General features: G+C 47.5%; 2 protein-coding genes, 2 long non-coding RNA genes and 1 other non-coding gene across 16 annotated transcripts in view; 4 read left to right on the top strand and 1 right to left on the bottom strand.

Annotated features, from left to right (window-relative positions):
• The first annotated feature begins 1,988 nt into the window (after positions 1-1,988).
• Positions 1,989-25,793, top strand: PLAT (plasminogen activator, tissue type). The gene is made up of 14 exons (XM_081519231.1): positions 1,989-2,065; positions 14,108-14,205; positions 15,352-15,394; positions 16,929-17,066; positions 17,417-17,527; positions 17,848-18,022; positions 18,894-18,985; positions 20,312-20,492; positions 20,909-20,994; positions 21,442-21,637; positions 21,731-21,867; positions 22,001-22,141; positions 23,213-23,379; positions 24,946-25,793. Exons 2-14 carry the CDS (start codon positions 14,131-14,133, stop codon positions 25,102-25,104), a joined length of 1,701 nt encoding a protein of 566 aa, XP_081375357.1. The 5' UTR covers positions 1,989-2,065; positions 14,108-14,130; the 3' UTR covers positions 25,105-25,793.
• A 519-nt stretch (positions 25,794-26,312) lies between these two features.
• TRNAW-CCA (transfer RNA tryptophan (anticodon CCA)) lies at positions 26,313-26,386 on the top strand. The gene has a single exon. It is a non-coding gene; the product is annotated as a tRNA-Trp (tRNA).
• Positions 26,387-29,134: 2,748 nt separating this feature from the next.
• On the bottom strand, positions 29,135-49,361 carry AP3M2 (adaptor related protein complex 3 subunit mu 2). 12 transcript variants are annotated; one of them, XR_014061901.1, is made up of 11 exons: positions 49,328-49,361; positions 47,287-47,624; positions 40,777-40,948; positions 39,582-39,719; positions 35,164-35,249; positions 34,784-34,917; positions 33,018-33,225; positions 32,625-32,769; positions 31,090-31,278; positions 30,438-30,608; positions 29,135-30,337 (listed from the first exon to the last, which is right to left on the bottom strand). XR_014061901.1 is itself a non-coding variant. In XM_081519235.1 (9 exons), the coding sequence occupies exons 2-9, from the start codon at positions 47,557-47,559 to the stop codon at positions 31,178-31,180; spliced, it is 1,257 nt and encodes a 418-aa protein (XP_081375361.1). In that variant the 5' UTR covers positions 47,560-47,624; positions 49,328-49,361; the 3' UTR covers positions 29,135-31,177. The 12 variants fall into 12 exon arrangements, 4 of the variants coding, with proteins under 4 accessions (XP_081375361.1, XP_081375358.1, XP_081375362.1 ...); XR_014061896.1 differs by having other exon boundaries at positions 29,135-29,618; positions 29,916-30,337; positions 30,438-31,278; XR_014061898.1 differs by lacking the exon at positions 30,438-30,608 and having other exon boundaries at positions 29,135-29,618; positions 31,094-31,278.
• Positions 31,099-42,263, top strand: LOC145516993 (uncharacterized). Its single transcript, XR_014061907.1, has 3 exons — positions 31,099-33,412; positions 35,118-35,275; positions 40,636-42,263. It is a non-coding gene; the product is annotated as an uncharacterized LOC145516993 (long non-coding RNA).
• Positions 49,362-63,199: 13,838 nt separating the features above from the next.
• Positions 63,200-70,521, top strand: part of LOC145516992 (uncharacterized) — a 24,152-nt gene continuing 16,830 nt past the window's right edge. The window contains exon 1 of the long non-coding RNA XR_014061906.1: positions 63,200-63,913. This is a non-coding gene — a long non-coding RNA (uncharacterized LOC145516992). The remainder of the gene's footprint in view (positions 63,914-70,521) is intronic.

A 70,521-nucleotide genomic window follows, 5' to 3' on the forward strand; every position in this document is an offset into this window, starting at 1 on the left:
ATCCCCCCACCACGTTTCCCCTTTGGGAACCATAGGTTTGTTTTCAAAATCTGTGAGTCTATTTCTGTTTTATAAATAAGTTCATTTGTATGCATTTTTTTTTTTTTAGATTCCACATATAAGTGCTATCATATGGGTATTTTTCTTTCTCAATCTGACTTATTTCACTTAATAAGACCATCTCTACGTCTACCCAAGTTGCTGCAAATGGCATTATTTCAGTCTTTTTTATGGCCAAGTAATATTCCATTGTATATATGTACCAAGGGATCACGTTTCTACGGATGGAATTGCAGGCACCCTGACAGGGAAGAGGGCTGGGCTGGGGAGGGGAGGATCTCTCTACCTGCCTGTTTAGTCACATCCTGCCCCTCACCACCTCCCCGGTAGGGTCTCTGCCTAGGCTTTCAGAGCCCGTACCCAGCCTGTGGTCTCTATGTGATTGCTCATCCTCTACAGGAGCCCAAATTAAAGTCCTATTTCTACCACCCCGATCCCTGCTGAACCAAAATGCCAAAAACCCCCCAAAAGCCTCCAAGCCTCATTCTGGCAAAGTAGACTATCTGGGGGCACTCCCCACCCCCTACCCCTGCCCGTTGTAGCTTGTCTGATGCTGGTCTGCAGCTTGCCTGGTTCCAACGCACCAGGATATGCCTGACTTGGTCCCCCACTGCCCCTCTCCTGTAACGGCCGTTGGCAGGGCTCTGGTTTGATTAAAATGTAGAAAACTGGTTCAACCTTGGCCATGCTAGCCTTATTTTCCAAACCCTGAGTCAGCTCTCATCGCTTGATCAACACAAGCATGTTTAGGATTAGATACAGGACACCTGGCCGGTCATCCCACACACTCTCCTCGGCCAGCCCCCAGCATCCTTTCCAGCATCCTTCCTCGTCCTCCTCTCTCACCCTCATGGTGCCTGGTCTCCGCTAGACATCGACATAACAGGTGCCACCGACTGCGCCCTGTGATGTGCCAGGGATCTCGCGTGATTTGTCTCTCTCTAATCCATGCATGACCTCAGACATGAAAGCTCAGCATCATTGAAAAACTTGACTGAGGTCACATCCCTCATGCCCGGTACAGCTGATTCAAGCGTCTGCCTTTCCCTACATGGCTCGGCCTGACTTATGAGTCCTCTGCAGGGGGTTACCAAATCCAACGGGGCATTTACGATTAAGAGCAAACTCCAGAACACTAAAACACTTCCCAGTGTTGGGGTGGGCGGGGAGGGATGGAGTTTCCAGCATAGGCAGCCTCGTAGAGTCAGAGCATCGACTCAGCACCCCCACCTGTATCCCCCAGCCCAACAAGAGGTCTCGGGAGCTGAAAAGACCTCAGTAATCAAGGGTTCACTTTATAAAGAAGTGAAATGATTTCCCCCTGGGCGGCGGGGCTAGGAGCGGCTCACTCCAGGCTGGGGCACTTTGCACTGCAGATGTCCAGGTGGGACCTGGCTACCTCTGCTAACCTGTCCCCACCCCAGCCCCAGGTGCTCCAGCCCGCAGGGCGGCTGGCCTGCCTGACCCGCTGTTTCAATCTCCTGTGTCCAGAGGGGCAGAGTGACTGCTGGAGATTCCAGAAGAACCCCATCCACTCCCTGTGTCTTTGTTTAGAATTGTAAACGCCTCTCTCTCCCCCCTGGGGCTTAGAGCTAACGGATCCTAAGGGTCCCTTTAATGAGGTTGAGACTAGGGTTTGAAAGCAAGACGGTTCTTCAGGTTCCCCTCCAACGTCCGGCTCCCAAATTCCTGTGATTTGCCGATGACATCAGGACCATGAATAATCAGCCTGGGCCCGAGCCAGGATGGGATGGGCTGCTTCCATGGGGGAAATTCCTCCCCCTCTTTTATGAAAAGAGGCCCGCCCCAGCTTGGCTCCTGCGGGGCCCAGTGTCCACTGGGCATCCTCCTGCCGCAGAGAAGCCCGCCCACCCGAGGGCAGCGACCCCACCCCCTGCCTTGAAATTTAAAGGAGGCTGGAGCCCTGCAGGGAGAGCGAGCCAAGGTCCTGCAGAGCCGGGCGCTGAAGACACCGCCTCTGGAGGAGGGAGAAGGCTCCGGCGGGGTAGGTTGGGTTCCATGCCTCTCTGTCCCTGGCTCCTCTTCTCTCTCTTAAAAGTCTTTCTGAGCCGCTGAAGGAATGTCTGCACCGAGAGGGGTGACTCGGTAACTCAGGCCAAACCTGGGGTTCACTAGAATCCCCGTCCGCAGGGAGGTTTCTTTTTGAACGTGCATCCCACTGGGATGGGCTGAAGCGTTCGCGGGGGCGGCGGTCAGGGAAAGAGAGAGGGCACTAGGGCTGTGTCTCCTGAAGCAGAAATCTCTGCTCGCACAGGGGAAAGTGAAAAGGGTGATCCAGCACCCTCTGAGTAGACGGTGGGCACCGCTCGTGAATCACCGGCAAGAAACCCCAGACGGGATGATGGGGTCAGAGCCCAGAGGGTCCCGGGACGGTCTGAGCCCATGGGGAAACTGAGGCGGGGCAGGGCAGGGAGCGACTTGCCCACAGAGGATTCACCAGGTGGGAAGTGCTGGGTGAGAGGAAGAGGGGAAACCGTCAGAGCGAAGCCTCTGGTCTCCCTCCGTGGCCGGGTTTTGTCCTGTGGCTTTTTGCCCAGGATGCGAGGGGCGGGCTCTTTGAGGACTTTTCCAATTACAGAGGGAAATAGCACAGAGTCCTCTCCTCCCCAAGCTCTGTACAGGGACTGTACTGGGCTTTCTAGGCTTTCACTGTTATTATCTTTATTTTCTTAACTTCCCAGGGAGGGAGGGAGGGAAGGAAGACACTCTCAGGTCACTGATGACAAGCCGAAACCCAAACCCGTGTGGTGGCGGTGACTGATGTGGGCGGCAGTGGTGGCCTCCCGCAGCTGGTGGATGACAGAAAAACATTACGTGTGTGTGTTGTGTGTGTGTGTGTGTGTGCGTGCAAGCCCGTGAAGAAATTCTGAAATACAGCCGCTAAGTGGAGTTTCCTCAGAAGGGCTTCCTAGCAGGTCTTGCCCGGGGGCAGGAGACGTCCCAGGATCTGGACGCTGACTGGTCCAGAATCAATAGATGACGGTCAGAGGAGCTACCGGCTAAGTACTTCCCGTGAGAGCAAAGCCAGACCCGGCGCCAGCAGAGACGCCGCACATACTGAAATAGGAAGAGCCCCAACCTACCCATCAACTGATTGCACCTAAAATGGTCTCAGAGACGCCAGCCTGCAATCACCGGCTCTTGTCATGAGCAAGCGAGAGGCTGCTCTCTGCACGAATGGTCAAGGCTCTGTGCGGACGCTCGGTTTATTTTATGAACCGTCAGATCAGATTCTACCAGCAATGCTAGTCTCTGTGGCTTCCGCACTGGCCCGGGACAGTTCCTGCTTCCGGAGGAACAGAAATGATCCCGTGATTAGTTTTTGCTTGTGGAGGCAGGACTCGGGGACCTGGGGACCTAGCATGTTGGTGATCAGAGCTGGTGATCAGTACGTTTCAAACGATTGTAAAGGGCAACCCAGCCAGACCCCTGGCGGTGTGACTTGAAGCCGTCATCACCACGAAAGGCTTGTTGTAAGTGGGTGGCCAGGACACAGGCCATCTGGGAAGTCACTGCCCAGGTGGGGCCTGGCTCTACTTCACCTCCAGGTGTTCTGGTCCTGCCTGGGGTTTTACAGCAGCATGGGGGGCCCTTGGGCTAGACTGTCATTTGAGAGAAGAAGAGTTGGCTTTAACCTTCCAAAGCTTCCAGAGGGTGGGCAGGCTATCTTGGATCAGAGGCTGAGGGGACAACATGGTTCATGGCATGAATAGTAGGCTTGCTGTGTGTGCTAAGTCACTACAGTCGTGTCCAACTCTGTGTGGCCCTATGGACTGTAGCCTGCCAGGCTCCTCTGTCCATGGGATTCTCCAGGCAAGAGTACTGGAGTGGGTTGCCTTCCTCCAGGGGATTTTCCCACCCAGGGATCGAACCAGCATCTCTTAACGTCTCCTGCACTGGCAGGTAGGTTCTTTACCGCTAGCGCCACCTGGGAAGCCCAATAGTAGACTTAGTTCCCATCAAAACTCAAAATCCATGTGCTTCTCTGAATACTGAATATCTGGGGCAGGGAGGAGGGAACATCTGTGTCTTGAGTTGAAGTGCTCAGTTTCAATGACTCCTGGGCATGTGCAGTCTCAGAACGAAATCCCTGCTTCCTAGGAGTGATTTTCCGCCTTGTTCTGATACGATGGCCAGGGTGGACAGTGAGTGATCAGAATATTCTGATCATTCCTCCTTTGGGCTGTTCTCTTTGCACAGAGAAAACCTGTGTCCCTAGCTTCAGGTGGTAAACCTCACCCTAGCTAACCAGCTCACAAAACCAAGGACTGAGCCTCCAGTGGAGCCAGATTAAAAGGTGAGGAGGATTTAGACTCAGAAAGCTCAAGCTAGAAAGAATCTTCTGAACCATCTGCCCTGGTCCAACCCCCAAGTCCGGGCACATGGTCTCCTGCTATTGGCTTAAGGGTCTCCTTACATATTAAGGAGAGCACATTTTCTTAGTCATACTTTGGGCATTTTATATTCCACTTTCCCGCCTGGGAAAAAGACTTCTATAGAAGGGCATAGAAGGATAGATAAACAAACCTCTTGATCGCCTGAAAGTTGAGACTCAGGACAAAGGGAAAAGGAATCAGGTGCTGGGCCCACAGCAGGCATTTTATAAACAATTTTGAAGGCACAACCTAGGCAAGTTCTGGTTTTGATCATGATTCTCCAGAAAGTGATAGAGGAGGTTCTTCCTGGTGAACTGGTACAACTGAGGGGGGTCTTCAGCGGCTGCCCACCACATCCATGCCAACATCTGTGATCTGGAGGGTGAGTCTTGGCCACAAGTCCAGATGAGCTGCACAGGATGGCTATGTGGTGCCCCACAGTGGCTTGGAGAGGTTTGTCTGGGACTTGACCTACAAGACCTGATTCCACTTGGAGCCACTGAAAGCCTACTTCAGTATCACACTAAACCCAGATACTGGGAGCCCTTGGCATTGAGATCATTTTCTGCTTATTGAAAGTAAAAGTGAAGTCGCTCAGTTGTGTCCAACTCTTTTCAACCCTGTGGACTGTAGCCTGCTAGGCTCCTTCATCCATGGGATTTTCCAGGCAAGAGTACTGGAGTGGGTTGCCATTTCCTTCTCCAAGGGATCTTCCCGACCCAGGGATCGAACCCAGGTCTCCCGCATTGTAGGCAGACGCTTTACTGTCTGAGCCACCAGGGAAGTCTTATTCTGCTTATTACATGGCCGTAAATATTCTCTTAGCTTACAATTAGACGTTAGAGAATCCAAAGTGACCTCCTCTGAGGCGCCTACATCCTTAGAGCTCTTGGGCTTTTCAAGCCACACTTCCTCCTAGGGACGCCCTCCTAGGGGCACCCTCTTTGGGGCACCCTCCTTGAAGGGAGAGCCTGGGGTGTGTGACTCGCACTGCTTTGCACAAGGAAAAGTGTTTGTGCTGAAGGTTAAGGGGCTCTGGCTGCTAGCTGCTGTGGGACCCCAAACAATGGTCCCATTTTAGGGCTTTGTCAGTGACACCCCTCCAGAGCTTGGCTCACTCCCACTTTGGTTTGATAAACAGACTGCATAGCATCCATTCCAGAAACCCGACCAGCCCCTTCCTCATCCCCTCCTTTATATCCCGGTAGGACCCCTTCTTCCTCTGCCCGCTCACCTCCAGCTCCTACCCCACTTCCGCACAGCACAGCACTGGTGGCACCGAGCTAGGGTTGGCTAGCTATTTGTCTGTCCCCTGCTGAGGCTATGAGGTTTTTATAATTTTATTTATTTTATTTTTGGTTGTGCCAGGTCTTGGTTGCCTCACTCGGGTTTCATCTAGTTGTGAGCGAGGGCTCCTCCTTGTTGCAGGGCATGGATTTCTCACTGTGGTGGCTTCTCTCATTGTGGAACATGGGCTCCAGGGCATGTGGGCATCAACAGTTGCAGCTCATGGGCTCTAGAGCTTAGTTGCTCCAGGGCATGTGGGATCTTAGTTTCCGGACCGGGGATCAAACTTCACGTCCCCTGCGTTGGCAGGTGGATTCTTATCCACTGGGTAGCCAGGGAAGTCCTAGGCTCTGAGGTGTTGAGGATGGAGCTTCTGTGTCTTCATACCACAGACTCATGCCTGGGGCACGGTTGGTGCTCTTGCGTGGTGGTGCTACAGAGTAAGTCATCGCCTGTGAACTCAGGAAGGAGCAGACTAGAGAGCCGGGGCGTCTGGTTGAGGTGGATGGGATGAGAGATCTGATGGATACCAGAAGGATGACCCCCAAGCCCTTTGGTTAGAGATCTTTGCAGGGGCAGTTCCTTGAATGTGTGGGGAGCGGGCTTGGTAGGAAGCTAAACCCAGCAACCTACTAGGAATAATCTGAAACAGAAAGCCCACCAGCCTCTGGCCTTTGCTGGCTATTCACAGGTCATCCTGTTCACAGGAAAGAGGAACTTGATTTATTTGGCAGCAAGAGCCTAGGCCTGCCACATGAGCTGGGGAGAAAGAGGGGGCTTTGGCTTTGTTTTGTTTTCTGGTTTTCTCCTTTTTCTTGCCTCACATCTCTGGTTTTCAAAGACACGCGTGGTCTGCATCAGATGGCCCTTATCAGCATCGAGGGCCTGATCTTCCAGCTGCCTTGGCCGCAACCTCCAGCTTCCTCTGAGAGTCCTGAATAGCCCTGGCATGTGTGGTGTAAATAGGTCTGGGAAAGGCAAACAAAAAAAAAGATTGAAAATAGGATAAAAGACACTACTCTGTGATCCAGGAAGTTCGGGCTCCTGTTAATACTGATCTGGGCGTACAGACGAAGGGCAGGAAACTTGATTTCAGTCATCAAGAATCTGGGTACAGGTCATCACAAGATGTTCAGATGATCTGGGAGGCAGGATTTGGTATTAACACTTGAACTCAATGATGACCCCATAGAACTTGGCTTCCTGTCTAGTCAATGTTCCAGGGAGAGGCTGTAAACTTTGGCCTTCCTTCTAAGGGCACTCCTGGCAGTAAGGACAGTTAACTGTGCCATGCACCAGCTGTTAAAAGAGGCTTTACCTGCTTCTCTCCTAACTGCCAGCACTGTCCAGCTGGTGGAAAGGACTGGACCACTAGAAAACCGGGAACACACACGGCCGGTAAGAAGAGGCTGGAGGGACTATGCTCCTTGCATTCCGATTGCCGCTCCTCTCCATCAACAGCTCTGAGCACATTCAGAACACAGCAGTCCAGCATCAGGACCCAGTAAGAGTCGTGGAAAGAGCGATGGGGGGTTTTCTATAGAGCCAGTTGTCCTGAGTCCTGATGCCTCCCTTTCGATGTGTTGCGTGACAGCAGGTTATTACATTTTTTTTTTGAAGTTCGATTCTCTCATCCATTAAACAAGAGATAATATTGACTTAAATGATTTAGTGGATGCCTGACAAGCGTCAGCACTCTAGGATCTGATGAGTAAATGGCATTAATCCAGACGCATTTCTCAAAACTGTGCTATCACGTCATTTTCATGTGAGTCTCATAAAAGGTGGACTGATTCCGCGTAGGGTGATAACGATGAATGTTTCCGATCATCTTTCCTGATTCAAGTGTGTTGAAATCTGGAGGGAAGACAGCAGAATTACTGGGTGATGGCGTATTTCATTACTCGTGGTGATGTTTGCTTTAGGGCGTGGAGGGAACACCAGAAACCGCCTCACTGCAGAACAAGACTCTCTCTCAGATTAACATGCGATTGCAGGTTTGCTGAGATTCAGACTCAGGGATCATATCTCCTTGCCCTGACTCACACGGTTAGCTTTGCCAGCTGCACTTTGCATTTTCTTCACAAGGATCTAAGTTTCTCTTGCTTTTACCGGAGGAGGAGGCAGGATGGACTTCTTTTTTCCCAGACCCACAACTGCACTCCCTGAGTGCCTCCAGATAAGCAGGTTACCTGGCAGAGGGTGGAGAAGTTTGGTGACGACAATGCTCAGGATAGATTGCTTTGAGTAGGTCAATGTCGTATAAAACTTAGACCCAGGTCATGTGCCTATGGGGGCTTCCCAGGTGGCGCTAGTGGTAAAGAATCCACCTACCAAGGCAAGAGACATGAAACACAGGTTCGATCCCTGAGTCAGGAAGATCCCCTGGAGGAGGGCATGGCGACCCACTCCAGTGTTCTTGCCTGGAGAAATCCATGGACAGAGGAGCCTGGAGGGCTACAGTCCATGGGGTCGCAGAGTCAGACATGACTTAAACGGCTTAGCACACATGCACACATGTGCCTATATTTTAAAGATGCTTTGCAGAGAATTCTATCCTGAGTAACTGAAGTGGAGATGTGGGAGTGGGTGGGAGGTGCCAGGAGAGGATTTTATTCTATTTACCTCACTGGAAACAATCCAATTAGATAAGAAAGACTCATCTCTTGTTCCTTAGGTATAAAGAATTCTGTTTAGGAAGAGAGAAAAGAAGCTTTAGCACACAGGAAATTACCTTTAAAATTGTTTTTAATTGGCGTATTGTGGATTTACAATGTTGTGTTCGTGACAGTTATAACTATAACTGTAGGTATAGTGATTCGGTTATACATACCTTTGTTCTTTTTCAGATTCTTTTTGCATATAGATTATGAACTGTAGGTACTTATTAGTTATCTCTTTTATATATAGTAGTGGGTATATGCTTTTATATATAGTAGTGGGTATATGCTAATCCCAAGCTCCCATGTCCCTTTTGGTAAAGAGGTTTGCTTTCAAAATCTGTGAGTCTATTGCTGTTTTATAAATAAGTTCATTTATATAATTAAAAAAATTAGATTTCGCATATGAGTGATATCATATGATATTAGTCTTTGACTTCACTTAGTATTATAATCTCTAGGGAAGAGGTAAGAATTGCTTCTGTGATGGCAGTTTTGGAAAATGGTTTCTATTCTGAGAGCATAAACTCTAAAAAAAAAAGTGTTAGTCTCTCAATCTTGTCCTGTTCTTTGTGACCCCATGGACTGTAGCCCGCCAGGCTCCTCTGTCCATGAATTTCTCCAGGCAAGAGTACTGGAGTAGGTTGCCATTCCCTTCTCCAGGGGATCTTCCCAACCCAGGGATCAAACCTGGGTCTCCTGCATTGCAGGTGGATTCTTTACCATCCGAGCCACCAGGGGAGCCCTATAAAAAGGAGGACCCATATAGGTGGAAGATGGGTATACAGCCGTTACCCATAGAGCTAGCGGCTCCAGCCCTGGGCTCTGACGCTTGTGCAGACACAGGTGCGCTTTTCTGTGGGAGTTCAGCCCTAATTTCCAAAGCCTGCTTCCTCATCCCATCTCACCACATCTCTTGTCCTGACTCAGTGATGGGCCTTTGCTGTTTCAGGGAGTTCTGACTATCTCTTTTCTAATTTGTTGGCATCCGTCCGGGGCATAGTGGTTGGGTGGGGGGAGGGAGGGTGATGTTTGTCTTAAAGCCGTGAGTCATTTTGGCGTATTGGTGTTCTTGGAGACTGACTTTCTCTTACTCAGATTTCCAGAGAGAGGCTTTGCGAAGTAATAACAAACCAAGGCTCCCCTTTGCCAAAGATTAAGCGAGCAAGCCTTGCACGCTTGCAAAAATTCGATAGCCGTGTCGGCTGAACTTTATCTTTCCCTTGCAATTTCCATGGTCCTCCAGCTGGCTCAGTGTTTCTGCTTTGTTTTTGCTGCCAAGAGTAGAAGCAGCTTTAACATCCCGGCAAATGTACTGTTTGTACTTAGAATCACAGAGCTCGATTGGTTGGTCCTGGATCTTTACTGTAGGTCACGTTATGGGATGTGGTCGAGTGTTTACATGAAAGCGCTCATCCACATGTGTAAGTGGTTCACAGATCAAACAGCACGTGCACACTCAGAACAGCAGAAATCACAAGACGTCAGCCCTGGAGGAAGACTTGAGAGTCTAGCCCACTTGGGAGCAGATGTGATGTCTCAAAACAAAGATGCTTTTTGGAAGGGCAGCACATTAATTTTTTTTTTTTTGGCCACAGTGAACAGCATGTGAGATCTTAGTTCCCCCACCAGGGATTGAACCCATGCCCCTGCAGGAGAAGCCCAGAATCCTCACCATTGGACCCCCAGGGAAGTGCCAGCACATTCCTGTTGATACAGTCAAACCATATGCGAAGGAGGGTGTCTGTGCTTTTCCCAAGAGCAGGCCTTTCTGGGGGCAGGTGGTGGGAACGGGTCACGCGAAGGGCAGTGAAAGACCCTGAGGACAGCCGTCCACTGCACCCCCCCAGGCCCTTCCCCGGTTGTCCTGCTGCAGTTCCCATGGCCTCACCCCAGCCAGACTCCAGGGCCCATCAATCAGCATTCCCCCTGCCACCACCGCAGAAAGGAGTCCTGTGCTTCTGGCTGGCGAGATCGGTTTCCCAGCCACAAAGGCACCTTTGGCTCCTAGAGACCAGCCCTCCTCCCTGGTTACCAGACCATTGTTCTCCCCCGGAGCTGTCATCACTCACGGCTGTTCAGAGGCCAGAGAACAGAGTCACTTTGTCTCCGCAGCCAAGCGGGGCCCCGTGTGGCTTCTACGCAGATTGGGGGGGGGCACCCTGGAGGCAGAGATTGCAGGCTGGTCCTCCACCAGGATGCCTGCGGGCACAGCCTGCGAATCCAAGCCACGCTCTACTCCCCACATGTTGTGATGTTTCTAACCTGCACAGATTCTTTGTCAACTTGCCGAGCTCCGTGTCTCCAGAGGTCCGTCCACGGGGCCTTTTGCAAATCTGCAAAAATTGGCTTTATGTTCCAAGGTGAGCCTGCCAGGGCTGGGGCCTTGGGACCTTGGGGACCAGCGGTCTTAGAATCATTCCATATACGCCCGCCCCCCCCAGCGATGCTGCTGGTGACTCAGGAATTCTAGTCCCACAAAAGCCAGCCATCCCCATCCTTGTGGTTTTCTTTTTCTTGTCTTTCCTCCCTCCCTCCTTTCCTTCCTTGCTCTTTTTTTTTTTTTGATGTGGACTATTTTTAAGGTCTTTACTGAATTTGTCACGATATGTTTTGGTTTTTTGGCTGCGAGGCATGTGGGATCTTAGTCCCCCGACCAGGGATCAAAATCATACCTCTGGCATTGGAAGGCAAAGTCTTAACCACTGGACCCCCAGGGAAGTCCTCTCTTTGCTCTTTTAGTTCTTTGGTTCTGGGAAACTATTAAATACAGTAAAAGAAAAGGAACACACCAAAAAGATGACGGGTTTTGGATTTACAAAATGAGCCTGCAAAAGATTTCTTATGCTTGTTTCTCAAACCTCCCCTCCCGTCAGTCTCACGTGGGCACCGGGCGCCTCTCCCTTTGGTGGGAACTTGTGGTCCAGGGTTGAGGTCCACAACTCCCCAGGGTCCTGAGTGCTTCCTGAATTTCTGGGGTCACTCATTCTTTGTCCAGACGCTGACCCCAAACCTCTGCACTTCCCTTCCCACAAAGGCAACACCAGGACTTGTTTCGCCTCCTTGTCTTGCTCCCTTGTCTGGGGAAGGCACTGACTGTAGGCAGGATGACTCATTTCTTTATCATCCTCTCGCCCTACTCGGCCTGTCCAGCTGTTCCCATCGTTTTGGTGCAGCAAGGATGGAATGTCACATGATTTGTGCGAGGCTCTTTGGCACTGGGTCAGCTCCAGGTCTCGCAAGGCCAGAAGAAGCAGAGGAAGATAAGGACTAATAGAAGAGAGACAGGCTCCCACTGTCCCAGAGCAGAAGACAAAAATACGCCCCTTCTGCTGAGTCTTCAGTTGCAAAAGGGTCTGCGGCGCTGCAGCTGTTGGATCCTTTACCCTCAGACCTAAGTGCATCCCTCCCCCGTTGGGCCCCCTCCCCCGCCACGGGGCCGCCTCTCCCCATCCGTCCGATGAATGCAAAGGTCTTAATGCTCCACTTGTCACTTTGCAATTTTCCAGCATCTAGATTTCTGCTCCATGTAGGGCCCATTCATGTGCCCCTTGAATGTGCTCCATTCAAGGAGGACCTTGAATTCTTGAAATGACACAGTCACTTGATGATGGGCATCCAGAGAAAAGACAAGCCCCCCATCTGAGGGGAACGAACTTGCTGGAAGCCCTGGCTGATTGTCAGGCAAGAGGAAGAGGAGCCAGGTTCCCCAGCCGCGGGCTGGTTCGTTGCTTCATTCAGAATTTCTGCCGAGAGCCCTGGGCAGGCAGACTTCTCCCCATCCCAAGGCTTGGCTGAGATAATAAAGCTGGGACACCTACAAATATGCGAAACATGATTAACAGCAGGAAGAGAGAGGGGGAGTGTGTTTACGAAGAGCTTTTTTAAAGATTCAAAGTACTGAGATAATTGGGGAAATTTTGAGAATAGGGAAATTGGAGGAGTGCTGAACACCAAATTCAGGGGTGATGGCCTGTGATCTGAAGACTCCCTGCTCTGGACCCTTTTCGGATGCCCTTGACCCCTAGGTCTTCCTTCTGAAGCTGCTTGGAACCAGCAGGCTTCCTGTTCTGGGTGAGAAAAGGTCCCACCCCACCCCCCAGCCCCTGCAGAACACCCTGCCCTGCCCGGGAAGGGCCTCCCCCAGGGCAGGCCAAACTGGAACAAAGACCCAGATCCTGGCTTCTTTCTGTTTCTTGAGTGGAGTGGGAGGGACGTGCTGGTTGGCAAGACGCCCTCTGAGCCCGAGGAATCTGCCCGGACGGTCCGTCCCCCTCCTCCTCCCACAGCTCCATGCGCGCCTTGCCTGTCACCAGTGTCCCCAGAAGGTCACTGGGCACAGAGCTGCTCCCGCCAGCCCCCTGCCCCTTATTTTCTCATCCTTGCTCTGAAGGGAGCTTGTGGCCATGTGAGAGGACAGCATCTCTAACAGCAAAGGAGCCCGAGCCAGCACCAGGGTCAAAGTTCCGGGCTCTCTGAACCAAGCAGGCCCTTCAGATGTTTGGGATGAAGGTGGGGGGGAGGGATGGGAGCAGAGTTGTTGTGACTGAGGAGAAATGAGTCAAGGGAAGACGAAGAGCCCTAGTTTAGTCCTTGCCGACAAGGGAGTGAGTGAGGCTGCCAGACCACAAAATAACACCCCAACCAACTAACCCACTGGGAATGGCTGAGGGCCAGAGCCCCAGCTAGGACAAGGCAGATGGAACTAGGGATGTAGGTCCAGGAAGATTTGAGCCCGAATACCCAAACCAGATGCCACCCCTCGTCTCTGCAAAACTGCACATCACAAGGCCTGAGTATAAAAGGATGCTGGCTTCCCAACGGAGCAGGGAGGCGGTGGTGGAGGAGACTTCCCTTTGTTGGACAAGGACATGTGGAAGTCCTCTGGGGCTGGGCTCAGGCCATCTGAGGAGAGCTGGCTCAGAGATGTGCCAACCCCTGATCTCCTAGGATTTCCTCTAAAATAGTCAGAGAGTGGACATTGCCCTGGGTCCATCTAGTCAACCCCAGGGCAGGAGCTCACTTCAAGGGAAATCAAGCCAGTGCCCTGCTGTCCTGGGCTGCAGCCAGTGCCAGAGATGGTGTCAGCCTTCAGCCCACAGAGATGTCTGAACAAAGCCATCTTTCAGCAATCCGTGTCCATCACTAGATGCATGGATAAGCAAGATGTGGTCCATTTACTCAGTGGGATATTATCCAGCCTTAAAAACAAAGGAAAGTCTGACCTATGTTACAGCACGGATGGACCTGAGAACATCATGCCCAGTGAAATGTCAGACACAAAAAGACGAATATTGCATAAGTCCATTTACATGAGCCACCCGGAGTAGTCGGATTCATGGAAAGAGTAGGTAGGATGGTGGTTGCCAGGGGAACAAGGATTTGGGGTTTTTGGGGTGCAGAGCTTCAGTCTGGGAAGATGAACGCTTGGAGTTGGATAGTGGTGATGGCTGCACAACCGTGTGAGTGATCTTAATGCCACTGAACTTACACTCAAAAGTGGTTAAAATGGGAAATATTTATGTTATGTGTATTTAGCCACAATAACAAATATATATATGAGAACAAAAACACCATCTCCCAGATGCTGGGCGCAGCCTCTCCTGCCCTGGGAGCCAGTGCTGGGAGGACCAGCTGGCTCCGGAACTCTGCTGCCTGCTTGGACCTCTCACGTCTCACGCTTATTTCCCCCTCTTCCTCCAGAATTTAAGGGAAGCTCTGAGGAAATGATGAACGCAGTGAAGACAGAGTTCCTGTGCGTGCTGCTGCTCTGTGGAGCCGTCTTCACGTCGTCCAGCCAGGTAGGTGTGCACTTGTGTCTGTGCTGGGACACACCGGGACACACCAGGACACACTCACCTCGGTGGACAATGCTCGAGATCCAGGTTTCCGGCGGGAACCCTGCACATCATTCTGACTTGAGTAAGCTCCGCCGCTCAGTGGCTTCTTTGGAGCTGTTTTTTAAAGGACATGCTTGAATGAATCCATGAAGTTTTTTTTTTTTTGGAAGTTTTTTTGGCTATGCTGGGTCTTTGTGGCTGCACTGGGGCTTTCTCCAGTTTTGGAGAGTGGGGCTCCTCTCTAGTCGCACTGCACAGGCTTCTCATGGTGGTAGTGTCTCTTGTTGTGGAGCGTGGGCTCTAGGCACACAGGCTTCAGTAGTTGCAACACAGACGCTCGTAAGTTGTGGGTCTCAGGCCTTAGAGTGTGCAGCCTTCAGTACTGCAGCTCCCGGGCTCGAGAGCACGGGCTTAGTAGTTGTGGTCGACGGGCTTGGCTGCTCTGCGGCTTGTGGGATCTTCCCACACCAGGGATCGAACCTGCATTGGCAGGTGGATTCTTATCCACTGTGCCACCAGGGAAGTCAGAATCTGTGAAGTTTTTATAAAAGTGCAGGTGCCGTGAGCAAGCTGCCCATGTATTGCTTACCATCTAGTAAGGAGGTGGTCTCTGAAGATCCCCAGCAGATAAGAGCAACATTCAGGGCAAGCCCGTGATTCAGGCCAAGTGAGCGATGCCCACACAGCAGAATTTTAGAGAGGGGAGAGTGTGGATGGTTACACGGAGGAGATGGGGTGAGGGCACATATCCCCACTAACCCACGGGTGGCTATTTTCGTCTACAATGAATTAAAATGAAATGAAACTTAAATTCACTTCAGTCACATGACATATGAGGGCTCGGTCATCACGTGTGACCAGCGGCTGCCGTATCGCATGGCACGGGCATTAAACATTTCACCACTCAGAAAGTCCTTCTGGATAGGACTAGGCTAGAAAGGGAAGAAGGATCAGAGGGGCAGACAGGTGTGGACACTGCACCTGGGCCAGTTACTTGAGAGGAATGCTCTGGACAGGTGAGCTGATGGCGGTCTTCTGGTTTGACCACCTTTATTCTTCAGACACCTGCATGTGCTGACTCTTTCTCCACCCCTGGTTTCTTTGCAGGAAACCTATAGACGACTCAGGAGAGGCGCCAGATCATACAAAGGTGAGACTTCGCTGGGGTGGAGGGAGGTCCACGGAGGCAGGGTCAGGGTCAGGGTGCCTGAGGCTCCAGCGGGGATTTTCTTCCGTGTGACCTGCTTACTCAAGGTCCTTGAAAGTGAGAATCTACAGAGATGCCTGTGTCCTCTCCTGTCACTCACACAGGAACAGGTGTGCTGGCAAGGTGTCAGGATGTCAGGAAGTCACACACTGCTGGGAGCCCAGTGGCCCAAAGACCAGTTACACAGATGAGAACGGAGCCCAGAGAGCCTGAGTGACTTGCCCAGGGTCACACAGCCACCAGGCTGCAAAGTCCTCCAGGACCTCTCCCTGGGCTGTGATCCCCTTCCCCCTGGACTCCACGCAGCATCTCTGTTAACTAACTTCTTTGTGCCTCCATTTCTTCAGTTGGTAATTCAGAGATGACCAACCTGGGTTACTTTATTTCACCGCAGTACTGTGGGAAGACCTTCTCTGTAAGGCCGTGTCTAGAGTTGAGACTAAAAACGCATGCACCATTTCCACTAGGATCCCAAGAATAAAAGACGCTTAGGCCCGAGTGTCTTGAATCTGACATGAAGAACTGCAGGTCCCAAATCAACCCTTCTCCCTCAGGACCTACTTCCTTTGGGTCTGGAAGGCTCTGTAACACCCGTTTAAGGTGGAAGCTTCCCCAGAGTGAGTCACGGGTTAACTCTCATTGCCTTTGCCGTCAGACAGCTCGGCCTTTCCTGCTAGCGTATCTTGGTGCCAACAGGCCCGCTGAAAGAACAGCAGTATCAGCAGTATGAGCCTATGTCACTTCTTCAATCCACTAAAATTTATCGATTTTTTGAGCTGGCATTCTGATTTGCAAACAGAGAGAGAAAAAGGGAACACCTATTAATGGGACTCTTTCAACTATTTTCATTATACCAGAAATACTAACGGAAGTAGCACATTTTCTGCACAGACTAAAATGTCACTTTTCTTTGTTTGGGGCCAGAATTGCATTATCTCAGAGTGATAATACTCATGTGAATCAAAAATTCTGGTAGGCACTTGTATACATGTGCCTCTTTTTAGATGAATTCAAATGAAAAATTAGAGAATTACTTTATAAATGTGTCTTGATAAATAAATTCTTTTAAAATAAGGTGCCATCAGAGGAAAAATGATTAAAGGGGCCTTTCTTAATTGTTTTTCTCAAGTGGGTTTCATGCTTCAATGAAACTAACATAAGGAGACAGCAGAAGTGCACCATTATATTTTATTACTTATTTCAAGAAAATAACTGATTTTCATGGGAAATTAAATGTAAAGGGACATAATCATATGGAAAATAATATTGGCACATGCCCCTAATAAACTGGATTTGAAAGTGTTTTTTTCTTTTAAATGAAAGGGGTGACAAAATATGGGGTATTTGTTGTCTTCTGCTGAGAGCAAGGAAGGAATAAAGGATGGATTTTCCTGAGAGTGAGCAGGACGGAAGAGGGGAGGTGTCAGTGTGGGGTGAGTCGGGCCCTGAAGAGGCCGACGCCTGTCTGTCGTTACAGCGACCTGCAGAGATGAAAACACACAGACGACGTACCTCCAACGCGAGTCCTGGCTGCGACCCCTGCTCAGGGGCAACCAAGTGGAGCACTGCTGGTGCAACGGTGGCCTGGCCCGGTGCCACTCCGTGCCTGTCAGAAGTACGTGTCCACCCAAACCAGGCCGCGAGCCTCGGGCCCATGCTCACGGCCTCGCGGCCCAAGCCCTGTCTGTCACGATCCCCAGCCTGCCCAACCCTCTAACAGGGCCTCAGGCGCACTTTTCCTTAGGCCAAGGTGAAGATGTGAGGCCATGAGCCTCAGTTTGCTCATCTGTAAAATGGGAGAACAGTCATATAGACTTTGCGGTCAGCTGTGAGGAGTCAATGAGCTTGGTTTTTGTCAAGTGGTCAGAATCGCACCTGCGGGGAGGGTGCCCTCTTCAACTTTGACTCATGTATTCTTGGGGTGCCTGGAAAGTAATTCAGGGTCCCCTTGCTTCTACTTGGCAGGTTGCAGTGAACCTTGGTGTTTCAATGGGGGGACGTGTCGGCAGGCCCTCTATTCTTCAGACTTTGTCTGCCAGTGTCCGGAAGGGTTCTTGGGGAAACTCTGTGAAATAGGTGAGTGGTGGGCAGGTGTTTAGGAGATGAGGACCTACCAGGGGAAATCCCACCTGCAAAATGATCCAGAAAGGAGAGCAAAGTGTGGGGTGATGAGGGAAGGGTCGGGGTAGGGTGGGACAGATCATCTGAGGGTGGGTAGAGCCCTGGGATTGAGTCTGGAGCCTGGTGCTGTGCTGGCAACGGGGAGGCCCAGCCCCCAGCAGCAGTTCCTGCCTCGGCGGTCTGCAGGGATGACAAGAGGCGGCGCTGAGCCCCCGTGGAAACTAAATGAAAAAGGGGCTCACAGGGGATGTGTCGTGTGTCCCGCTTCCCATCAGACGCCACCGCCACGTGCTATAAGGACCGCGGTGTGGCCTACAGAGGCACGTGGAGCACGGCAGCGAGCGGGGCTGAGTGCGCCAACTGGAACAGCAGCGGCCTGGCCATGAAGCCGTACAGCGGGCGCAGGCCCGATGCCATCAGGCTGGGCCTTGGGAACCACAACTACTGCAGGTGAGACGGCCGCCTCTCCCTCAGGAGGGTTTGCTCCGGTGAGAGGCTGGGGCGGTCACGCAAACACCTGTGCAGGGTTTTCCAGAGGAGCGGAACCCACAGGAGGGACACATATACAGAAACAAAGATGTACACGGGGGTGGTGGTTTAGTTGCTAAGTCGTGTCCGACTCTTGTGACCCCTTGGACTGTAGCCTGCCAGGCTCCACTGTCCGTGGGATTCTCCAGGCAAGAATACTGGAGTGGGCTGCCATTTCCTCCCCAGAAAAGATATATCTCTCTATATAGATATAAATACATATATATCTATATAGAGAGATATAAATATATTTCTATCTACATAAAGAGATTCATTTTAAGGAATTGGCTCACATGACCGTGGGGCTGGCAGGTCTGGAATCCGCAGGCAGCCCCCTCCCCAAGCTGGAAACTCAGACCCAACTTGATACTGCATTGTGAGACAGAATTTCTCAGTTTTTGATCTAAATATGCCTTCAACCAATTGGATGAAGTCAGCTGACCATACACGTGAACCACATCGACACATCCCTTCCCAGCACCACCAAGGCTGGCGTTTGATCAAATGACTGGGGGCAATAGCCCAGCCAAGTTAACACATAAAGCTCACCATCACGGTCCACCCCTTGTCAACGTGGCAGCCATGTGCATCTCTTAAACCATGTTTAATCTCCCAATAAAGGCGATTACAAGGTCATACCTCCACCCAACATGATCTGACTCGCCTGTGTACAACAAATGTAAATAACTTTCTCCCCAGAAGAGAGTGAAGAGTCCTTGGCCTGAGAAACAGGCTTAACTGTTAACACCTTAACTCTTAACACCTCCCCTGGCCTTCCTGGCTGATTTTTCAGAAACCCGGACCAAGACTCAAAGCCCTGGTGCTACGTCTTCAAGGCAGGGAAGTACGTCTCTGAGTTCTGCAGCACTCCAGCCTGCGCTAAGGGTAAGTGCAGCCTCACGGAGTCCTAGGGGGGTGGGGGGGACGGGGGAGGGGGGAGATCTGGGGGACAAGGCTGACGGTCCTTCTGCAAATGAGGAGACAAAGGAGCGAACCGGTCAGTCACTTTGGCATCAGAGGGAAGGAAGTCAAGAGGCTTAGGTCCTCATCAGGCTTGGCCTCTAACTAGCTGTTTGACCTTGAGCTGATCTCTGCACCCCGCTGACCCTCAGTTTCCTCGAGGGCAGAGAAGATGGGGCTGTGTAGGTGGTTTCCAGTCCTTTTGAGAATGCATGGAAGTTCCCTCTTTTTTGTTTAATGAGCCTATTTCTCAAGATCTCGCTCTATCTCTAAAGACTTTAATGTGAGAAAATTTCCCAGATTTAAAAAATACTCAGCTACAAAAAGGCACCATGAGTTCAGTGGTGCTTTCCCAAATAATGATGCTATTTGTCACAATAGTGTAAAAACATGTTTCAAAGTTCTAAATATACATGTATAAAAATGCACATTCAGCTGATAGACTTGTGAATTTGAGAGCTCTTTAGAGTAACTCTAACCCTGGAGGAGGGCATGGCAACCCACTCCAGTAGTCTTGCCTGGAGAATCCCTGTGGACAGAGGAGCCTGGCGGGCTCCAGTCTGCGGGGTCGCACAGTCGGACACGATTGAGTGACTAAGCAGAGCATAGCACAGAGTAACTCTAACGCATCCTGCCCACCCCCTAGATCTGGTATAAACTGGGGTTCACTGGAACCAATGATCTCAAAAGCGCCTTCTCATTAGGTTACTGGTGCGAGCTAATGTACTGTGTCAGTTTCAAATAGGGAGAAAAGAGGGTAAAATGGGGGCAAATATGCAGCATGTGAAGGTTCATACTCTTTCTTCCCTCCCTAGTCAAATAAATCCTCCAAGGCCCTGGCAGACAAAATCCGAGAAAACTGGGCCTGCACATGTGTCCCCCCCCAACAGAGACCCCCAGATTGACAGCAGCCTGTCAAGTGGAAACAAGGAAACCCCAACAGCCTTCCAACCAGCTCCAGGAATAATCAATCCCCACTAGCTGAACTGAGCAGCCTTTCCTGGCCAACCTGAATATCCCTCAGGGTCTCCCTTAACACAGCCCAGGGACGGGGAGGCTGGCTCCAGGTGGAAGCCGCTGACCATCCCGAGTGGAAGCGCTTGAAGGAGAGAGGAGGGCAAGGTGGGCGGGCTTGCCCCCACCCCGGGCGCCCCAGGCCGGCAGCCCCAGGCTTCAGGCCCTGCCGCAAACCCCACTTGCTGCTTCGGCACTTGAGCGGCTGTGTTTCAGTTTGGATTTCCTGCGTTCCAGCTCCAGAAGAAGATGGGGACTGCTACACTGGAAACGGGCTGGCTTACCGCGGCACCCGCAGCCGCACCAAGTCTGGGGCCTCCTGCCTCCCGTGGAATTCCGTGTTCCTAAAGAGCAAGATTTACACGGCGTGGAAGAGCAACTCGGGGGCCCTGGGCCTGGGGAGGCACAACCAGTGCAGGTGAGCTGCGTGGACCCCGGGGGCGGGTCCCCGCAGGGGGCGGGGCGGGGGTGACGCGGAAAGTTACACATGAAGGGCACGTGGGTGGGAGGGAACCGCAGCTACCGTCCGGTCCAAGCTGGTCATTTGCACCTACCGTGGAAAGCACGGTCCTCCGGTTTTTTGACCCACATCCCAATTTTAGAGGGGCTGCCCTCACCTGCTCCATCCTCCCGAGGCCCCTTTATTCCGTCCTGGGGGTTTTCTCCCGGGAGATGGGGTTTGCTCCCGGGAGATGAGAACAAAATGCAGAAGATAGGAGTGATTTCCTAGCTGGTGGGGGGGGATCTGCGGCAGAGCCCAGCCTCCTAGCTGGGCTGCCTTCCCCCCTTCTCTGGCTTGTGATGTGATTGGAAACGGTCCCTCCTCACGCCCAGGAATCCCGATGGGGACGCGCAGCCTTGGTGCCACGTGTGGAAGGACCGCCAGCTGACCTGGGAGTACTGTGATGTGCCCCAGTGCGGTAAGGCCAGCTCCTCACCCAGCATTATTCTTGCCTGTGTCCTCTGCTGCTTCCCACATCTGGGAAGCTGTCTGGTTCACGCTGGGCAGCGGCCAGCTTTTCAGGAAGGCTGGACCTGGGCGGGGAGGGGGCTTGCTCGGCTGAAGCCGTGATGGATGGCAACGCTGTTGCGCAGGTGATAGGAGGGGCAAGAGAGATGGAAAGGATGCAGCCATTTCTTATCGATGGCATCGGGCTCCAGGCTGCCCTCTGGAGATGCCTTGTTAGTAGTGATGGCGGCTGGGATGCGAGGAGGAGGGAAGTATAAGCTCTGTCACTCTGTACAGACGCTGCAGAAGCGCAGCTGTGGGTGGAAACCTGGGTCCCTAGAAGAGACACTGGGCTGGGGCTTGGGGACCTCGCCCAGGCCCACAGGTCTGAGCCCCTGCTCTGTCCTCCCCTCCGCAGTCACCTGTGGCCTGAGACAGTACAAGCAGCCCCAGTTCCGCATCAAAGGAGGCCTCTTCGCCGACATCACCTCCCACCCCTGGCAGGCCGCGATCTTCGTCAAGAACAGGCGGTCTCCGGGAGAGCGGTTTCTGTGTGGGGGGATCCTGATCAGCTCCTGCTGGGTGCTGTCGGCGGCCCACTGCTTCCAGGAGAGGTAGGGATGTGCACCCAGCCGGCCTGCCTTCCCGCTAAGGCCTTGGACCCGACCCAATACAGAAGAACATCCTCACGTCCGTCTCTCCGTCAGGTACCCGCCTCACCATCTCAAGGTGGTCCTGGGCAGGACATACCGGCTGGTCCCTGGAGAGGAGGAGCAGATGTTTGAGGTAGAAAAATACATCGTCCACAAGGAATTTGATGATGACACTTACGACAATGACATCGGTAAGATGTCTGGCTATCCTTGGCTCCAGTTAGACCCCCAGACCCACACCGCCCACCTCCTCCTCCCAGGCCCCCAGCCCCTCCCTCCTCTCCCCGGAAATCCCCACTCTCTTTCTCAACCCCTCTCTCCCAGCACTGCTGCACCTGAAATCAGACTCGCTGACCTGCGCCCAGGAGAGCGGCTCGGTCCGCATTGTCTGCCTCCCAGATGCCAGTCTGCAGCTGCCCGACTGGACGGAGTGCGAGCTGTCCGGCTATGGGAAACACGAGGCCTGTGAGTAGGAGGAAGTCACCGTGCCATCGTGTCTGTCTGGGGGCAGCGTGAGGGGCAGGTGCTGACCAGAGAAAGGAAAGAGCAGTCCTGAGAGTGTCCAGTCCAGCCCCGGGGCAGGCTCCACCGCTATGATAGTCTGGGCAAGTTCCTGCTAAGTGAAGCCCTGCCATCCACCTTCCCGATGGCCGGGTTGGTCAAGAGAAAGGTCTGAGTGGCAGGAGAGCTTTAAGGGCTGAAGATTTCAAGGAGTTTTGATAAGACGTGGAGCGAGGTTAGTTAAGGGTGGGGTTCCCGGACTCTGCCTGCCACCTGGTAGCCCTCACCCTGCACCTCGTGAGCCCTGTGATCCAGGCGTGGATTTTTCATTTCATGTTGCTCCAAGCCTCAGTTTCCTCACTGGTAAGAAAAGAGTAGATTGTATGAGGCTTAAGTGAGATTTTAGGTTAAACCAGTGGTTCTCAGCTAGGGTGCTCTTGCCCACTAGGCAACGTGTGGCAATGTCAGTTATTGTGACGACTCAGAATGGAGGTTTATACCCACATTTACTGAGTAGAAACCAGTGATGCTTCCTGTTGGCTCAGTTGGTAAAGAATCCGCCTGCAATGCAGGAGACCCAGGTTTGATCCTTGGGTTGGGAAGATCCCCTGGAGAAGGGCATGACAACTCACTCCAGTATTCTCGCCTGGAGAATCCCATGGACAGAGGAGCCTGGTGGGCTACAGTCCATGGGGTTGCAGAGTCAGACACGACTGAGGGACTAAGCACGCAGCACACACAAGCCAGGGACGCTGGCAGACATCTGCAACGCACAGTGCGGCCCCCTGCAAAAACTGTTACCAGGCCCCAAATGTCCCTTGTGCTGCTCTTGAGAAGCCCTGGGTGAAACTCAATGAAACTGCCATTTCTGTAGGTCAAAAGGTTAAAATATTGGCAATTTCGTAGGATTCAACTTAATACATGTAAAAGATTAATCAACATTAGCTATCATTGAAAAGTTCAGCTTTCTCCTTCCAAAAGGTTTCCAAATAACTTTCCCTAAAGCCACAAGCTATCTTCCCTGCTCTCTTTCAGGGTCTCCTTTCTTTTCCGAGCGGCTGAAGGAGGCTCACGTCAGGTTGTACCCATCCAGCCGCTGCACTTCCCAGCACTTGTTTAACAGGACCGTCACCAACAACATGCTGTGTGCCGGAGACACACGGAGCGGCGGGGACCACACGAACCTGCACGATGCCTGCCAGGTATGCCCGGGAGGCTCTCCTCTCCCAAGCCTCCCCCGTCCAAGGACAAAAGTGTTCCTCGGCCAACTGGTTCTTAACCAAGGGGAAAAAAGTTATAGCCAGAAAGCAGTGATTCATCTGGGCATGGGGGATGGGATCTAGATGAGAGCCTCAGAGAATAAAGCAACTGGAGCCAAGATCAAAGTCACCCAAACTGAAGACATCTAAACGGCAGTAAATTTCCCCAATGTCTGCACCGGAACCCCTGCCTGGTACAGGATTTCCTGTAAGCCCAGGCAATTAAACAACTATCAAAGTGATGGATAAAGCTACACAAGTTAAGACAGCTTTGGCTTCTGTGGGTGCTGGGAAATTGGAGTCCCTTGGGTAGTGTGGGAGAAACAGCGGCAGCTTCCTGGAGATAGGAGACAGATGATCTGTGAGAAAGAAATTTTAGGAACTCGCATCCAGCCCTCTGATGAGGTTTCCCCCTAGGAAAGCACACTATTACAGGGTCTCTGGGTTGGCATCCCCATCAGAGCTGGTACGTGCTTGTATTTCATGATAACTCTGAGTGTAAGACACGGACCAGTGTAAGGTAGGACCTAATGGAGCAAAGGAACCCTCAACGTGGGGCTGTTTTCACGTCCACTGTGCTCTGGGCTCTCACTGAGGCTGGGGGACAGGGGCGTGGCTGGAGGCAGTGGGGCTGGGGTCTCACACTGAGGACCGTGGGCTCAGTTCCGATGTGGGGATCACACCCGCATCTCCCCCTCTTGCCTCCGTGACAGCCTTTGGTCTCTTTTTGAAAGGCTTTCTCAGACACCTCCACCACCTAGCTAGACAATCATAAAAGGTTGTGTGCACAGTGAAACCATGATCTATCAGCGAGCGTCAAGTTCAAAACAAGTCATTTCGATTCAATAAGACAATAACAGCTAACAATTGCCAAGAGTTCTGTTAAATGCGTACATTGTTCTCAAGAGCTTTTCGAGCTTTTTTCCAGTTAATTCCCATAACCTCATAAGGGAAGTACTATGATTTCTGTTTTAGGTTATTATTATTTAGTACCATTCAGGTAAGAATACTGAAGCCCAGAGTACCTAGGGCTGCACAGCTAGTGGTGGCTTTACAACCCTGTGGGGACCAGGTATCGCTAGTGGTAAAGAATTTGCCTGCTGCTGCAGCAGATGCAAGAGACCTGGGCTAGATCCCTGAGTTGGGAAGATCCCTTGGAGAAAGAAATGGCAACCCACTCCAGTATTCTCGCCTGGAAAAAGCCCATGGACAGAGGAGCCTGGCGGGCTACAGTCCATGGGATTGTAAAGAGTTGGACACGACTGAGCACTTGTCAGCAATGTCTGAGCTCAATTCCACTTTAAAACAAAACTACAACCTAATTCTCTAATGGTCCAAGATTGGGGAGGTAAAACTTCCCTCCCTGAAACTGAGCGCATTGAGGGATACATATTAGTGCCACATATTAGCGGTATGTAGAATACATATCAGCGCTACAAACATTCACCCTAACATCCCCCCAAAGAGTCTGCATTTTTGCACACAGCTGACCTCCTCTCCCTTCTGCAGGGTGACTCAGGCGGCCCCCTGGTGTGTATGAAGGACAACCACATGACCTTGGTTGGCATCATCAGCTGGGGCCTGGGCTGCGGGCAGAAGGACGTTCCGGGCGTGTACACCAAGGTGACTAACTACCTGGACTGGATTCGAGACAACACACGACCGTGACCAGGGACACCCCCATTTTCCCCTGCATCACAGAGACCCCGCTTCTCCCACCTCTGAAGACTCACCGGGGCGGGGGCTTCTTCACACAGCGGAAGTCGGGGGAGGATGTAGTTTCACAGGTACTTTTCCATTTTGGAAGTTTTCAGGGCTTAAGGGCTGAAATGTACTGTCAGACGGGAAGATGGATAAACGCGAGTCCCTCGTGGAAAACCACTCCCCAGGGCGGAAGCCCGCTTCCTCCTCTATGCACGTGAGCATCTTTGGAAAGGGGACCACAAAGATGAAAGCATGTCTCAGTAGACAAAGATAACTTGAGCCTTCAGGAAAGAAGGGTTAGACGTATTCTACTAGAAATAGAATGTCTATTTATAGTCTCAAGGAAGCCCAGCAGGAACCTCCTACCAAGGGATGGGCTGGCTGGCCAGATCATGTTCCCCGATTCTAGCCCTTAAGTCAAGTGTTGGGCTTTCCTTTTTTCCTGCTGCAGCTCTTGGAGGGAATCCTGTTGTGTACAGTGTAATTCTTTTTCTTTATAAGTTTCACCATAGAACCAGGAGACACGTATCATTTTAATAACTGATAAACTAGGCTCTAGCATATTTATATCAATTCATTTTTGTTTGTACTCTGTTGCCACTACCTGTATGATACTGTACTGGAATAATAAATTCTGATATATTTTTCACATATTTTCCTGAATCAGAGTGGAATCTTTCTGTTACACACAGTACCTTCACAGCTTTTATTCCTTACTTGCGTCCACATTCTTCGAATCATTGGGAATATTTCCTTTCATTGGCTTCCCAGGTGGTGCTAGTGGTAAAGAACCCACCTGCCTATGCAGGAGACATGAGAGAAGAGTTTGATCCCTGGGTCGGGAAGATCCCCTGGAGTAGGAAAGGGCAACCCCCTCCAGTATTCTTGCCTAGAAAAATCCCATACACAGAGAAGCCTGGAGGGCTACAGTCAGTAAGGTCACAAAGAGTCGGACACGACTGAAGTGACTTGGCATGCATGCACGCATTCAGAAGAGGTACTGTGCCAGGTGCTGTAAAAGGTAAAAGGAAAGAAAGAAATTCTTGGTTTGACAGGGAAATGGGGGTTTGGAGAAATAACAAGGCAGGGTGGAGATGAACCACAAAATTGTGGACAGAAAGTTTTGCTGAAATTCAGCTTAGAAAGGATTTAAGAATCTTAAGAAAAAAACTTCCCTGGTGGTCCAGTGGTTTAAGACTCTATGCTCCAAATGCAGGGGGCCTGGGTTCAATCCCTGGCCAGGGAACTAGAATCCCACATGCCACAACTAAAGATCCCGCATGCAGCAATGAAGATCTCATGTGCTGTACCTAAGACCAAAAAAGAGAGAAACTTAAGGAAAAAATAGAATTGGGTAGGCTTTTCAAAAATTGAGCAAGACTTGGGCTGGTGGAGAGGAATGGGAAAGGCATTCTTTTTAAAATTTTTCTTAAAATTTTATTGAGGAATAGTTGATTTACAAAGTCGTGTTAATTTCTACTGCACAGCAAAGTGATTCGGTTATACACATATATACATTCTTTTTCGTATTCTTTTCCATGATGGTTTATTACAGGATATTGACTGTAGTTCCTGAGGCAAGGAACTACCACTGCATGAAAATCTGAAGATCTGGAGGGCAAGAAAGGCAGGGGTCTGTGGGGAGGAATTGAGTTATATTTTGTCCTAAGTGAAGTTCATGAAGAAGAACATAGGTTGGGATTGATGACGGCACTGTGAATGCTAAACTGAACGTTGGACTTAATTCTCTTGGCGGCAGGGAGCCTCAGACACTTGGGGTCAGGTGAGCCGATGGCCCAAGCGAGGCTCAGGGAAGATATCCACGGGAGGGGAGTAGGTGGGGAGACACCCTGGACAGGACTCCAAGGTGAAAGAGGAATGAGTGTCAAGAAGAGGCTGACACAGATCGGGACTGACATATACACACCGCTATATGCAAAACAGATAACTAATAAGACCCTGCTGTATAGTACAGGAAACTCTACTCCAAACTCTAATGACCTACATGGGAAAAGAATCTAAAAATATACGAGTAGAATAGATGTAAATGTAAAACTCATTCACTTTGCTGTATACCTGGAACTAACACAACATTGAAAATCAACTATACTCCAATAAAATTAAAAAAAAAAAAAATTCACTCCCAGACCAGTCCACACAAGTATGTTACTTAAGTAATGCTTTCTGCTTCTCTTAGACTTTCTTACTGCTCCTGAGATGTAACTCATACCCCTGGCTGCTGCCTGACAATTTGCTATCACTGACACCCCAGATCTAAGAATAAACCTGATGATGCAAGGCTAGCTGTTGGCTTATGTGCCAACAGTTCCTTGGAGCAAACGTGGTTGTAGTTCTCTTTCTCTCTCTAGAGAGGCTGTCAGAACTGCTTAACTTAGACGTTCTTTAAAGAATAGTTTCAGCTCACAAAAGAATCTAAAGCCCAGAAACTTGATTCCAGCCGTGGGGGTGGCGGTCGTGGTGGGGAAGGGGGCACTGATTTCTCTGAAAATGCTCGGCTCCTGGACCAGTTCAATACACGCAGATCACAGAAATGTAAGTCCCATATTTCCTGACTTCAGCCTGGTGAAAGGGGCAGGTTTTGTCTTAGGTAGATGTGCACCTTAGCCCTCTGGGGAGAAGACGGCTGGAAGACAGTGGTAAGGAAGATCCCTGTTACTGCAGCTCTGGTCGGAGTTCTGCTGGTTTCATCCCCTCCCCCCTTGCAGAACAAGCTTTTCTCCGGACAGTTGTGTTATTGAAATGAACTGAAGCAGCGGAGGGCTCCTTTGATGGAAATGCAAAGTTAAAAGGCCCCCACATTCCTCTGAGTGAAGCCCTGGAAACCACAGGCTGCTTGAAGACAGGTGCTCAGCAGAGGCCACTGACAGAGCCCCAGGCAGGGCCCCCAGCCCTGCAGGATGGATGCATGTGGATGAGGCTAAAACACACTCAGAGCCCAACATGTCACTACCCGGTGTGGGTTAGGAGAGTCAGGATAAAATGTCTGCGACCTGTCAGGGGAAGGAGAGGCGATAAGGGGAAATAAGTAGTACTGCGTTACTATCTCTGGCTGGTTAATAAAACTGATGCTAATAGACTTAAAGAACAAAAAAGATCCTCATATAATTATGCAAATAGCTTTAATGGGTAAAGACCTAGAGAAACTCAAACGATTGAAACTACCATTTCCCTGGAGCCCCCATCTTAGGTCAGGTTGTCAAAAGAGGATCATAAACTTCGGTTCCACATCTAACCTCAAAAGTCAAAGATTCACAAACCTGGGAACTTGAGGGAAAGTTTAAGAGTTTCCATTTCCTTTAAAAAAAAAATTCTAACAATTAAAAAAAAATTAATGTCATTGCTGGCACTGAGTCACCACCTACTGGCCACAGAGGGAAGTACAAGTGTTATAAACGTGCCTGATCACACTGTGAGGCTAAGGAACAGCCAGACCGAAGGCAGAGACGTGAGTCACTGAAACAGATAGGATGGGGTAGCAATACACACTTGACAACACCTGTGGTCAGAAGGCAGAAGCAAGTCCTCGTCTTAGTCCCCCCGGCCATGAGAGACAGGACAGATACGGGAGCAGGACCCTTGTCTACACATCCCAGGAGACTCTGGAGATGTCTCACGCCGGGAAGTCTTCACTGCAATTAGGATAATCAGGACCCCTGCACCTGGCTTCATGTCCGAATTAATCAACCTAAGAAGCATGAGAGGCCAGGATAGGGAAAGTGCTAGAACAGACACCAGCAGCTTCAGTGGGTTTTGTCTTTTGTACACTGGAGAACGTAATTTGATTGATCTGGACCTTTGTTCTCATGCCCTGCAGGATGACATACCTAAACCATATATACAGCTTTGGGTCTGCTGGTTGGAAAGTGAGGACGCAGTGGGATCCCCTGAATTTGTGTCTTTCTTCCTGCTTCCGCTGGGCATGTGTGCAGAGCATCGCCCATGGTCCTAGTAACAAGACACTCAGGACATGAAGGACTGGCAACACTCAACTTTATTAAGATTTAAACAGAGAAGATGCTTCTGCATGTTAAACACGTGGAACTGAGTGGCTCAGTGGGGGCACCCAGCACCACCTATGCTAACACACCACCGGGGTGAGGGGGTGTCCAAGGGTCTGCAGCTTGGGGGGTGGGGGGGCCTCCCTTGCTATGGTCTGCGGGCCCCACAACCCCAGTACTTTATTTCTCCTTAAATTCTTCCCTTGAAATTAGGATGAGCTGCCCTGGAGGGAATAAGACAGCTGGACTTATAAACCTAAGGATATTCAGGGACCAAGATGGGTTGTTTCCTGTGACCAAGGAAACCCTGAAATCCTCCAGAGCCCTCAGGAATAGTAGTTCCGTTGTTCTGGAACCTATAGGCAGAGACGTTTCCTTACCATGGCAGGTACAGGAATGGGATCTTGGATCCAGGACAAATTTTGGAGTGATAGGCTATGAGACACAGCACAACGGACCCTGGAGCAAAACCACAAAGCAGCATTATTCTGCAGCAAAAAACAAATCCAGGAAGTAGGAAGAGAAGAGTATAGAAAAAACAAACAAACCACGACCTAAGTACTTGGAAACAGGGCATTAGAGAAAAATTGTAGGGTTTGGAGAGCACAAGGTCTTCATTTCTCTCCGTGCACAGAGTACAATATCACATCATAAACTATAATTTTAAAATACCTGTCTGATCTATAAATATTTGAATGGGTGATGGGCACACTGAACTAGACAGAAAGTTTCCCGCTGGGGAGGCCTGCGAACTACCTTTAGCTGCCGTGTTTCCTGAACCGGCGCACACGCGCAACGTGACCCATCTTCCTACAACATCGGGTTTATTCAACGACTGAGGGATCTGGGGGGGGGGGGTTGTTAAAAACAAACATGAACTGGTCGATATATATTGCTAATAAGTAGATTATACAGTGGGGGTACAGAACAAAAGAGACTCTGAGGAAATGTCGTTACTGGACGGCCCCCAGGACTGGCCGCTCCTGTCAGCGTCTGGCTGAGAGTGACCGCGGGAAAGGGTGCCGACGGGACGGTCAGGCTCCAGCTCCCAGGGAGCCCCGACAGACGTGGACGAGGAACCGCTGGGCCGTCTACACTCCGGCACCGTGACACACAGCCTGCTGCCCTGGGGCTGACAGGGGTGGCTTCTCTGAAACTCTCCTCAGGGAGCGGCAATTCTATGAAGGAGGGGAGCTGTTTGAGAGGGGGTGGGCGGGTCAAGGAAAGAGGTATTTGAGACCATCGCGCCCCTGGGGAGCGGGCAGGGCACCCTCTCACCGGAGAGGGCGGCCTGGTGCCTCAGGCAGGGCAGCCCTCAGTGTCTGAAAGCGGGTGGGAACGGCATCCCAGCCTCCGAGGGAAAAGTCTCCCTCCGCTGGGACTTCATGTCAGCAGTGGGCTCCAATTAAAGGTGCTTCCAGCTCACTTCTAGAAGTACGGATCTTTATGCTTGTATACAAACAGAGGGGTCAGAAGGAAACTCACTCCACTCAGCTCCTCCCAGCCCTCCTGGGGGTGGAGACGGGTGTCCCTCTCTCTTCACTTTAACGGGGGTGCACGCACTCCATGCCTTCCCCGCGCCTTCCTCCACCAACATTCGTTTCCTTCCAAGTTCTCTCTCTAATTCTTTTTTCCCTAGCTTAAAAAACAAAAACGAAGTCTTCCCTTGGCTGAAGAAAATTACAGCCGAACAAGTAACAAACGCTGGTCTTTTCCTGGAGTAACCCCAGGGGTAACCCCGTTACAAACGGTTCAACAGGCTGTCAGGCACCTCCCCCTGCGAGCCACGCCTCCGTGCTCAGAACTGCGTTGGAGACTCTGGCGGTTGGGTCCTGCCCCGGCCCCCCGGAGACCCTGTCTCCCTGGATTCGCTGCACGACACAGACGGCTAAGGAAAACGGGAGCCGGTGGGTCCAGAGGGGGAGCGGACCTACGAGACAAGGCTGATGGTTTTTACTTCTAGACAAGTTAAGAAACGAAAAAGTGTTCGTGACCGTCCGCTTTGTGAAATTCTCGCTTCAGGTTCGAACTTGGAACTTTCCAGCTTTGGTCATGTACTTTATGCCCTTGAAGGGTTTGTACTTCTCTCCATACATATCCAGACGATTCACTTTGAGGCCTGCAAGGAAGGAAGAATCAGACGTAAGCATTGTTCCAAAGAAGCAGGTAGCGTAACTGGTTAATTCATGTCAACTCAAAAAGCTCCGAGGGCTGGAGAAAGTTGTATCCGTGGACCGGAAAATGTGTGTGTGCTCAGCCGCTCAGTTGTGTCCAACTCTTTGGGACGCTATGGATCCTTTGGACCATAGCCCGCCAGGCTCCTCTGCCCATGGGATTCTCCAGGCAAGAATACTGGAGTGGATTTCCATTTCCTTCTGCAAGAGATCTTTCCAACCCAGGGATCGAACCCGAGTCTCCTGCATCTCCTGTATTACAGGCGGATTCTTTCCCATTCCGCCACCTGGGAACCTACACTTAATTATGTCACTTAAACACAGCTGACAGATTCTTCACCCTGGAGTATAGGCTGGAAATGAACACCTGCTCCAATAAAAAGCTAGCCAGTGAGGAGATCTGTCCCTGTGGTGGAAAGGGCAGAAAGTTACATGCGAGCTGAAATGAGGGTAAGGAAAAGTAACAGCACTCCAGACTTTTCTCAAAGCTATGGGGTTGAACATATGAATTCATAATAACAAAATTAAGAAATCCATAATCAAAGGTATAACTGAATGAATAAACTAATGATGAAAAGTGATGAATTAATTCTTCAGCGCTTGTTAAATATTCTCACTGGACTAAGAAAAGAACATTTTATACTATGCAGAGCTTTAAAGTTTATTAAGCATTTTAAGATGAAAAGAGCTTATCGTTTAAATGAATTCTAATCACTTAAACTAGATGTGGTTCATTGATAAAACAAATAGGAACTTCATATAAAGCTGAAGTCATCTCCTATCGATCTGAAAGGGTCATTCTAAGGATTAAATAAGGAAATATATGAAAAGAGCTTAAATTAGTGCCTGGCACATAGTAGACACCTGCAAAGAAGTAACTTAAGTCTTGATATCACCCTGGGTGGCGGGGTGTAAACTATAGTCGATAACTCAGGTCAGCCGAACGTTCCAAATGATCACAGCACACACATGTGAAATCTTCTGAAATTGGGGGAAAGGAGGGGAATTCTTTTCACTCACCAGCTGAGAATGCAGATACATCCCCGTACTGAAGACCCTGGGATGCCCCAACCAGCGCCCCCAGGGTGACTCAACAATGGCTCATGAGCACTTCCATCTCCAATACTGATGGAGGGTCACAGATTCCTCCAGAAATGGGCTGGGAAAGACCTGACTAAAGATCACATATCAGCTAATGAAAGCCAACTCTATGGACAGGGAGCGGCCAGGGGGCTTTGTGACATCACCGCCTTGGGCCCCCACCCCCCACCCTGAGCTGGGCGTCACTCACCAGAAATGGCCAGCTGCTGGATCTTAAACTGCAGGTTGATCGTGGGGTTCTCATCTGGTTTGGAAGCTCCGGCCTGGAGACTCATGGTTCCCTTCAAACTTGGGAGCTTCTGGGGATTTATTTTTCCTACATCCCAAGACAGCATCTCCAAAGAGAGAAAAATGTGGTGGAAACTGCGTCTGAGACACCTGGGCTCAGAGACCTGGTATACTGTGTTCTTATGACCTCCTGGGGGTTTCCCAGAAGAGAATGCTACTTGTTACTGTAAATTATCTCGGTGTCCTCAACCACGTCCCTTTGGTCAAGCTTGCCTTTCCACAAAACAGAAAGGGTACTGCAGAGCTCCTGCTATTTTGAACACGGGCAACTCAAGCCCCCTGCGTATTCTCCTACCTTGGTGACTGGGTCAAACGTGTGTGTCCCCTGAGACGGCGTCAGGCTCATGTTCAGGACACCTCTGGGCATCTGGCTGATGACAGTCACTCCCTCTATGGTCTTCCCCATGGTCTGCTTAGGCCCCACGGTTATTTCAAAGCGGCCAAGTGAGCTGCTGTCCCGGAAGCTGATATTATGTTTAACGTACACTGGAATCGCCACCAGGCTGGAAAAGAGAAGAGGCAAAAAGCCCACATCCTCAACATATTGGAAAAATGGCCACTTTTCCCTTTTCTGTTCTGCTGGCAACTTTTCCTCCTTCACTTCCTTCCTTATTTTACAGAGTATGCAGAGAGAAAATCCCTCTAGACGTCTTTGATTGTTTTCTTTCTGTAAATCTAAGATGTTGACAAGTAAGTCAACTAACTCTTCCAACAACTCTTAGAATGAAATCAACAAAACCAAAGAGCAGACTTGGTGGACTCTGGGGAAAAAGCATGGCAAACAAAAATCGCATTTTCGTGCTTTACCATTTTGCCATGTGACTGATAATTATTTGCACTTGGGAGAGTAACATTCATACCTCATGGGGCTTTTACAAATTTGTGAGTGCTTTTAACTTGACTTTGATCCTTACAAAAACCCTTAAGGGATGGGGTCGGCATGATCTGACAGAGAAACTACAGGGTGATACTAAAGTTGCAACCATCCTTGGCATCTGTGAAGTACCACTTCCTGTGGCCAGCACGACCCTACAGGTTTTCCCTGGATTACTCATTTAATCCGCCCCATAAGTATGAGGCAGGCATTGCTTCTGTCCTGAAGTCATTAATACTGATGTCCTTATGCTTAACCGAGGTTAACTATTCAATAACTTGCCAGGGTCATGTATCATCAGTACTGCAGGTGGGGCTTAAGTACGGGCAGTCTGATTCCAAAGCCTCTGCTCTCAAGCACTCAGATATTTCCCCAAATTATTTATTCTGAATCCCACAGGAAGACCTCAGTGGCTGTGAGGTCCAAGGCTCTCTTCAGCCTACACATCTACTCTACGCCTTCCCCCAAAAGGACTCAGAGTCCACAGTAAAGAGAATGTTCAAGACCCCAAATCACTGAATCGTATGGTTCTTCACAGTACCATTCACTGCTTTTTGGGGGGTGAAAGGGATTGAATACAGGTGTTCTCAGATTCCAATTGAGGAAAAAACATTCCTGTTTAGGCACACAGTAATAACAAGACTAACAGCAGCAAACTTAATGAGCACTTATTTTGTGCGGAAGCCACTATTTAGAGTTTCTTATTTAACCCTCATAACAAGGCACCTTTATTATTTTCAAGTTACTTATTACTTTACTGTTGATGTTTAGTCGCTCAGTCGTGTCCGACTCTCTTGTGACCCCATGGGCTGTAGCCCGCCAGGCTCCTCCGTCCATGGGATTTCCCAGGCAGGAATGCTGGAGTGGGTGGCTATTTCCTTCTCCAGGGGATCTTCTTGACCCAGGGACTAAACCCACGTCTCCTGCATTGGCAGGCAGGTTCCTTCCCACTGAGCCACCAGAGAAGGCCCTTACTTATTACCTGTTACTTTGACTACTTCAGCTTTCCTAGATAAGAAAACAGACACGGGAAGGATAAACAACTCACCTGAGGTTACCTGATTAGTTATCCTGAGCCCAGGTAACTCTAGAGCCTGCGTTCTTCATCGCTGTGGATACTGTTTCCAAACACACACACACACACCACACACGCACACACTCCACCCTAGGATTTGAGAGCCGCTTACTTCTGCGCGCTCACGTGGTAGGAGAGCAGGCGGAAGTTGCCGTCGGGGGGGATGAAAGACAGGATGCGCTCCGACTCCCAGCGCTTGAAGCGGACGCAGGGGTGGAAGCTGACGTCGTCCAGCAGCCTGGGGTTCTGGGCGACACCAAGCAACAGCCACAAGTGGGAATTAGAACCATGCGTCTTTCAGGAAAGTAACTTAGGTGCTGCTTTCACTAAAACACATGCATACATTCTGCTGTTACTCGGGGAAATTCAAGGCTGCCCGTGAGCTTTGTGGCTGGCCCTGACCATCCCTTCTGGTTCCATCCCTTCCCGCCGCTCTGTCTTTCCAGAAGCATCCAACTTCCCAGGGACTAGCTCTCCGGCCCAGGATTTTACCATGAAGGAAAGCGTCAGGTCAGGCATTCCAGTCAGCTTGACGCAGGCGTCGATCACCCCCTGGATCTCGGCAGTGATGGTGGACCCTGAGACGGGATGAGACAGGAAGAAGGTGAGACCCTCTCTTCCTTCCCAACTAACTTAACTCCTGCCTCCCTCCTTAGCTTTCTCTTCCCCTCCCATCCCATTTCCTTTCTTCCTTCCTCCTCTCCCCCCCGTCTTCCTTCCTTCCGTCCATCCATCTATCCAAACCATCTACCCAATCCATCTGTCCTCGCAAACCTCTATCAACTGCACAGCAAACACAAGACACTCTGATGAAGCAGTGGGGATGAAGACTGGTGAGACTTAGCCCAGAGGAGCTTTCAGTCTAGTGCCAGAATCAAACACAACACCGCTATCTTGACCAGTGGTTCAGAACACTGAATTCACATCAGACACTGCTCTCCCTAGAGGCACCAAGGGCTTCCCTTGTGGCTCGGCTGGTAAGGAATCTGCCTGCAATGTGGGAGGCCTGGGTTCAACCCCTGGGTTGGGAAGATCCCTTGAAGAAGGGAGTCTACTCACCCCAGTATTCTGGCCTGGAGAATTCTATGGTCGGTATATTCACTTCACAGGCCCCAAGGAGCTCTGATGCCAAATGGAACCGACACTTTGGCCTTCAGTTCACAGGCTCTCTCTCCTGCAGCCCCTGCGACCACTTCTTTCTTTCGATCATTCTTTCTCCTAACCCCTCCTGTTTTCTGGTTTTCTGCTCTTCTCCTTCTCCTGGTATGATCACACTGAAACTCGTTCACCTTTTCTATTGCTGATGGACGTTTGGGACCTTTCCAGTTTGCGGATAATACAAAAAGCTGCTGTGCATACTTGGTTTTAAAGCCTCATCAGTTACTCTTCTTTCTTTATGCATCTCAATCCAGTCATTCTGAGATACTTAATTTCTCAACAATATTTCACTCTTCTTAAAAGTGTTTGCACCTGCTTTGCTCCCAGATCCATGCAGCCTGTACTAACTCCTACTCATTTTGTTGATGAAGCATTTGTTAGCTTCATACTTAGGTCTGGGTGGGAGGGGACCTCTCTTTTTCCCTTTCCCGCCCCCTCACTAGACTTTCAGGAAGCTTCCTGCAGCCACAGACCCCGTCTTAGTCACCATCACACGCCCACCCCCTGGTGCTTGGCTACAGCACCACGGATTCTTCATAAGCACTTGCTGGATAAATAAGTTCACTCACGTGAAGAGAACTTTCTATAAATTTCCACACACTAAGGACCTGTAGTCGTGTTAACCTACCTGAATGGATAGAAAAGAAGATGACTCTCTGGATTTTGGTGATTAAACTTCAGTTCTGCCGCAACAACTGAGAGTCAAATACTTCCAAAAGGAAGTTTGGAAATTTTCTTCCAAAAGATCAGTTTGTTACTTTTTCACTTGATAGGATAAAACCACTGAAAATGTGAGCCCGGCGCTGGTCTGTACCGTGTTTCTCTATGGCTTTTCTTCAGCGTTGTTGAGGTACAGTCAGCAAATAAAAACTGTACCTAGTCAAGGTGCACGACTCGATGTGTTAATACACCCTGTGACGTGATCACCATGGTGAAGCTGATTAACACGTCCATCACCTCACACAGTTCGTTGGGTTTTTGTGGTGCGAGCCCTTAAAACTTTCCTTTTTGGTAAATTTCAAGTAGACAATATACTTGTGAGGTGACAGATGTGATCATTTAACTAGCGGGGGCGGGGGGGATCCTTTCACATTGTATGTGTAGGTGAGATCCCCATAATGAACATTCCGAATGCCTTACAAGTTTGTCAGTTGCTCTCAATAACATGGAATAGGAAGTACACGGCGGTCGTCACCGTGCTGTGTGCTAAATCTCCAAGAGCTTCTTCATCACGCAGAACTGAAGCTTGGCACCTTTCACCAACCTCTCCCCATTCCCGTTCTCTGCAGCCCTGGTAACCGCCTTCCACTCTCTGCTTCTGTGGCTCTGACGGCTGCAGATCCCACATGTGAGGTGAGCCCGGCACCGGTCTGCATCAGGTCTTCCTATGTGAGATCATGCCACGTTTGTCTTTCTGCGTCCAGCTTCCTTCACTCAGCATCACGTCCCCCAGGTTCACCCATGTTTTCACAGATGGCAGGACTGACTTCTTCATACGGCTGAGTAATATTCCTGTGTGTGGGGGTATCTGCCGCACATCTTCTTTATCCATCAGCCATCTACAGACACTAGGTTTGTTTTCATGTCTTGGCTGCTGCGAACCATGTTGCTGTGAACACAGGGGTGCAGACCCCTCTTTGAGATACTAATTTCATTTCTTTTGGATCTAGACCCAGGAGTGGGATTGCCGGATCATTAGGGAGCTTCAGTTTTTTGAGGCACCCCCACACTGCTTCCACAGTGGCTGTACCAATTTACATTTCCCCCAGCAAGTACATAGGGTTCCCCGCTCTCCACATAATTGCCAACACTTGCTATGTCGTTTGTCTTTTTGATATGCCGTGCGAGTGATACCTCACTCTGGTTCTGACTCGCTTTTCCCCGCTGACTGGTGACGCTGAGCACCTTTTCATTTACCCGCTGGCCATTCGTATGGCTTTTCTGAAGTATGTCTCTTCGGATCCTTTGCGTGCTAAGTCGTTTCAGTCGTGTCCGACTCTTTGCGACTCCATGCACTATAGCCCGCCAGGCTCCTCTGTCCACGGGATCATCCAGGCAAGAACACTGGAGTGGGCTGCCACGTCCTTCTCCAGGGGATCTTCCTGACCCAGGGATCGAACCCGCATCTCTTAAGTCTCCTGCATTGGCAGGTGGGTTCTTTACCACTAGCGCTGCTTTCAGATCCTTTGCCCATTTTTTTAGTAAGATTATCTTTTTTTTTTTTGCTATTGAATTGTATAAGTTCCTTGTGTATGTCGGATATTAACCTCTTATCAGATACATGGTTTACATATATTTCCTTTCATTTGCAGGCTGTGTTTTTCCTCTGACTGGTTCCTTTCTTATATGGAGGCTTTTATTTTGATACAATCCTATTGGTCTATTTTTCCTTTTGAAGCCTTTGCTTTTGTATCATATCTTAAAAAAAAAAAACAACGACTGCCCAGACCAGTGTCAAGAAGCTCTGTTCCTACGTTTTCTACCAGTAGGTTTATGCTTCCAGGTCTCGCATTTAGGTCCTTAATACACTGTGAGTTGACTTTTGCGTGTGATGTGAGATTAAGGGTAATTTTATTCTTCTACATGTGAACATCCAGTTTTCCCAGCACCACCACCTGCAGAGACTAGCCTTTCCCCATCGCATGTTCTTGGCATGCTTGTTGCAGACCAGTTGACAGATTTATTGCTGAGCCTTCTATTCTGCTTTGCTGGTGTATATGTCTATTTTCACGACCTTACCATACAGGTTGGTTTTTTTTAAACTATTTGTTTGTATTTTGGCTGCACTGGGTCTTCATTGCTGCATGCAGACTTTCTCTAGTTGTGGTGAGCACGGGCTTCTCATCACAGCAGCTTCTCTTGTTGTAGAGCGCAGGCTCCAGGCGTGCAGGCTTCAGTAGTTGCAGTGCATGGGCTCAGTAGCTGTGGCTCGAGGGATTAGTTGCCCCTCAGCAAATGGGACCTTCTGGGACTAAGGATCGAACCCATGTCCCCTGCATTGGCAGGTGGAGTCTTAACTGCTGGAGCACTAGGGAAGTCCACGTTACAGTTTTGATTATCATAATTTTATAATATATTTTGAAATCTAGAATTGTGACGTCTGCAGCTTTGTTCTTGCTCATGACTGCTTTGGCTGTTTGAGGTCTTTGTGGTTCCATACGAGTTTTGTTTTTTCTATTTCTATAAAGAATGCCACTGAGATACTGATGTGGATAGCATTTGGGATTCTGATGAGGATGTCTTTGGATATTTCAAACATTTTAACAATACTAACTCTCCCAGTCCATGAAAATATAGCATCTTTCCATTTATCTGTTCTTAATTTCCTCCATCAACACTTTGTAATTTTCAGGGTGTAAGTTTCTTTGGTTAAGTTTATTCCTAAGCATTTTATCCTTTTTGTTGCTGTTGTAAACGGGATTGTTTTCTCAGTTCCCTTTTTGGATAGTTCCTTGTTTGTGTACAGAAACATCACTGATTTTTGTGTATTGATTTTGTATATTGATTTCTGCAACTGTATTACATTTATTAGTTCTCACAGTGTTAGGCTGGAGTGTTTAGAGTTTCCACATGTATGATCACATCATCTACATCATGATGTTTCAGTCCAGTCCTAATACACAATGCTTGACACAAAGTAGACACTAAGGTAATGAATGACCCTAAATGGGGAATAATTCTGATAACTGGTGAGCACTGTCTGAAAGGGGCCTTTATTTTCACAGTTCTGTAAACAGGCTAAAAGCACCAACCTGATTTGTCAATGATGGCATCAATCTCTTCAATCACATCAAAATAGGCCTCATTGTTGGTGTATTTCACCCCCGTTCGTCGCCAAGGTACCACAGACAGCTGCCCAGTGGGAAGCTGGTCGCCTACGTTGGTGCTTCCTGAGACAATGAATATTGTAATTAGATGAAACCAATTACCTAATAACCAGAGAACACTTCCCTAAAAGTTTCTATGCATCCACTATTTACATGCTTACTTGAAGAATTTTTCCAAAATAGAGATTATAGTTTTCCCAACTTCTATCTTGGTAACCTAGTCCATTTAAAAAACTTGTCCCCAGCTGGTGTGCCTCCTCAGGCAGAATACAGGTTAAAAAGTTACCTGAGAAACAGATATCATATTATTTTGGTTTTGAAAGTAACCTGAACTTGGTCTCTCAAATTCCCCAATAGCTTGCAGCTTAAATAATGCATTGGCTTTCAGTAGGGATGGTAATCTACATATTGATATAAAAATTTCATGGGTAAAAACAGTATTCTAACTCGTTTTAAAAAATTCCACCTGTCCATACATTATCCATCTCACCAAAGAAGATAAAATATATATATATGTATATATATATATATACACACACACATTGTATGTTAAAAGTGATTATGAGCTTATTTCATGTTCTTTGTGCTTTTCTGTATTTCTGACCTTCTACAATAATCATGTGCTTCTTCTATAATCAGGAAGAAACATTATTATTATTAAAGATTGGGTTATTTTATTTTTTGGCTGTGCTGGGTCTTCCTGGCAGTGCACGGGCTTCTCTTTGCAATGGCTTCTTGTTGCAGACCACAGGCTCCAGGGCACGCAGGCTCAGCAGTTGTGGCGCATGGTCTCAGTTGCTCTGTGGCATGTGGAATCTTCCCAGATCAGGGGTCTAACTGGTGTCCCTTGCAGTGCAAGGCACATTTTTAACTGCCAGACCATAAGGGAAGCTCAGGGGAAATTACTTTTAAAAGGAGAACAGTTTATTCTGTCATTGAAATCAGAATATTTTCTACACATAAAAAAATTTCATTTCAGGTTATATTAAAGACCATAAAGAACAAAATGAAAGCACCTGGACATTTGAGATCTCCCAAAACAAGCACTCAAAACAAGGCACAACAGAGGACTAAGCCACACCCAGGATGGTGGCTGCCTTCCGTGGGGCCCCTCTCATACCTGTGATGGTGTTGACAACGGTTCGAAGGATAGTTGGCGGCTTTATCAGTTCTTTGAGGATGTTTGACTCTGTAGCCAATGGAAACCCATTGTCAAGCATCTCTTCCAATACCTCATAAACCACAACCACATTGTCTTTTATCACTGGCTCTGAACAGACTCCAAAATAATCCTGATGAAAACACAATACATATATACATTTATCACTCAGAGACTGCGATGGGTGAAGGAATGCTCCCAGAGATTATTGAGTCCTGTCCACGTGTGTTTACGCAGAGTTTCTGGGACCTTCTTCTACAATAAGGGGATGAAGCATAACCCTGGTTCTCTTAGGCATCCCAGTTTGGTGGAAAGAAAACTAGACTGGATTATAACACAAGTATCATTAATAATTTCTTTCATATACTAAAGTGAGTTATTTAATCCCTTTGGTTTAGTTTCTTCAACTAACATGAAGAACACAAAACTGAGTCTAGACTATTATGTGGTTCTGAACATGACTTTGAAAGAACTATGTGAAATGATAATACCTGATACAATATATACTGGACCCCAAAGTTTTTTAACACTATTGTTGTACCATTCCTCAGCATTCATGGAGCAAATATGAACTGAGAGAGAAATGAAATGAAGGGTGTGAGCTAGCACACCAGAAAATCTCTTTGGATCACCCTTTTTCTAAGGTGCTAGGATTCTAATAACACTTTGTCCCTTTATTAAGAAAGGCTAAACTTAGACATTAAATGATCTGGGTTGTAGGAAAAGCACTGAATTCCAAATCGGAAGGCCTGGGTAATAATCTTAATTGTCGCCTACTAGATTAATTCATGCTAACTAATTAGGTCTCGATTTCTCTAATAGTATAATCTGGATAATACCATGCATGGATGCACAGGGTTGTAAAAACTAAGCATGATGGATTAAATGAGAACATGTATGAAAGTGCTTTGTAAACTATAAAGCACTATGTAAACTGTGATGCACCATGATGAAATGATGCAGAGAGAACGGCCTGTAGGCACTTGGCGTGCCCTTCTTGACAATGTCAGTGCTTCTGCTGCTGGGCCTCTGAGATGGTCAGACAGTCCTGTAAGAATTCATCCACTGATGGGAAATGCACCCCTTTTGAGAAAGTCCATTCTATTCATGGGCAGTGCTGATTCTTAGAAAGTCCCTTCTTTGGCTAAACTGAAACCTGCTTCCTAGATGTGCCTTACAGAACAAGGTTATGTTAACAGCCCCACAGTGATCAGAGGGCCAGGAAAACATTTGCCCTCAATTTTCCTTCTCAGGGCAAACTCCCTGTTTAGTCCTGCTAATGTTGATGCTACGGGAAGGCTTCTAGATTGTTTCATTTTCTTGCCATTTCTTTGAATTTGTCCTAATTTTCTAATAGTCTCCTCAAATGATGACATCCAAAACTGAACACAGACTCCAGAGGTGACTTGAGGCCTTACAAATAGCTGTTAAAAGACAGGAAGTGAAAAGCAAAGGAGAAAAGGAAAGATACACCCATTTGAATGCAAAATTCCAAAGAATAGCAAGGAGAGAGAAGAAAGCCTTCCTCAGCAATCAATACAAAGAAACAGGGGAAAACAATAGAATGGGAAAGACTAGAGATTTCTTCAAGAAAATTAGAGATACCAAGGAAATATTTCAGGCAAAGATGGGCTCAATAAAGGACAGAAATGGTAGGGACCTAACAGAAGCAGAAGATATTAAGAAGAGGTGGCAAGAATAAACAGAAGAACTGTACAAAAAAGACCTTCACGACCCAGATAATCACAATGGTGTGATCACTCACCTAGAGCCAGACATCCTGGAATGTGAAGTCAAGTGGTCCTTAGGAAGCATCACTATGAACAAAGCTAGTGGAGGTGATGGAATTCCAGTTGAGCTATTTCAAATCCTGAAAGATGACGCTGTGAAACTGCTGCACTCAATATGCCAACAAATTTGGAAAACTCAGCAGTGGCCACAGGACTGGAAAAGGTCAGTTTTCATTCCAATCCCAAAGAAAGTCAATGCTAAAGAATGCTCAAACTACGGCACAATTGCACTCATCTCACACGCTAGTAAAGTAATGCTTAAAATTCTCCAAGCCAGGCTTCAGCAATACGTGAACCGTGAACTTCCAGATGTTCAAGCTGGTTTTAGAAAAGGCAGAGGAACCAGAGATTAAATTGCCAACATCCGCTGGATCATCGAAAAAGCAACAGAGTTTCAGAAAAACATCTATTTCTGTTTTATTGACTATGCCAAAGCCGTTGACCGTGTGGATCACGATAAACTGTGGAAAATTCTGAAAGAGATGGGAATACCAGACCACCTGACCTGCCTCTTGAGAAACCTGTATGCAGGTCAGGAAGCAACAGTTAGAACTGGACATGGAACAACGGACTGGTTCCAAATAGGAAAAGGAGTACGTCAAGGCTATATATTGTCACCCTGCTCATTTAACTTATATGCAGAGCACATCATGAGAAACGCTGGGCTGGAGGAAGCACAAGCTGGAATTAAGATTGCTAGGAGAAATATCAATAACCTCAGATATGTAGATGACACCACCCTTATGGCAGAAAGTGAAGAAGAACTAAACAGCCTCTTGATGAAAGTGAAAGAGGAGAGTGAAAAAGTTGGCTTAAAGCTCAACATTCAGAAAACTAAGATCATGGCATCTGGTCTCATCACTTCATGGCAGATAGATGGGCAAACAGTGGAAACAGTGGCTGCCTTTATTTTTCTGGGCTCCAAGATCACTGCAGATGGTGACTGCAGCAATGAAATTAAAAGATGCTTACTCCTTGGAAGGAAAGTTATGATCAACCTAGACAGCATATTAAAAAGCAGAGACATTACTTTGCCAACAAAGGTCCGTCTAGTCAAGGCTATGGTTTTTCCAGTGGTCATGTATGGATGTGACAGTTGGACTATAAAGAAAGCTGAGCACCGAAGAATTGATGCTTTTGAACTGTGGTGTTGGAGAAGACTCTTGAGAGTCCCTTGGACTGCAAGGAGATCCAACCAGCCCATCCTAAAGGAGATCAGTCCTGGGTGTTCATTGGAAGGACTGATGTTGAAGCTAAAACTCCAATACTTTGGCCATCTGATGCGAAGAACTGACTCATTTGAAAAGACCCTGATGCTGGGAAAGATTGAGAGCAGGAGGAGAAGGGGATGACAGAGGATGAGATGGTTGGATGGCATCATCAACTGGATGGACATGGATTTGGGTAGAGTCCAGGAGTTCATGATGGACAGGGAGGCCTGGCATGCTGCGGTTCATGGTGTCGCAAAGAGCTGGACACAACTGAGCGACTGAACTGAACTGATGTCAACTATCAGACACATCCCAATATCCAAGAGCACTTAGGAGTCAGGAACATGTTTCTAATACAAAAAGATTTTTTCTTTAAAAAATGAAGATTGAAGGGGGGGAAAAGGCTACACATTTCCTTCTCATGAGTGATTTCATTTTGAAAAATGAAACTCCTCACTGGAGAAAAGGGAATCCTCCTACATTGTCAGTGAGAATGTAAAATTGGTACAGCCACTACAGAGAACAGTATGGAGGTTCCTTAAAAAGTAAAAACAGAACTGCCATATGATCCAGCAATCCCATTCCTGGGCATATACCCAAACAGAACTGTAATTCAAAAAGATACACCCACCCCTATGTTTACAGCAGCACTATTCACTATGGTTGACATACGGAAGCGACCTAAGTATCCATCAACAGATGACTGGATAAAGACGTGGTACATCTATACAGTGGAATACCACTGAGCCATAAAAAAAGAACAGAATAAGGCCATTTGCAGCCACATGGATAGACCTAGACCTTATCATACTAAGTGAAATAAGCCAGACTGAGAAAGACAAATATCGTATGATATCACTTATACTGGAGAAGGAAATGGCAACCCACTCCAGTATTCTTGCCTGGAGAATCCCATGGACAGAGGAGCCTGATAGGTTACAGTCCATGGGGTTGCAAGAGTCGGACACAACTTAGTGACTAAACCATCACTTATATGTGGAATCTAAAATACAACACAAATGAACTTATCTACGAAACAGAAACAGATTCACAGATGTAGAAAACAGACTTGAGGTTGCCAAGGGGGAGGTGAGGTGCGAGAGAGATGGACTGGGAGGTTGGGATTAGCAGATACAAACTATTATGTGGAGAATGGCTACTGTATAGCCCAGGGAACTATTAATATAGTCAATATCTTGTGATAAACCATAGTGGAAAACTATGAAAAAATGTGCATATACATATATATATAACTGAATCAGTGCGCTACAGCAGAAATTAACACGATGCTGCAAACCAACTATACATCAATACAATAAACTAAAAAAAACACCTCCCTTGATTTTCTAAATCAGGGAGAATGTGATTTTATCAATCAGCAGCCGGAACGGGGCAGTGCTACAGCAATGCGTGTGCATTTCCACAGCGGGGGCTCCTCTATCACAGCTCAGCGCCAGAGAAGGACACTTGCAGAGAACACGCGCCACGTAAGCCATTCAAATCAGGATGCGTCCCTTTAAATACTTCTAACAAATTCTTCCAAACTGGCAAGCTGTGAAGTCCCAGCCTTCTAAAGCAGCCACTTCACTGTTTACCCCGATCCCTCTGTGGTTCCAAGCAGATTAAACAACTTTCTTCACTTCCTCTCTTGTAATAAGTTGCATAACATCACTAGGGAGATACTGGGCGACAGTTAATGGGGTGAAATATCCCGTGTGGAAATCCTAATAAGGCCCAGGTTGAGCAGCTGAAGATCGTAACTGCTGGGTTCCTCTGCTTCTTCCACGTCCTGGGGTTTATAATTCTCAGGTTCTCACCGTGTGAAGGAACTAATATGCCACTGGAATCCCAGAAGAGTACTACCAGAAGGACTGTTGAGGGGGGGAAACTTAAATATATGCTCATTCTTTGGAGATGAAAGCTGTTCCAAACATGTGACATATATTTATAAGAGCAAATGAAAGGGCTCTTTGACATGATTTTTAACGTTTATCAGAAGGTGTGAGTCCTCCTTCTCTCCAGTCCCACAGTGTCTGTATTCATGTGACTAATCCCAGACTTCACATGACACAGAAGTTAAACCAGAGGACCTCTGATTCTCATGTATCGTTGAGTTATGCAAATAACCACAACCATGAGAGGCTGAACAATTCTTTTAGGGAGAGGATGCCACTGTCTGAATCCAGAGTCTAGGCCCCCTGAAATCCTGTCCCATAACAGGTGCTGACATCCTGGCATGACCAGCACCCCCGTGCCCCCAAGATCTCCAAATCTATTCCTGAAGGAAAAATTCCAAGTGAAAACTGCATCTTGGAAAATGCGTCCCTGAAATTTTACAGAAGTGCTAAGCTTGCCATGAGGCCTGTCTCTGGTACTCATATGCTGTGGATGAGCACAAACTCAAGCTGAAGGGTGGGTTCCCAAATTACCCCTGCCAGGGAGAATGAAACAAGCATTATTTAAGTTCTTCTAGTTTAAAAAAATATATCTTTCCACATGCATCAGTTTTTGATGCAACTCAAAGCAAGGCTGTTAACAATGGTTAACATCAAGTCTACCATAAAAATTAAAAAATCGAGCCTCTCCTTTGGGGTTGGTCTGCTCCCACGTCTTGGGAATATACTATCTCTGCTGTCTCTTTAATAAAATTTCTGTCTTCTTGAGCTGTCACTGAGCTGCAACTAGTCTGTTGTTTTGAATCCTTGCTATGACAAGAGCTGAGAAATCCTGCCTGCTTGAGCTGTAATTCACCCGCCATTCCAAATCTTTGTCATGAGACAAGAACCAAGGGAGAGAAATAAACCAACCTGACAAAAGCCTTAAAAAAAATTGAAACTCCTTAGCTTTGTGAACCAAACGTAGGACAATTCCAGTCTCTAGAACTGAAATTTCATACAATCATACTAAGTAGGGTGGCTTTCTCAGGCCACAGGTTCAAAACTGTACAATCTGTCATTCAAGATGCAACCCATTCAGTAAACAGAAACAAGAATCTTATCAGATGGGAGAGGAAGTGAGTAATGTCAGAGCTGTGATTTCTTTTTTGGTTCCTTAAAGTGAAAGTGAAAGTTGCTCAGTCATGTTCGACTCTTTGTGACCCCATGGACTATACATATACAGTCCATGGAATTCTCCAGGCCAGAATACTGGAGTGGGGAGCCTCTCCCTTCTCCAGGGCATCTTCCTGACCCAGGGATCAAACCCAGGTCTCCTGCATTGTAGACAGATTCTTTACCAGCTAAGCCACAAAGGAAGCCCAAGAATACTGGAGTGGGTAGCCTATCCCTTCTCCAGTGGATCTTCCCGATCCAGGAATCGAACTGGGGTCTCCTGTGTTGCAGGCAGATTCTTTACCAACTGAGCTATCAAGGAAGCCCTTTTAGTTCCTTAACTGAGGCTGAAAACCATGGAAACAAAACTACAAAGACACTTTGTAAGGTCCACGGATGAACCTCCTCATATTCACGCACCTGAAACGTGTCCACTACCCGGTGGAGGAACTCGATGACAAACAGAGGCGGCACTTCCGTCTGGATCACAGCCACAAAAAAGATCTTGTGACGGTAAACACTTAAGAGATAGTGGTGCGGGGTGGGGATGACTGGAGGGACGTTTTCAGCCTCCGTCGCTCGCTCTTGTGCCTCGAAAAAGTAATCACAGACAGAACGGCTGACCACACTCTTCCAGTGTTTCTCCAGGAAAATATCTCCAGAGGAGTTGATCAAGAAAAGACTGTGAATCATGGTGGAGACCGTGAGTGAGTGAGGAGAGTCTTTTTCGGTCTGAAAGCCTCTGCAAATGCTCAGCTCTAAAAAAGTAAGGGAAGCTATGGTCAGTTGCAGTCAACCAAAGCCGCCTCTGTATCAGTCCAACAGCCCAAACTTTCCTATCCATCTTTCAAGACTAGACTCAATCTTCCACCACTGCAGGAGCCAGAAGTGTCCCTCCCTACGATCCCCAAGGGTAATTAACAGCCATCTCATTTGTCAGTTAATTATATACTGTACAGTTATCTTTAATACAGCCTGAATCATATTCATTTAAAATTCGACTTAATTTTTGAGTGTCTACTTTCTCAAGTGGACTGGGAGCTCCTGGAGAAAAAGAGACCTTTCCTCATGTTTCTGCTGCCTCCTTGCACAGCATCATCTCCTTGCATACAAGAAGGCTTCAAAGAACACGGAGGCGTTCCCTGTATGTGGCGACAACTCACATATAAGAAATGGTTATGCTTGCATCATCTCATTTGGTAGCCATTGGCCAAACAGGGCCATTGAGCATTTGAAATGTGGCTGGTCCAAGCTGAGATGTGAATAGAAGACACACACCTGATTTTGAAGGCTTTAAAATTGTGTTTAAAGATTGACTCACCAACTTAAGACAATAAACTTAGGGTTGCTGGTGGGAACAGGTTGGGGGAAGGATAGGGAGTTTGGGGTGGACACTGTACACCCTGCTATATTTAAAATGGATAACAAGGACCTACTACACAGTACATGGAACTCTGCTCAGTGTTACGTGGCAGCCTGGTTGGGGTGGGAGTTTGGGGGAGAATGGAAACATGTATATGTATGGCTGAGTCCCTTCACTGTTCACCTGAAACTGTCACAACATGGTTAACTAGCTATACCCAATACAAAAGAAAAAATTTTTTTTAATTCAAGACTGTTTACCAATAATTTAATATCAATTAATTAAATCAATTATTAATATTAACTTATTGATTTATTTAATATTGATAGTTTTGATATACTGGATAAATACAAGATATAACATTCTAATGTGGTTAGTAGAACATGTAAAATTACATAGTAAGTGGGTCGCTGCCTATTTCTATAGGACAGCGCTGATCCAAGGAATGGAGCTGTCTTTGTGGTCTTTATTTACTCGGTCAGACCCCATTCTCTTAAGTACTTGCTAAGCATAAGGCTGTATGTTAGATGCCTTAAAAAAAGAAAATCCCTCTGGGGGATCCCCCAGGTCCCTCAGGCGGCGGCATCTCTACGATGCCAGTCCCCGGAACGAGGCGGCCGCGCTGGACCCCAGCTATGGCCACTCGGCGAACTGGTCCAGGTGGGCAAACCGCAAAGGCCTGCTGTTAACCAAGAGCCGCAGGGCGAGCTTAATCCCTCTGCCCGCGACAGGCCGGCGGGAGGGAGGGGGCGGCGGGGAGGCAGGCTGTGGGGGCGCAGAGGCGGCTGGCCAAAGCGGGTTATTTTTGCTCGGGTCGCGGGGAGGATGGAGGCTGCTTGGAGCCGGGTGTCCACGGGCTGCATGATCCGAGGCTGAGAAAGGTCGCCCGTCCGTGCACCTGCGTCGCCATGGCAACAGGGTCTCCTCCTCCTCCGACCCCTCTGGCCGGAGTGGCCACCTCCCCAGCCCGGGACTCGGCCCCTCGCCTCTCCCCGCGGCATCACGCAGCTCCGACAGTCGCTTCGGCCGCATCCCGTGACCCCGCGCCCCCGCCACGCGCCCAGCCCCACCCCGGCCCGGGCGGTCCGCGCTCCTTACCCCGCTTGCTCTTCGCTGAGCCCACCTTGCGGCCGCGCGGACAGGCCCCGCCCCCGGGCGCCCCCCCTACGCCCGCAACCCAGGTCTGAAGGCCGCCGATTGGGCCTCGTCCTCCGCTCTGATTGACCGCGGCCAGCCGTTCGCCCTGTTCTCGGGCTCGAGCTCCCGATTGGCCCTGGCTCAGGCTCCAGTAACCTCTGATTGGTGCAGCTCCGGGGCTCTGAGCTCTGATTGGCTGTCGCGAACCTCCTGCGGCCCGCCCGGCTCCGCCTGGTCACCCAGTCACAAAAGGCCCTGGCGAGCTGCGAAGCCACCTGCGTAACCCCGGGATACGCCAGGAAGAGGATGCGGAGAAAGTGTGACTTCCAGGGCACGACTTACGGAACAGCGTAGGATAGATGATAAATCGTGAGCAGCAATAACTGCTCTCTGCTGCTAAGTCGCTTCAGTCGTGTCCGACTCTGTGCGACCCCATAGACGGCAGCTCACCAGGCTCCGCCGTCCCTAGGATTCTCCAGGCAAGAATACTGGAGTGGGTTGCCATTTCCTTCTCCAGTGCATGAAAGGGAAAAGTGAAAGTGAAGTCGCTCGAACTGCTCTCTACCTAGCCATAACTGCTCTCCGTTAAACAACGCGTTTAAAAAGAGACGTGATGCCTTTTCACTTACGTGCCTTGAGTAAAGGAAATATGATTGGCTGTGCAGCGCCCTGTCCAGAGCTCTGGAGCTGAATCCAAAAGGCCTCTTCCAGCCCTAGCTGGACCGCCACCTGGTCGACCCTGGGCAAGGCCCTTCACCTTTCAGAGTCCCAGTTCCCAGATCTGAAAATGTGAGGGTTGGGCAGGTCTTTCTCCAAATTGCATTGGATCTCTGATGATTTAAGTTTGGCTTACCCAGGAAAGCATGAGATAGAAGTCAAAAGATGCAAGTTCAGTTAAACGAAAACTTACTTGTTATGTGGGATGGGATGTGGAAAGGGTTTGCCGTGGCGCCTGGACATTGGATATATTCAATAAGATGGTCAACTGTGCAGATGATGGTTGTGACCTGAACGAGGAGGGCGTTGCCTTGCCTGTGCTTTGGTTTTCACTTTGAGTGGCAACTTCTGACGCGGGACCATGGTAAATGTTTATTGAAGGTGACCTGAGTTGTTCTTTGCCATACTTGCTAAGGGCAGATATTTGGCTAATTTTGAGCTAAACAGGAGAGACAATCCCAACTCAAAATGGCTGCGTGGTGAGGAATCCTATTAGATTATGGGCTCTGGTGCCAGAGTGCCTGGGTTTGAATCCTGCTCCAACACTTATCAGCTATGTCCTTGAGAAGGTAACTTAACTTCTCCAAACTTCAACTTCCTTACTTCTCAAATAAAGACAGTAATAGTACCTACTTCAGTATGTTGTTGTGGGGATTAAATTAGAAAAGTGTTAGCAATGGTTTCTAGCTAGGAAGCAGCAGAAGATACAACTACACATGGTTGTTAAGCAGTGTGTGTGTTTAATGTGCAGAGATGCTGTCACTGCTGCAGGCGTTTTTCACTCATTCACTGAATTAATGTTTGCCAAGAGTCTCCCATGTATCAAGCCCCATGCCTGGGATGGTGCAATGAGTAACATCTCTTGTCAGAGAGCCTGGCTGGAAAAACAAATGAGAAGCAATTACAAAAGGCTGTGGTGGGACTTCCCTGCTGGTCTAGTGGTTAAGAATTTGCCCTGCAGTGCAGGGGACATGGGTTCGATCCCTGAGAACTAGGATCCCACATGCCATGGAGCAAATAAGCCCTCAAGAAGCAGCTAATGACACACGCTCCAGAGCCTGTATGCCGCAACTAAAGAGCCTGTGTGATGATCTCACGCGCTGCAACTAAGATCCAACACAGCCAAATAAATAAATATTGAAAAACAAATGAAAGATTTAAACAAATGAAAAAAACGGTATGATGAGCAAGGAGCACGTGGGGGGCAGGCATTGTTGGTGGAGGGAGTAGACTTGGAGCCAGGGAAGTCCATCTAAACTAACACTTGAAAAATAAATACTGACGGATTCCACTGGGGTGGAAGAACAGAGAAGAGTACATGTGGAAAGCTCTAGAGACGAGAGAGTTAACTTTAGCTGAGCTGGAATGGGATAAAGAGTGCAGTTTTTTTTTTTCTTAAATGAGATTAGTGGGTAAGTAAGAGCCAAGTGGTTGTGAGTTTTGTAATAATTGTTTGCTTTTATTTAGTTTATTGAAGTACAGTTGATTTACAGTGTTGTGTAAATTCCCTGTGTACAGCAAAATGATTCAGTTATACACATATAGCCTGGAGAAGGAAATGGCAACCCACTCCAGTATTCTTGCCTGGAGAATCACATGGATAGAGGAGCCTGGCAGCTGCAGTCCATGGGATCACACAGAGTCAGATGCGACTGAAGCAACTTAGCAGCATACATACATAGACATTCATTTTCATAGTCTTTTCCATTATGGTTCATCACAGGATATTGAGTATAGTTCTCTGTTCCATATAGTAGGACCTTGTTATCTACCTATTCTGCATAGAATAGTTTGCATGTCATAATTGTTAAGTTATAAAACATTGCACCTTTAGTACCATCCAAGTAGAGATGTTGGAAAGAATACATGAGTTTAAGGTCTGGGAGAGAGGTCTGAGCTGGAGGCATAAATTTGGAGTTATCAGGATGTGGATAGTCACTCATGGGACCATTGAGATGACTCAGAGGGTGAGCACAGAGAGAGGAGAGGCACAGAGTCGGGGGACTCCAAAGTTAAGGGTTCATGGAAGAGAGGAAGACGCAGGTTCCTCTGATCCTCCAAACTACCCTAAAACGAATCATGGCTCTGATCCCCTTTCTAAAACTGAGAAAGCTGCAGGGAGTGTGTAAGTAACTTGCAGAAAGTCAGGTAAGGAGATGAGTTGCAGAGCTGGGATTCAAGCGCGCAGGGAGCGCTAAGCCATGTGCCTCAAGGTCCCCGCCTCCTGTCTCTCTCAGGAGCCTGAGAGCCCCCTGTGGCATGTTAAGTGGGAGAGCGAAAGGCCTTCAGCCTGCCATTTCAGAGACACCATGCATATAGATGAATTTAGGCAAGGCCAAGCTTGGGGGCAAGGAGGTCATTTAGATACTGCAGTAATCCCCATGAGAGATACTTGTGACTGCAGCCAGGGTGGGGAGTTGGAGAGTAGTGAACAAATCCCAGTGACAGGTAGAAGGATAGAGATCCTGGTTGAAAACTGAGAGTGAGTGGTGAGGAGAGTAGGCATCAAAGATGATTCATAGGTTTCTGATTAGGGCAACCACATTGATAGAAGTGTCATTAGTTGAGATGGGGATCCTTGGAAGAAAGGCACCCTGAGGGTAGGAACAGATGGTGTGAATTCAGTCGTAGTGATGCCCAGGGTCACAAATAAGCCAACACTAAATATCTGTTGAGTCAAATCAAACAACACAGATTTTGGATGCTTGAATAATACATTTCAATGGTTTTAAGAGAGACCACAGGAAATCATAGGCAAATAGTGAATCTATTTCATGATAAAAAAAATCTCCAGGAAAAGATTTTCTAAAGCTGCCACTGATTAACCATTCTAGTGTTTAATGGCTCTCACTGCTGAGAAATTTTCTATTAATACCATAGAAACCAATCCCAACCCTCCTACACTGTTGGTGAGAATGTAAATTGATACAACCATTATGGAGAACAGTACAGAGATTCCTTTAAAAAATTAAGTATAGAACTACGATATGATCTAGCAATCCCACTCCTGGGCATATACTCAGAGAAAAACCATAATTCAAAAAGATACACGCACCCTAATGTTCATTGCAGCACTGTTTACCATGGCTAAGATATGGAAGCAACCTAAATGTCCATCAATAGAAGAATAGATAAAGATGTGGCACATATATACAATGGAATATTACTCAGCCATTAAAAAGAATGAAATAATGCCATTTGCAGCAACAGGAATGGATCTAGAGATTATTGTACTAAATGGAGTGAGTCAAAGGCAAATATCAGGTGATATCACTTATATGTGGAATCTAATTTTAAAAGATACAAATGAATTTATTTAGAAAACAGAAACAGACTCACAGATCTTGAAATCAAACTTATGGTTTCCAAAGGGGGAATGTGAGGGGAAGTGACAAATTAAGTGACTGGGAATGACATACATATCAGTTCAGTTCAGTCACTCAGTCATGTCCGAGTCTTTGCAACGCCATGGACTGCAGCATGCCAGGCTTCCCTGTCCATCACCAACTCCTGTAACTTGCTCAAATTCGTGTCCATCGAGTCAGTGATGCCATCCAACAATCTCATCCTCTGTTGTCCCCTTCTCCTCCTGCCTTCAGTCTTTCCCAGCATCGGGGTTTTTTTCCAATGAGTCAGTTCTTTGCATCAGGTGGCCAAAATATTGGAGTTTCAGCTTCAACATCAGTCCTTCCAAAGCATATTCAGGACTGATTTTCTTTAGGATGGACTGGTTGGATCTCCTTGCAGTCCAAGGGACTCTCAAGAGTCTTCTCCAACACCATAATTCAAAAGCATCAATTCGTCAATGCTCAGCTTTTTTTACGGTCCAACTCTCACATCCATACATGACTACTGGAAGAACCATAGCTTTGACTAGATGGACCTTTGTTGGCAAAGTATTGTCCCTGCTTTTTAATATGATGTCTATGTTGGACATAGATTTTCTTCCAAGGAGCAAGAGTCTTTGAATTTCATGGCTGCAGTCACCATCTGCAGTGATTTTGGAGCCCAAGAAAATAAAGTCTGTCACTGTTTCCATTGTTTCACCATCTACTTGCCATGAAGTGATGGGACAGGAGGCCATGATCTTAGTTTTTTGAATGTTGAGTTTTAGGCCCGCGTTTTACTCTCTTCTTTCACTTGCATCAAGAGGCTCTTTACTTCCTCTTTGCTTTCTGCCATAAGGGTTTCCCTGATAGCTCAGTTGGTAAAGGATCTGCCTGCACTGCAGGAGACCCCGGTTCAATTCCTGGGTCAGGAAGATCCCACTGCAGTATTCTTGGGCTTCCCTTGTGGTTCAGCTGGTAATGAATCCTCCTGCAATGTGGGAGACCTGGGTCCGATCCCTGAGTTGGGAAGATCCCCTGGAGAAGGGAAAGGCTACCCACTTCAGTATTCTGGCATAGAGAATTGTATGGACTGTATAGTCCATGGGGTCGCAAAGAGTCAGACACGATTGAGAGACTTTCACTTTTCTGCCCTGAGGGTGGTGTCATCTGCATATCTGAGGTTATTGATATTTCTCCTGGCAATCTCGATTCCAGCTTGTGCCTCATCCAGCCCAGCATTTCTCATGATGTACTCTGCATGTAAGTTAAATAAGCAGAGTGACAATATACAGCCTTGACATACTCCTTTCCCAATTTGGAACTAGTCTGTTGTTCCATGTCCAGTTCTAACTGTTGCTTCTTGACCTGCATACAGATTTCTCAGAAGGCAGGTAAGATGGTCTGGTGTTCCATCTCTTTAAGGATTTTCCAGTTTGTTGTGATCCACACAATCAAAGGCTTCGGCATAGTCAATAAAGCAGAAATAGATATTTTTCTGGAACTCTCTTGCTTTTTCAATGATCCAACAGATGTTGGCAATCTGATCTCTGGTTCCTCTGCCTTTTCTAAATCCAGCTTGAACATCTGGAATTTCTTGGTTCACATACTTTTGAAGCCTGGCTTGGAGAATTTTGAGCATTATTTTGCTAGCGTGTGAGATGAGTGCAATCAGGCGGTAGTTTGAACATTCTTTGGCATTGCCTTTCTTTGGGACTGGAATGAAAACTGACCTTTTCCAGTCCTGTGGCCACTGATGAGTTTTCCAAATTTGCTAGCATATTGGTGGTGGCACGTGTGGACGGTAGGAGGAAGAGACAAGTGTCAGGGAAAGTACAAGTCTGCCATCTTGTGAACCATATCCTGACATACACATACTACTGCATATAAAATGGATAACTGATAGTGAAAGTCACTCAGTCGTATCTGACTCTGCGACCCCGTGGACTATACAGTTCATGGCATTCTCCAGGCCAGAATACTGGAGTGGGTAGCCTTTCCCTTCTTCAAGGGATCTTCCCAACCCAGGAATCGAACCAAGGTCTCTTGCATTGCAGGTGGATTCTGTACCAAATGAGCTATCAGGGAAGCACAGATAACTGATAAGAACCTACTCTACAGCACAGGGAACTCCACTCAGTACTCTGTAGTGACCTATATGGGGAAAAGACTCTGAGAAAGAATGGATTCAGGGACTTCCCTGGTGGTCCAGTAGTTAGGAGTCTGCCTTGCAATGCAGAGGATATGGTTTGATCCCTGGTTGGGGAACTAAGCCTGCAGGCTGCAACTAAGACCTGATGCAGCCAAATAGATAAATAATTTTTTGGAAAAAAGAATGGACTCACTTTGTTGTATACCTGAAATGAATGGAACATTGTAAACCAATTATACTCCAATAAATTTTTAATAAAAGTAAAGTGAAGCTTAAAAAAGTCAGTCCCAGCTGTCAGGGGTCTCTGGGAGTGATTAGTTAACTAATTTTTAAGATCTGAGGCAAGAGAGGCCTTGTTTACAGAGAAAGACGTTTGTACATGCCCTGGCACTCATCTCTTCCTCCTCCTGTCCACACATGCCACCTCTGTGATCAAATACCGTTTCACAGCTCTGTCCTGTAACCTACAGTGCTGCTGACACTCAGCCGTGCATCGTGTATGAATCTGCTCCCCATCACTGAACTGTAGACTCTTTGAGAACCACAGGTATATATCTCAATGCTTTATGTGCATGCATTCACCTAAGAACCCAAAAGTTATGGAGGGTCTACTACCGCCTGGACACTAAGGGTGCAAAGACAATTAAAGCATGGTTTCATGGACCTTACAATCAAATGTGGGCAAATACTCCAAAGAAAAGACCAGCTCCCTTTAAAAAAAAAAAGAATCAAATCCAGCTTCCTTAAGGCTGGCTGTGGAAGGAGCCTGTCCTTGTGGAGAGGAGAGCTTGAGCCGGACACCCCTACTCTGGAACAAGAGATCCATTTCTGCCTTAAGGAGCTCCCGCTGCCGGCGGTTATTCCCACCATGTTATGCTTGGGAGGCTCCGTGCCCCCAGCTCTTCAGGGTAGACACATTGGTTTTTGTTTAATTTCCCACAGCAGAGCTGAGATCAGGTGGACACAGACAAAGCTCATCTAAAGACTTGGGGATAATAGGGACTTCCCTGGTGGTCCAGTGGCTAAGACTCTGTACTCCCAGTGCAGGGGGCCCAGGTTTGATCCCCGGGCAAGAAACTAGGTCCCGCATGCCTCAACTAAGAGTTCGCATGCCGCAACTGAAGATCTCACATGTGCAACTAAAATAAGAAGATCTCAATGCCACAACTAAGACCTGGTGCAGCTAAATAAATAAAAATTAAGACTTGGGAAGAATAAGGAGAAATGGGCAGAGAGAGTAACAGGCCACATCACATCTTGTGATGTCATCAGGGGATCTCGAGATGTGCACCTCTTTTAGGGGGCAGAGGTTCTCTGTTACTCCTCTTATTCAGAAGCCCCAGCAAAGCCCTCTCCGGTTCCTGAAACCCAAACCCTGCGGGACGAGAAGACAGCAGCATCTCTCTCGCAGCAGCCCCAGGCAGGCCCACGCATTCCCCTCACCAGGGGCAAGGAATCACGGCACCAGAAAGTGCCTTCCCTACATAACTACCCCCAGAACACCCAACCGTGAGGCCACACTCACACCTCTGGGGCATGGGCATTCTACAGCTTGTTAGAGACCTTCCTCCACTTTCTGCCTTCCCTCGGTCTATATGATGTCAGAAGTGTAAGTCCGCTTTGAATGATGTGCTTTTTTTTTTGAGATTTTTTTCCCTTTCATTGATGTGGACCATTTTTTAAGTCTTTATTGAAATGTATGACAATATTTTTCGTGTTTTATGTTTTGTTTTTTTGGCCACGAGGCATGTGGGATCTTATCTTCCCGACCAGTGATTGAACCTGTACCGCCTGCACTGGAGACAAAATCTCAACCACTGGACCCCAGGGAAGCCCTGAATGATGTACTCTTAATTTTTTGTTTTTTGGCTTCCCTGGGTCTTTGCTGCTGCACCTGGGCTTTCTCTAGTTGCAGTGAGCGGCGGGGTGGGGGTGGGGGTGTTATTCACTAGTTTCAGTGCGTGGGCACCCACACCAGTATTCTTGCCTGGAGAATCCCATGGACAGAGGAGCCCAGCGGGCTACAGTCCATAGGGCCACAAAGAGTCGGACACAACTGTATCGACCCAGCATGCACACACGGGCTTCTCACTGGGGTGGCTTCTCTTGTTGAAGAGCATGGGTTCTAGGGCTTGGGGTCAGTAGTTGTGGTTCACGGGCTTAGTTGCCCCTTGGCATGTGGAATCTTCCCAGACCAGGGATCGAACCCATGTCCTCTGAATTGGGAGGTGGATTCTTAACCACTGGACCACCAGGGAAGTCCTGAATGATGTACTCTTGATTGTAGGTACAGACAGACTTCCAGACACACATGTCCCATTGCCCACTCGACTTCTCCACTTAGGGGCCTGCCTCACAGACATCTTACTAGGGCAAAAACGAACTCTTGAGTTCCTCTCCCAAATCTGTTCCTTCCTCCAGCTCTACTTGACCTCCTGTCTTCATCATCTTAGTAAATGACATCACTGTCCATTCAACTACTCAAACCAATATACATGAATTACCCTTAATTCTTCCATTATCCTCATCCTCATTTGATCCAGTGGGAAGCTACATGGATTCTATCTCTAAAGTATATCAGGAATCTGTTTTCTCTCCACCCTCATCCAGGCCACCATGGACTGAAAGACTCTAAACACCTTCCAGACTGTTCCACACTCACCCCTTCAATCCACGTTTTTATGTAGCAGCAAAAGTGAGATCTTCAAACTGCGAATAATCACTTCCAGCTCAGATCCCTTCAATGCCTCCCAGAGGCTTTCAATCCAAATGCTTTTACCACCTTGCTAAAGGCTAAACATTTGCGTCCCCTCAAAACTCATGTGTAAAACTCTAATGCCTAGAGGAATTGCATTTGGATATGGGGCCTTCAGGAGGTGATAAGTCGTGAGCGTGTGGCCTTCATGAACCAGTCTCTCCTGCTGGCGGCAGCATATCTGTCAAGGCCTTTGGGTCTGATGATGCTCAAGGATGTCAAGCCAGCGCTTGAAATTTTAGGTCTTACAGCACATAGATGTAACATCTGTTCAAAAGACGTGCACATACAGTACCTGTGGGTAGAGTGTGTGTAGGGGGGGTGGAGATTGTTTCATTACACGAGTAAGTGAATGAATTATCAATATTATTATGTTGTGATGGTGTAGGTAAATACTATATGAGCAACAAGTAAGTGTTAAGGATCGTTCAGTAAAACTGAATTTCTACTTTGTTCTCATTCTAAATGGGAGCTAGTGGAGATTATGTTCAACTTCATATAACAGAAAACTCAAATAATACTAACTTAAACAAGATAGGGGTTTATTTTTCTCTCATTATGGGAAGTCCAGAGGTATGAGATCCGGGGCTAGAATGGTAATTCTACATCAAAGACTCAGGCTTCTGTTAGCTTGCCCTATTCCACTATCAATATTTCTATGGTTGAGCTTTCACCTTCATGCTCACATCATTGTTGCTGTGGCTCTAGCCATCAAACTATACTCCAAACAGAAAGAAGGAAAGACAGAGAAAAAATGCGCATGAGCCACTGGAGTTAATTCCCTTTACTGAGCTTTTCCTGAAGTCCCACATGTGGGCTACTGCTCAGAATTAAGCTAAAAGAAGTCCTGGGAGGGACTTCCCTGATGGTCCAGTGGCTAAGACTCCATGCTCCCAATGCAGGGTTTGATCCCCAGTCGGGGAACTAGATCTCACACACCACAACTAAGACCTGCTACAGCCAAATAAATATTTTTTAAAAAAGGAAGTCCTGGGAGTGTTCTGTTTTGCTTTTTAGCTTGTGTGTGTTTTAGCTTTTTGTGATTTTTAAAAACTGAAGTATAGTTGATTTACAATGTTTCATGAGTAAAGTGATTCAATTATATTTATATGTTTGTATGTGTATGTATATATTCTTTTTCAGATTCTTTTCCATTATAGGTTATTATAAGATATTGAATATAGCTCCCTGTGCTATACAGTAGGTCTCATTGTTTATATATTTAATATATAGTAGTGTATATCTCGGAGAAGGCAATGGCACCCCACTCCAGTACTCTTGCCTGGAAAATCCCATGGACGGAGGAGCCTGGTAGGCTACAGTCCATGGGGTCGCTAAGAGTCGGACACGACTGAGTGACTTCACTTTTCCTTTTCCTTTCATGCACTGGAGAAGGAAATGGCAACCCACTCCAGTATTCTTGCCTGGAGAATCCCAGGGACAGTGGAGCCTGATGGGCTGCCGTCTATGGGGTCGCACAGTCGGACACGACTGAAGTGACTTAGCAACAGCAGTGTGTATCTGGCTTAAAAAACCTAGCTTAAAACTCAACATTCAAAAAACTAAGATCATGGCATCCAGTCCCCATCACTTCATGGCAAATAGAAGGGGGAAAAAGTGGAAGCAGTGACAGATTTTATTTTCTTGAGCTCGAAAATCACTGGGGATGGTGACTGAAGTCATGAAATTAAAAACATTTGCTCCTTTCAAGGTAAGCTATGACAAACCTAGACAGCATTTTAAAAAGCAGAGACATCATCACTTTGCCAACAAGGACCAGTATAGTCAAAGCTATGGTTTCTCCAGTAGTCATGTACAGATGTGAGAGTTGGACCATAAAGAAGACTGAGCACTGAAGAACTGATGCTTTTACATTGTGGTGCTGGGGGAGACTCTTGAGAGTCCCTTGGACTATAAGGAGATCCAAATAGTCAATCTTAAAGGAAATCAACCTTGAATATTCATTGGAAGGTCTGATGCTGAAGCTCCAATACTTTAGTCACCTGATGCAAAGAGCTGACTCACTGGAAAAATAGACCCTGATGCTAGGAAAGACTGAAGGCAAAAGAAAAAGGTGGCAGAGGAAGAGATGGTTAGATAGCATCACTGACTCAAGGGACATGAATCTGAGCAAACTCCAGAAGATAGTGAAGAACAGGGAAGCCTGGCATGCTGCAGTCCATGGAGTCGCAAGGAGTCGGACATGGCTGAATATCTGAACAACAACAAGAAGTGTGTATCTATTAATTCCAAACTCCTAATATATCTTTCCCCTCAGGCCCCTAGTCCTGGGAATCTTTTCATCTGGGCACATTACTACCTTCATTCTCAAAAGGGGATTCTGTTTACAAGGAAGACAAGAGACTGGATATTGGATAGGCAACTAACAGCCTGTCCACAGCCATTGGGAGTGAATAGAGAGGCTACAGTCAATGGATAGACTGGATATTTTAAGTCAAGTGTAAAATCAAAGGCCTTTGGGAAGGTAGACTAGAAAACAGGAAAGCTTCACAAGACAGCTTTGACTTAATCTCCACAAGATAGATTAAAATCAGAAGAAAAGACAAAAACTATGGCCATAGGAACAAGAGTGTTCGGTAAGCAGTGGCCAGGGAAGGGTAACGCGTCCAGCTCTGGTCTGAAAGGACTGGTCAGGAAAGGAAAGTGGTCACAGGGTCATAAATAGGCACAAGCTGAGGGCCTGACCTTGGGCAAGTTACCTGGATAAACTCCTTGGCTCTCAATGTCCTGATCTGTAAAATGGGAGGACTGGACTAAATTATCTCAAAGATCTTTTCCAACTCAAAACTTCTTTTGTAACAGCAGTCTTTTTTTCTTTCTTTTTTTTTAAGCAGTGAAATCTTTCAGACAAATGAAAGCTGCCATAGCAAACTGATAAATCGGAGCTGCTCTGAATGACCTAGAGATGGGGAACCCTGGAGTTCTCTCGACTTGGTGTTAGTTTTAATCCCCATGGTGGCCCCTGAGCTCCAAAGAGCACATCTCTACATAGTTCCATGTGTAACTTTCATAATATGATGTGTTTATTGGTATAAATCAGACAGCAGATATAACCATAGGAAAATTTTTTTCATTTGTTAGTAACAATCTTACACACTTTCTAAAATCCATGAAATTAAATAACCAGAGTTTCAAATTATGACACTTTATTATGACTCTCATTTGAAATCATGGGGAAATAGGCATCAAATCTCACCCAGAATTTGATCGAATTTCTTCCAAAATTTATTCAGCAGTGTTGGGGGTGGGGGGAAGGAGCTTGGAGGGTACAGAAAAGTTTTCAGAGCAACATACTTATTATTTTCTAGGTAGTTATTTAGATGAAAATGATTCTCAGAGGAAAAAAAACAAACCCTTGCTTTGCAAATACTTGTTTCCTGTGTGCCAGACGTGGCTGCTTCCTGTTTACCACAAGTAATTGCTGGTGACTGGAAGCAAAGACAAGAAAAATGTACCTCTTGTCAGTCACCTGCTGAACTTCCTTTCCGTTACACTTGTCATACTTTTAACATTCCCAAAGTTTTGTTTTTTTTAAATGTCTTTCCAAAACATTAATGTATCAAAAAAAAAAAAAAAAAGGAGGCACAGTGAGACCTGAAACCCGGTATCCTCACGTCTCCCTCCACTGCATCTACCCTTTGAGTATTAGATAAAAATTTATGAAAACTCTGATTATTTTTCCTACCCACACCGAATCTTTACTATAAAGCGTGTCTTTCTCTCTATAACCGGTCCACACACCCCAGTTTTGCTCTCTGTCTTCCGCTCCACGCTGGCGATCACCACCCAGCTTCTGCATTTTTCTCCTGGCTAGTATCCGGCCTCCTTCTTGATCCTGCTTTTTCTCTCATCACTGTAACCTTTTTTTTTTTTTTCTTTGCAGACAGGTCTGGAAAACACCATCTGTTCCAATTTTAAGGTCTCGGGGAGGGATCATAAGTCCGGGGACAATAATCTTCCAACTCCAAATCTCAAACACACCGTCAGCCAAAGAATTTTTTTTCCTCTCATTCTTGAATTTAATTTTCACAAAGTTCCTCCACAGTCAAAATAAAGGAAGTCCCATTTAGGTATTCACGAAAAGTCATACAAAACTTCAAAAAAAAAATAGTTTAATAATCTCTTTAAGTTAGAAGCCTGACCACAACAGCGGTCATATTGTTACTGTGTGGTCTTTTCTCTGGACAGAAGGCGTCCAGCTGTTACAAGTCCAGCCCTGAGTCAGTTAACCCACTAGTCCTCGTTGCCACAGCCGACTTCCAGCTCGGCGCCCAGAGCATCCGCGCAGCCCGGCCCGGCCCGGTAATGAGCTCTCGGCTACGGAAGGTGGTGCTGTTGGATCTGAGGGGCGATCGACGCGGGCCGGGGCTCCTGGAGCAGAGCTGGGAAGGGCTGCCGGGACGCTCACAGCGAGTTCCCCTAGTTTGGACACCACACTAGAGGGTGGGACCGCTGGGGACTCCGAGAGTTGGAGGTAAAAGCAGACGTGCTCCGGGAAGGGCGAAGGCGAGAGGAAACTCAGACCCGGGCTCCGGGCGGGGGCCGGGGGGCACCTTCTGGGGTCGGGCCGCGGGGCGCGGGGTCGGCGGGGAGAAAGGGGGCGATGAAAACCAAATGCCTTTCATCCCCTGGAGACAAAGAGGTGCCTTCTTTGGACAGCAGCTGCCAGCGCCACACGCACCATACGGCGGGGCCCGGGGGAGGGGCGGGGGGCGCCGGGACCCGGGCGCTCAGACGGCCCACAATGCTGGTTGTCATGGCGACGGGCCATCCGTCTGCGGGGCGGCTGAAAGGACCCATTGTTCCGGAGGCGGGCTGCCCGGGCTGCGCCTGTTTCTGGGAGACACCTTGAAACACCTCCCGGCCTCGGGAGGGCTGGGGACCACGGCTGCGGCCTCCGCGGGGGTCTCGGACCGCGCAGGGACCCCGCGGCCCCTCGGGTCCGCACCGCAACCTCCCACGCGGGCGTGCGGCTGTCAGCTGGGGACACGTGTGAATGCGCGCGCGCACACATGCACAGTCGCACAGACACACGGTAACAGCCGGCACGCGCGCGCGTGCACACACACACACACACACACACGGTAGCAGCCAGCACACGCGCGCACGGGCGCGCACACACACACACACACAGACACGGTAGCACAGCTGGCACGCGCGCGCGCCCACACACACGGTAGCACAGCTAGCACACGCACACACACACACAGACACTGTAGCACAGCCGGCACACGCACGCACACACACACACTCGGTAACAGCCGGCACACACACACACACACACACACACATGGTAACACAGCTGGCACACACACACATACAGACACATGGGCGTGGGCGGGCAGGTGCACGGGAGGCTCGTGGGCAAGGCCCAGGAACCCGAGCAGTATGAGCTGAAGTCTCGGGCCAGGGTCCTCGGGGAAAGCCCTGCAGAATCACTTCACAGTCCTGCTGGAAGAGAAAGGACAGCAAAATCACGGTGCAGAGCAGATGAAAAGTTCCAAGGCAGCCTGGCACTGTTCCCTTGAAACAGCAAACAATTGGAGACAACCTAGAAGTCTGTCCCTTGGGGGCTGGTAAGATAATGTGGGCACATGCCTCTGATGAAGTGTTGGGCGGTCGTTTAAAATCACAGGGCGGCCCCATCTGCAGAGATGTGGGAATGTCCCATATGCTCTAAGAAATGAAGCAAGTGCACAGCCGCGTGAGTGACCTGTGTGCCTGTGTGAGCGCATACATCGCTGTGCACGTGCGTGTGTTCGCATCTCCCTCAGGAGAGCAACTAGATAGAGCGTGTAGTGGGGAGGTGATGCAAATTCCTTTTCACAGGACAGTCTTTGGGGGGTTCTCCCCTGGTGGTCTAGTGCTTCCAGTGCAGGGGACTTGGGTTCCATCCTTGGTCAGGGAACTAACATTCCACATGCTTCCCAGCGTGGCCAAAATTTAAAAAAAAAATTTTTTTTAATTAAAAAAATAATCTTTTGTACCTTTTGGATTTTGTCCTATGTACTTTGTAGTACCCAAAAAAGAAATAAACTTCAAATTGAACACTGTCTAATGAGATTTGGAGCTCTCTATAAGGTGCCTGAGCTCTTTTTAAAAAAATGTTTTAGTAAGTATTAATTTAAAAACAGTATACATGGACAACAAATACCGTTAATTCATAGATACGGAAAGGCAGAGTGATAAAACATCGAAACACACACTTCAGGAGCCCACTGTATAATCTATCTGTTATATCAAATTAATCTCAAGGCTTCCTAGTTAAATATCGAATTACATTAGGGTGATTTTTCCTAATTAGAGAATGGTGTAAAATCAGTGAAATGAACTATTGAACCCTTATGACATGGATGCTTTTTCCATATGGATACAAATAAAAATCTTTATTAATGATCATGAGTTAACATCTATGAGCACTTACTGAACAGTTTGATTTGCATTATTTCTTTCAATCTTCCAAACAAACCATTTGTCTGTTTTACAAGTGAAGAAACATGGGAAAATGTTCTTTCATTTACCTGATATCACACAGCTAAGAAAGCTGCAGAGCCTGGATTTGAATTCACATCTGACTGACACTAAAACCTATGTCCCTAAACTCTATACCTCACTTTTTCAATTATAGTGGAAATATAGGCTCAGGGTGACTCTAATCCTGTGGCTTCACAGATTTTTTAAATTGAAATATAGTTGATTTACAATGTTGTGTTACTTTCAGTTTTTTATATATAAGGGAAATGTGTATATATATATATATATATATATATATGCTGCTAAGTCGCTTCAGTCGTCTGTGTGACCCCATAGACGGACGCCCACCAGGCTCCCCCGTCCCTGGGATTCTCCAGGCAAGAACACTGGAGTGGGTTGCCATTTCCTTCTCCAATGCAGGAAATTGAAAAGTGAAAGTGAAGTCACTCAGTCGTATCCGACTCTTAGCGACCCCACGGACTGCAGCCTACCAGGCTCTTCTGTCAGTTATAAATATAGATATATTTCTTTTCTAAGTTCTTTTCCTTTATAGGTTATTAGAGAATATTGAGTATAGTTCCCTGTGCTATATAGTAGGTCTTTGTTGGATAGAATGTCACAAATTGAATAGAAGGTTTCTAGCTATTAAGAATTAGACTGTATTTGAGGAAACATAATCTGTAAATGAGCTTCCCAGGTGGCTCAGTGAGTAAAGAACCTGCCTGCAATGCAGGAGATGCTGGAGATACGGGCTTGATCCCTGTGTCGGGAAGATCCCCTGGAGGAGGGCACAGCAACCCACTCCAGTATTCCTGCCTGGAGAATCCTCATGGACAGAGGAGCCTGGTGGGCTATGGTCCATAGGTCGAAAAGAGTCGGACACAATTGAAACCACTGAACACAGCATGGCAAGTTGTAAACAGTGTAGGGGCCTGTGAACTGTTAACTCATGCTACAGTTTGGTTGTGCAGAGTAAACGTGAGGTCTGTATTTTGTGAATAACTAATGGAGCCTTTATTTAGGTGTTTATAAATGAAGTTGAATTGGAATGCAAAAACATGCTCATTCCCCTGTGTGTTGTCTGGCTGCTTCTGTACTGCCGTGGCAGAGTTGCAAACTTGGAAGATCACTGTGTGGCCCACAAAGACTAAACTATTCACTGGTTGAGCCAAGACTTGGAAACAACCTAGAAGTCCATTGGCAGATGAATGGATAAAGAAGATGTGATTCATATATACAGTAGAATATGTGGTCAGCTGGAGAAGGGAACGGCAAACCACTTCAGTATTCTTGCCTTGAGAACCCCATGAACAGTATGAAAGGGCAAAAAGATAGGACACTGAAAGAGGAACTCCTCAGGTTGGTAGGTCACCAGTATGCTACTGGAGATCAGTGGAGAAATAACTCCAGAAAGAATGAAGGGATGGAGCCAAAGCAAAAACAACACCCAGTTGTAGATGTGACTGGTGATGGAATAAAGTCCGATGCTGTAAAGAGCAATGTTGCATAGGAACCTGGAATGTTAGGCCCATGAATCAAGGCAAATTGGAAGTGGTCAAACAGGAGGTGGCAAGAGTGAACATTGACATTTTAGGAATCTGCGAACTAAAATGGACTGGAATGGGTGAATTTAACTCAGATGACCATTATATCTACTACTGTGAGCAAGAATCCCTTAGAAGAAATGGAGTAGCCATCATGGTCAACAAAAGAGTCTGAAATGGAGTACTTGGATGCAGTCTCAGAAATGACAGAATGAGCCCTGTTCATTTCCAAGGCAAACCATTCAATATCATGGTAATCAAGTCTATGCCCCAACCAGTAATACTGAAGAAGCTGAAGTTGAACGGTTCTATGAAGAACTACAAGACCTTCTAGAACGAACACCCAAAAAAGATGTCCTTTTCATTATAGGGGACTGGAGTGCAAAAGTAGGAAGTCAAGAAATACCTGGAGTAACAGGCAAATTTGGCTTTGGAGTACAGAATGAAGCAGGGCAAAGGCTAATAGGGTTTTGCCAAGAGAACGCACTGGTCATAGCAAACACCCTTTTCCAACAACACAAGAGAAGACTCTACATATGGACATCACCAGATGGTCAATACTGAAATCAGATTGATTATATTCTTTGCAGCCAAAGATGGAAAAGCTCTATACAGTTAGCAAAAACAAGACCAGGAACTGACTGTGGCTGAGATCATGAACTCCTTATTGCCAAATTCAGATTTAAATTGAAGAAAGTTGGGAAAACCACTAGACCATTCAGGTATGAACTAAATCAAATCCCTTACAGTGGAAGTGACAAATAGATTCAAGGGATTAGATCTGATAGAGTGCCTGAAGAACTATGGACGGAGGTTCATGACATTGTACAGGAGACAGTGATCAAAACCATCCCCCAGAAAAAGAAATGCAACAAGGCAAAATGGTTGTCTCAGGAGGCCTTACAAATAGCTGGGAAAAGAAGAGAAGCAAAAGGCAAAGGGAAAAGGAAAGATATAACCATTTGAATGCAGTTCCAAAGATTAGCAAGGAGAGAGAAGAAAGCCTTCCTCAGTCATCAGTGCAAAGAAATAGAGGAAAACAATAGAATGGGAAAGACTAGAGATCTCTTCAAGAAAATTAGAGATACCAAGGGAACATTTCATGCAAAGATGGGCTCAATAAAGGACAGAAATGGTATGGACCTAATAGAAGCAGAAGATATTAAGAAGAAGTGGCAAGAATACACAGAAGAACTATTCGAAAAAGATCTTCACAACCCAGATAATCACGATGGTGTGATAACTCACCTAGAGCCAGACATCCTGGAATGTGAAGTCAAATGGGCCTTAGAAAGCATCACTACGAACAAAGCTAGTGGAGGTGATGGAATTCCAGTTGAGCTATTTCAAATCCTAAAAGATGATGCTGTGAAACTGCTGCACTCAACATGCCAACAAATTTGGAAAACTCAGCAGTGGCCACAGGACTGGAAAAGGCCAGTTTTCATTCCAATCCCAAAGAAAATCAATGCCAAAGAATGCTCAAATTACCACACAATTGCACTCATCTCACATGGTAGTAAAGTAATGCTCAAAATTCTCCAAGCCAGGCTTCAACAGTACATGAACTATGAACTTCCAGATGTTCAAGCTGGATTTAGAAAAGGCAGAGGAACCAGAGAACAAATTGCCAACATCCGTTGGATCATTGAAAAAGCAAGAGAGTTCCAGAAAAACATCTACTTCTGCTTTATTGACTACACCAAAGCCTTTGACTATGTGGATCACAATAAACTGTGGAAAATTCTTCAAGAGACGGGAATACCAGACCACCTCACCTTTCTCCTGAGAAATCTGTATGCAAGTCAAGAAGCAACAGTTAGAACTGGACGTGGAACAACAGACTGGTTCCAAATAGAGAAAGGAGTACGTCAAGGCTGTATATTGTCACCCTGCTTATTTAACTTACGTGCAGAGTACATCATGAGAAATGCTGGGCTGGAGGAAGCACAAGTTGGAATCAAGATTGCCAGGAGAAATATCAATAACCTCAGATATGCAGATGACACCACCCTTATGGCAGAAAGTGAAGAGGAACTAAAGAGCCTCTTGATGAAAGTGAAAGAGAAGAGCGAAAAAGTTGGCTTAAAGCTCAACATTCAGAAAACAGATCATGGCATCCGGTCCCATCACTTCATGGCAAATAGATGGAGAAACAGTGGAAACAGCGACAGACTTTATTTTCTTGGGCTCCAAAATCACTGTGGATGGTGACTGTAGCCATGAAATTAAAAGACGCTTACTCCTTGGAAGGAAAGTTATGACCAACCTAGACAGCTTATTAAAGAGGCAGAGACATTACTTTACCAACAAAGGTCTGTCTATAGTCAAAACTATGGTTTTTCCAGTAGTCATGTATGAATGTGAGAGTTGGACTATAAAGAAAGCTGAGCACCAAAGAATTGATGCTTTTGAACTGTGGTGTTGGAGAAGACTCTCGAGAGTCCCTTGGACTGCAAGGAGATCCAACCAGTCAACCCTAAAGGAAATCAGTCCTGAATATTCATTGGAAGTACTGATGCTGAAGCTGAAACTCCAATACTTTGGCCACCTGATGCGAAGAACTGACTCATTGGAAAGGACCCTGATGCTGGCAAAGATTGAAGGCAGGAGGAGAAGGGGATGACAGTGGATGAGATGGTTGGATGGCATCACTGTCTCGATGGACATGAATCTAAGCAAGCTCTGGGAGTTGGTGATGGACAGGGAGGCCTGGCGTGCTGCAGTCCATGGGGTCGCAAAGAGTCAGACACAACTGAGTGACTGAACTGAACTGATATATATATATACCACCAAAAAGCATGAAATAATACCATCTGCAGTAATGTGGATGGACCTAGACATTATCCTAGTAAGTGAAGTAAGTCAGAAGGAGAAAGTCAAATATCACATGATATCACTTACATGCGGAATCTAAAATATGACACAAATGAACTTATCTATGAAACAGAAACAGACTCACGGACATAGAGAATGGACTTGTGGTTGCCAGGGGGTGGGGAGATTGGAGGGCAGATGGATCGGGAGTTTGAGATTCGCAGATGCAAACTATTATATATAGGATGGATAAACAAGGTCCTACAGTAGAGTACAGGGAACTGTTTTCAATATCCTATTATAAACCATAATGAAAAAGAATATGAAAAAGAATGTATGTATAACTATAACTGAATCACTTTGCTATACAGTAGAAATTAACACAACATTGTAAATCTGCTATATTTCAATAAGATAAACTTAAAAAAATATATTTGCTTCTTGGTCCTTACAGAAAATATTCGCAGATTCTTGATCTAGCATTAAGAAAGGCAAAAGAGGGAGGGACTTGTATCATTTAAAACTTCGAGCCCCACTCTCTTATTTTAATATTTACCCAAGACTTCCACTTCTGTTCAAAGCTGTGCATTCACGGCTGTCCCCAAGGGCTTTAGCAATGAGAGAATATACTTTAGTTCTTACAAGATAAGAATGGTAGCGGTACTGACACAGGTTTTCCTTAGCCACAGGGCTGTTTGTTTTTCCTGTGAGGAGCAGCTCGCTGATGAGCACCCATCTTTCTGCTTTGGAGGTTGTTCTTAACTGAAGAACTTCCGGAGGAAGACAGAAGCCAGAGATACATGAGGCTTTGTCAAAATGCAGCAATTGTGATGATTGAAATACATAGCTTGTGATATTGCACACGGTAGTTGGAACCCGCTCAGTGAGACCGTTGGCACTGTTTTCCTTCGATTTCAAACAATTGTGTTCCCTTTTCCCTCTAAAGGCTTTCATGGCTCTGGAAACCCTGGAGAAGGTTGTGTGAATTTGTGGAAAAGAGCATGTAGGGTGGAGCCCTGTGCCATCCGCAGGGACAGTTGCCTCTAGTCTCAGAGTAAAATGTTTAGGAAAATCCATGTTGGGGGATTGTCACCCCTGTTACCTTTCCCTCTCCATCTGTCACCTTCTAGCCAAGGGCAATGGCTCTTGTTACCCAACCAGAAGTTCCTAGGTTATGCCATGGACAACGCCTGCTCATAACAGCCAACATCTGTAGGTGTCTTGGGCAGCAAGTCAGATGACTTTTTGAGTCTGAAGTTTTGTTTCCTTAAGCTGGGGAGAACTCTCCAGAAGCTCCTCCACCCAGCTGACAGCTGACCTGTGTTGGCTTGTTTAAAGCATTCACGAAA

Source organism: Giraffa tippelskirchi, chromosome 8 (genome assembly GCF_054371585.1).
Source record: "Giraffa tippelskirchi isolate mGirTip1 chromosome 8, T2T-mGirTip1v1.2.pri, whole genome shotgun sequence".
NCBI lineage: Eukaryota > Metazoa > Chordata > Mammalia > Artiodactyla > Giraffidae > Giraffa > Giraffa tippelskirchi.

Coding starts and splice junctions, on each gene's coding strand:
- PLAT (XM_081519231.1), top strand. CDS start 14,131: ATGATGAACGCAGTGAAGACAGAGTTCCTGTGCGTGCTGCTGCTCTGT. Junction 14,206..15,351: donor TCTTCACGTCGTCCAGCCAG/GTAGGTGTGCAC, acceptor GTTTCTTTGCAG/GAAACCTATAGACGACTCAG. Junction 20,995..21,441: donor CTGTGATGTGCCCCAGTGCG/GTAAGGCCAGCT, acceptor TCCCCTCCGCAG/TCACCTGTGGCCTGAGACAG.
- AP3M2 (XM_081519232.1), bottom strand. CDS start 49,230: ATGCCGCGGGGAGAGGCGAGGGGCCGAGTCCCGGGCTGGGGAGGTGGC. Junction 35,250..39,581: donor TGCCATCATTGACAAATCAG/GTTGGTGCTTTT, acceptor ATCCCGTCTCAG/GGTCCACCATCACTGCCGAG. Junction 33,226..34,783: donor TACCACGTGAGCGCGCAGAA/GTAAGCGGCTCT, acceptor TCTCTTTTCCAG/CCTGGTGGCGATTCCAGTGT.